The sequence below is a fragment of the Centruroides vittatus genome, unplaced genomic scaffold, assembly GCF_030686945.1.
Source record: "Centruroides vittatus isolate TY-2023 unplaced genomic scaffold, ASM3068694v2 contig_549, whole genome shotgun sequence".
In the NCBI taxonomy this organism is placed as follows: Eukaryota; Metazoa; Arthropoda; class Arachnida; order Scorpiones; family Buthidae; genus Centruroides; species Centruroides vittatus.
In genome coordinates, this window is record NW_027122325.1 from 7,184,289 (window position 1) to 7,256,377 (window position 72,089).

At 32.0% G+C, this 72,089-nt stretch overlaps 1 protein-coding gene, 3 long non-coding RNA genes and 4 other non-coding genes across 8 annotated transcripts; 4 read left to right on the forward strand and 4 right to left on the reverse strand.

Moving 5' to 3' along the window:
* Positions 1–12,168: 12,168 nt before the first annotated feature.
* LOC136978667 (uncharacterized) lies at positions 12,169–15,798 on the forward strand. Its single transcript, XR_010881266.1, has 3 exons — positions 12,169–12,200; positions 12,378–12,409; positions 15,235–15,798. It is a non-coding gene; the product is annotated as an uncharacterized lncRNA (long non-coding RNA).
* On the forward strand, positions 12,231–12,304 carry LOC136978779 (small nucleolar RNA SNORD18). The gene has a single exon (XR_010881285.1). It is a non-coding gene; the product is annotated as a small nucleolar RNA SNORD18 (small nucleolar RNA).
* LOC136978780 (small nucleolar RNA SNORD18) lies at positions 15,089–15,162 on the forward strand. Its single transcript, XR_010881286.1, has one exon. It is a non-coding gene; the product is annotated as a small nucleolar RNA SNORD18 (small nucleolar RNA).
* Positions 15,799–23,032: 7,234 nt separating the features above from the next.
* Positions 23,033–23,151, reverse strand: LOC136978777 (5S ribosomal RNA). Its single transcript, XR_010881284.1, has one exon. It is a non-coding gene; the product is annotated as a 5S ribosomal RNA (ribosomal RNA).
* Positions 23,152–27,616: 4,465 nt separating this feature from the next.
* On the forward strand, positions 27,617–28,638 carry LOC136978774 (uncharacterized). Its single transcript, XR_010881281.1, has 3 exons — positions 27,617–27,814; positions 28,228–28,357; positions 28,428–28,638. It is a non-coding gene; the product is annotated as an uncharacterized lncRNA (long non-coding RNA).
* A 3,348-nt stretch (positions 28,639–31,986) lies between these two features.
* Positions 31,987–32,917, reverse strand: LOC136978773 (uncharacterized). Its single transcript, XR_010881280.1, has 2 exons — positions 32,729–32,917; positions 31,987–32,551 (listed from the first exon to the last, which is right to left on the reverse strand). It is a non-coding gene; the product is annotated as an uncharacterized lncRNA (long non-coding RNA).
* Positions 32,625–32,698, reverse strand: LOC136978781 (small nucleolar RNA SNORD18). The gene has a single exon (XR_010881287.1). It is a non-coding gene; the product is annotated as a small nucleolar RNA SNORD18 (small nucleolar RNA).
* A 4,960-nt stretch (positions 32,918–37,877) lies between the features above and the next one.
* PDCD-5 (programmed cell death 5) lies at positions 37,878–51,377 on the reverse strand. Its single transcript, XM_067274607.1, has 6 exons — positions 51,285–51,377; positions 51,094–51,202; positions 48,633–48,724; positions 44,506–44,577; positions 38,387–38,452; positions 37,878–38,126 (listed from the first exon to the last, which is right to left on the reverse strand). Exons 1-5 carry the CDS (start codon positions 51,348–51,350, stop codon positions 38,411–38,413), a joined length of 381 nt encoding a protein of 126 aa, XP_067130708.1. The 5' UTR covers positions 51,351–51,377; the 3' UTR covers positions 37,878–38,126; positions 38,387–38,410.
* Positions 51,378–72,089: the final 20,712 nt, after the last annotated feature.

Below are 72,089 nucleotides of genomic sequence, written 5' to 3' on the forward strand. Positions count from 1 at the left end.
TAAAAACTTTATATGATTTTCTCTTGAAAATATATATATCTTGTACGAAATCATTATTAAGTTTCATACTTACTAATGATTTGATATTATAAACTTCCATTTACTGGTCATGCTATACCAAGTTATGTTTATAATTATAGAAAATTAGTTTGTTTTACTAATTCGTGATGTAAATTGTTTGAAAAAAATACTATTTTATTTTAATTTTTATCCTATGGTAATTATATGATTATATTTAAAGAATGGTCCTTTAAAGTAGATGATGATATTGACACAAAGCAAATATCAAATGATGTTTAAAAATTATATTCCATGATTTGAAAATTGACTAACGGACATCATTTGGTATAAAAAGACAGTCTTAAATATCATTGTTTTTAATGTATTGTTTTTAACAAAATGAAAAATGAAACTAATGTTAAAAAAGTACAACGATAAAAACTATTGTTTCTATGAAACTACAAGAAAAGGCAGTTTGTTGTAACTGTAATTACTGTTGTTTAAATTTGTATTGAAATATTACAGCTTATTTTTCACTTACCCCTATATTACAATTTTTATACTTGCCTTAATTTTCCAGAAGGAAAAATAAAAAATTTTCATTGTGCAATAAATATCATAATGCATAAAATGTTTTAGAAATTTTTGCTGTTTACAATCATTTCTTTATTCTTTATCTTCAAGAAATTGCTATTGATAACTATACATTTACATATATATTTAAATTTGTATTATTTCTGCTTATATTTTGCCTATTAATAATAATAATTGTTTATATTGTAAGCTCAGTTGATGTAAAATGTAAATTATTAAATGAAGTGGAGTAAATTTATGAATTCTGTTTTTTGGTAGTGATTATAAATTATCTTAAATTCTACTGTTACAAATTTAAAACAATTTTTTTTGAAAAAACTAAAAAACCTATAATTCAGTAATTTTTATAATACGTGCAAACAATCGTTTTTTTAAGTTAACTCTTTATCCTTTAAGTTTTCTCTGCCTATAAGACAGAGTAAAAAAACACTTACAGAAATATGTTAGTAGTATCAACCAATCAATCAAATTAAACCATTTTGATTGGAGTTTAGCCAGTTAATTATAATAGGATTAGGCTGATATTCTGAGGTAGCATTTTTGATGATCTCAACTATATAAAACAATGATTTCGATTATTTCTATTTAAGTAACATAAAACTGTTTCTTGCATTTTCATTTTCTAATCGAAGAGCCTTTATGAATTCCTTTTTCAATTAGAAAATCAAACTGTGAGAAACAGTCTTGCAATGCTTTGCTAATCGTTAAAGTGGATTAGATGGAGAGTAAATTTTCTAAAAGATTGTAGGTAAATATTATGCAATTTCTCTACTTTTTTAAAATTATAGTCACAAATGGAAAGGCATAGTACTGGTTATAGACTTTTGTCTAGATTTTGTTCACTAAAATGTGATAAAATGTTCATCTATGACTATGGAATATGTGAATTTCAAATTCCATTTAGATTCCCAATAATTCTTCCTTTTATATGAATAGAGCTGCCAACTCTCTGGGTTTTGAAGGTTTGGCTCAAGGCTCAAAGTTTAATTACATCAATCATACATAAATTTAATCATACATTAAAAATAACTTTTAAATTAAGTTTTATACTATTTGGTTAAAAATTGTATTTGACAGATCTGTCAGTTAAGCTCAATCTCTGAAGCTATTTACCATACTCAATTTTAACATGAATTGCCAAAAATTTTTAAGACTCAACAGATAGAAACAGTGGAACTCCTTAAAAGTGCATTATCTAATACAGTTCAGAATCCTACCAGACCAAATCCTACTGGATTAAATCCTACCATCCTATTTTCCTATAAAGGAAAAAAATATATACTTTAACATTTATCCAGATACAGATATCTTTCCAGCATTGCATGAGTATATGAGTATATTGCATAGTCTAAAATGCATTTATTCCACTATTATGTTTACAATAAAATAAATTAAATCATTCAAAGAAAAGGATACATTTACATTGCATTGTAGTTCTGTGGCAATAAAATGTATATTTTTCCCAATTTTTTCAAGTGCAAAGATAGCAGAAGGAAATCATTTTAAGATTTAGTATAACATGCAAAGACTTTTGACTGTAAGGGATAAAAACAAGCCATTGTATAAATTAATATGAAACCAATTAATTTTATTTTTCTATAGTATATGTTCAAAACAACAACATCTTCATGCAGCTGGAATGTGCTGTTTCTCATTACATATACTCATGAACACTACTGTGAAATGATTATAAGATATTACCATAGTACTCTACCAATTAGTAAACTGCATAATATTGGCTCTTTTATAAATTTCATGCATTGCATGGCAAAATTGGTGTCATGTTTGTAAAGATCACATTTTTCATTTGCATTCTGTTCTAATGTTTGAAAAATTTACATATTGCCACAGAATTTCCATGCAAACGTGTCCCTTTTTAGACAAATTATTTTATTGTAAACATCACAGTGGAACTATCCATGAGTAAGACTATGCATATACTTGTGCAATGTAGAAAGATCTCTTTTGTACCTAGATAAATGTTAAAGTGAACACCCTGTATACTTTTCCTATGTAGAAAATTAGGATGATAGGGATCCTGTCTGTGATGACCCCTCTAATAATAAATATTCAGTGGTGAATTTAGAAATATGGCATCTCTAGGCCCACAATATGCAGGCATCCATCCAAACTCAAATGATTCTTGCCTCTTGCAGACAAAATATGTTCATATGTTAATACTACTCAACTGATATGTCATATTTTGTTTCTGCCTAAGTTTTTCATTTGCACTAATTCCTTTATGAATTGTTTTTAAAATCAAATTATCTTTTCATTATTTTATTGTTATTAGACTGCAATTTTCAAAAATTGTAGACCTATAAATTCCCACTGGCATCTGTCCTTCTTTAATCTTGAACAGTGTTAGATAGATGAAAGTCAAGACCATATGTGGAAAGCTTAGGTAGAGGAGGCCCCAGTTAACTATATAGAAACTTCTTTTGGCCAGAAATTGTTATTTCAATTAAAAAATTTTCTTCTGAGCTGAGTTAATGACTGGCATAACTTCATTGTTAACAGGAAAAGTATGATGTACAGGGACAAGACTTAACTGCACTGTGGTGGAAAATTGCAGCCTGGCATTGCGACAGTGTCACAATAAATAATTGCTTCTTATTATTATTATTTTGAATTTTTATATTCCCAAACTCTTGCACCCCTAGGCACTGGAAATTCACCACTAATTGCTGGTTAATATGAACACATTGTAAAATAAACAAGAGTTCAATTTTTCTGAAAAAATAAAGCTTTAATGAGATAATATAAACAAATCATAAAAATTGTTTAAGCAAACATTTTCAATTGATTAGTCAAACTACTCCAGGCAATGGAACATATTTTAAATAAATAAGATTTTACCAGAAAAACATTTTTGGTAAAAATTATACGAGAAATTTGTTTTCAATAAAATTAAGAAAATTTTATGTGGAGGGGGAAAGAAAATGTCACTTAGTTTGCTGATATTGATTATTACAAGACTGTTGTAAAATAATTTTTATGGATTCTCTAATAAAAATTAGTCTGTTTTTTGATATGAAGCAATGAGTTGTATATGATCACAGTCTGGGAAATAGCCTTACATTACTACTAGCTTTGCAAATACCATTTTAATCCTGTTGTTTGATATATTGCCTTTTATTTATCTAATTATTTCTTACAATGTGCGAGTTGTAGCACCAGTGCAAAATGTAGTATTTGTGTCAGATCTTAAAAAGATTTTATATACCCTGAGCTTTTATGGGATGCTAATTATGGCAATTAGAACAAAAATAAGCCATTAGGATTCACATGAATTTCAGTCTGTTTTCTGAAGAGTTTGAAACTTAATCTTCTGACAAAATCACAAACTCAATGAAGAAAATGATTATCTACATGTAATCTACAAAAACTCAAAGTGATTCCGTGCTTATTCAAAAATCTATTTGAGGTTTGAAGTTACACTGAAACTTCAGGTCATGACCAAGAGGTAATAGTCAACATAAACTGACTTCCAGGTAAAATTGTCAAGTTCAGATAATGGCATCTGGCCCAGTAAAGAAGTTCAATTTTGGTGAAATGACACAAATTGATAAATTAATCCCCTTTCATCAAATTCTAAGAATTGGGTTGTCAACAATTCTGAATTCCAATCCCTCCAATTGTTTCTTGGATTCCTCCAGTTTTTTCTTTTGGCCTTTGAAAACAAGGTTTACAAAGTAAAATCCAAGGTTAAACATTGTGTAAAGCAAAACTTGAATTAAAACAATGGGCAGTTTATGAGAACTTCACTTAGATGATTCCTGCAAAGATGTTACTTGTTTTGTCCAGACCTAGATCCACTTTTGATTTCTTGAAACTGCTAACGGAAGAAATGCTCTTACTGCTGTTTTTCTTTAGCGATTTCTTTAATTATGGAAGCGCTCTTCTGATGAAATGGTCTGGATGGAAATTACTTCAGTTGAACTGATGTTCTCTGTCTCAATCACTTCATAGCTCGTGTAAGCCAATCTCAGTCTGAATATTTTGGACTGATCCCAAAGCAGTGTTGGCTTCACCCATTTTATACGTTAGCGATGCTCTGAGAATTTTGAAGGAGGTCCATTAACTTCTGGATATTGTCTGAAGTTTTGGGCAGAAATCTATTAGCTCCTGGATATTCTAAAATAAAGATGCTCCATGTGACACAACCTTTGAATTCTTGATCCGTTGGACTACAAAAAAATTCCGTGTGTGTGTTGGTGTCTATTTCACTTAATATCTCACGATAGGGTAAAGATTTAAAAACGAAATTTCGCTTCTAAATCTTTACTTATCCTTAATCTTCCCCTATCTTTACCCTATTATATATGAGCCATCATACCAAATTTCATATATGAGGGGTATTAATGCTATTAAATTTTGTGATTAAAGGTCGAGAGTGTAACGAGATAAAGTAGTGTCATGTGTCGTATGAGGGATAGACTTAATGAAGATTTTACTCGTTAGTAACATTTACATTTTTTATAAAACGCCTCCCTGTCTCAAAATTGAGCTTTTTACCATTTTATAGTAATTAAACATATGAGATTTTATAAAAAAACTTTTTATAACAGATAGCACCACACACAATTTTATTTAATTGCTTAACAATATAAAAGTTATTTTTTAAAATAAAAACTCACAAGAGCCGAGAAAGTTGCGCAATTCTCGTTGTTGGATTTTTTCTGTTTGAAAATTTCAAAACAGCTTAGAACACAAATGAAAGCACTTTGATAACAATCTAAAATACAAAGTGTTGTCCACAACAGCACCATCTACAAACTCGACATACAGTACTGTACTGTACATATGTGATAAGCCAATTACCGGATTATATCAGGGTAATAAGAGATGGTGCCTAACGCCTCTCTTTAGTAACAAATTATTTAGTAATTAATTTAAAATAATCGCGATATAATCCGGTAATTGTTGGCTTAACAGCAGCAACTAAGCCATAGGAACAGGTTTAGCCACATGTCAATATTATGAATACAATTTTCAATCGCTTACTATTGTACAACTCTGTCAGACCAAACCAATAAACTTCCATAGAGGGAACATTACCATCCATAACGTATTGATTTTTCCCTCTCTAGCAACACACACATATCTACATAGGAATCAGAAAGTTTTTGAAATAACTAGGTAAGTATTGAAAGTGTGAAGATCCTAAAATTGCGCCGGGAATTCGATTGTTTACAAGATTGCTACATCGGGAAATTTCGGAAGGTCAATCGGAGCGAGAACGCGTGTCGGGCTACAAACCCGACCGATGTAAAACATTTCTTCTAAAACAAACACAACGCGGTAATAAACGACGAAGGGGATGTCGCGGTGCTCGTATACAAGAGTCAGGATTGTGAGGTCCCAAAAAACGGGTTAACATTAATTATTTATATTAGAAGATTGTTAAAACGAATGTAGAAAATCATCCATTGTTACAGGGAACAAAAGCCGATCAAAGATCGGATTAGACGCGTTAGTCATTTGAAACCGCGACGCATGAAAAAAAAAGGAGAAGGATGTCGAAAGGCAAAAAGGGCCTAATGTAAAATAAAACGCAATAATTGTAATGATTAATAATTGTAGATGAATGTCCTCCAGTATAGATGGACTTTTGACAAGTCGCTCGTATACGAAATTTAGATCATTAAAATTAGGAAAAAGGGAAAAGTTAATTATGAAAAGGAACATCACATCAAAGCATTGAATTTCAAAAATATCCCAGACTAGACAACAATGGGGAAAATATGAGCGCAAGTTTCAAAGTTCCATCAATTCTTTCCATCCTGAGTAAACGAAGGGTGTTAAGTAGATTTGTCGAGGCGGTTCTTTCTCGTGACTCGAACAGGGGTCGTTTTTCGCTTGGAAACAAGCGAGGGACCAATCGAGAAGCGAGAAAGGAGGGACGTAGAGCCAATCAACATGAACAATACAAAAAAGGGAGATCGAGATAATCGCAGAGCGAGGAAGAAGAGAGGTCTTTTTCCTTCTACGCGCGGAAAGGCCAGACAAAAAACTGTGAATCCGCTAACGGCTAATACGCGCACAAAGACCATTTATTTTTCCTGCATCATGCCGATCTGCTAATTAGTGCCACTAAGGACAGACCACCAGTGACCAGAGGCGAACATCTCCACATGTTGCTGCCCCGGGGCCTACAGTAGAAGACGTCAGGAAAACGCCGGCGTGACTGAGACTTTTCGAAAAATTTCATCGTTCGAGAAGATGTCTGTGTTAGGTGTAAGTTCCTTTACGTCTAAATAAACGACTTTTTGTGAGACACTTGTTGTCTGTGTCACCTCCCTCACTCCCACACGCGAACGACCCTGGACCATCCTGTCGCGGGATTAACGATTCCCCCCTAAAGGTCGGCGGACTTACAGGATGTGAACAATCAACAGAAAAGGGGAGAAAGGAGAGAGACTTATGGTCAAGGACACCTGTTAGATCACGTGAGCCCGGGACCGTCTCGAAAGGGGGGCGGCCACAGAACGTTTGGCTGATCGATTCAGCCAGATGTCCACGAGAGGGGGGCAAAGAGTGTAAATTATGAGGGTAGCTGTCAACGTTCGGGCGCCGTCCCCGGCCAAACTTGGTTTTCGTCTTGCTTAGAAACAGTAGACTGACCAATCGAGAAAAGGAAAAAGGGACCCAAGACCAATCAAGAGGGGAAGATTCGAGGGAAAATCGTATAAAAACTCCGAATCAAGGTCGGAAGGGGAGACGACGGAGCTTTCTACCAGGAGGTGAACGACGGGACTCCAAACCGCCACCTACTCCTTCACCGACGTCCGTCACCGACCCCTCGGACGCTTCTGCCTGACTGCCCCGGGGCTTCCACGACGACTCCGACAGCACTCCCCGATCGCCGTCATCCGGAGCTCCTTCTGCCGCAGACGATCTAGATCGCAACTCGTATTGTACTTTGTAAGTTTGCTTTGATGTTAAAATAAACGGTTATTGTAAGACACTTGTCATCTTTGCCTCTGCCGCCTCCACCCACGTACGATCGGTCCCTGGATTTTTCCTGACGCGCAATTAACTAATTGCCCCCATACGTCGGCAACTTACAAAAGTGAAATCTTTAAGAAGAAACTACAAGACCATAACTATAATCGTGGTTAGACGGCCGGATGGCCGAGCGATAAAGGTGGCAGCCTACCGCTCTGGGGGACCCGGGATCGAATCCGAACGGGTCGAATAATCCCCAGGAATTTTTCGGGGGGGTCCGTTCGGATATGTCGGGCCCCGTCCCTCACCACCCGGTCGCCCCATTGTGGGCCTGGCCGAACCCATAATGGGCCTACTAAAAGAGGCCCTCTTAGTGCCCACAGGGCGAAAAGAGTTAAAAAAAAAAAACTATAATCGTGGTAATGATTTTACATTTTGGATTGGACCACTTTTCTTTTTGATGGTTGAAAGAAAATAAATTTTTCTCCCGCTAGAATTTCATTCCTGCCCTTTTTTGGATTTATACAAGAGATTTAGAAGAATATTTTCAAACTCATCACCTGGAAAATTAAAAAAAAAAAACTAAATTTAGGAAGACAAAAATTTTCAGGTTACTCCTTTCTATAAATTAATTCAAATAATAAAATTTTAACATAAAATATACAACTCAAGAACTACTAGTTTAAAAATGTATAAAGGTGACAAATTGGTTGTCTACAATAAAGTAATCAACTGTGGAATTAAACTTAATACATAAAATTAATCATTTGAAAGAAAGATCAATGTTTTGGATTTATTCGTGAGGAAATTAAGAAACCCGGATTAACGAATCAATGTACAGTATATTTTGAGGCCTTTACTGTTATGAGTAATGTATCATTTAAAAATTTTGCAAACTTCAGTATCAATGCTATAAAATAGTTTGCAGAGAGAGAGAGAGACTATACACAAATGACTTAGTAGTTTTCAACGACATCGTACAGCGAAATCTGTGTTAAAAACACTTAAATGTTTTTAGCTCATGTTGGAGCTTACACCAGTCACATTCTACCACGTAACCATTATTTTGTTTTTTGTTAAAACTTAAAGTTTGCCGAATCCTCAGATTACGTAAAGGCTAGACCCGGGGTGAGAAAACTGTTTTCTCTATGGCTCACAAGAAATGCTGTTAACTACAAGGACTATGATCACATAAATTAGGAATTTTATTGAATCATACCGGTAATTAAATTTAGAATTTATTTGATTATATATATATTTGTCCTGTGGGCACTCGGCCTTTTTAATCATCATTATCGTGGGTTCGATCAGGCGCACGATTGGAACAGCCCGTTAGTGAGCGAGGGACTCGACATATCTGAGACTAGATCACTCACGAAAAAATTCCCGGAATTTTTCGATCGCCCGGGTTTGATTCTGAGTCCCCAGAACGATAATTTGCGTCCTTGAACGTCACGGGCATTTGGCGTCGGTGAAAAATTATTTGTGTTTAACAGAATCTGTGAGATGATAATAAGTATATTGTGAAAAAGTACAGTGTATGATCGGATAACGAACACATTCGCGAAATATTTTTATGTTCGGACAACGAACACCTCACAAGAAGAAGCGACGTAAAGTAATGAATACCGATTGGTCTTTCCTTGTCTTCAGGCAACAATTCGAAACTTTTCAGAGCGCGGGAGACGTCGACATCGACGTCAACCCTGTATATACTGATCGGATAGTATTCCTCCGAACTTTGAAACTCTCCCTTGTAATTCCAGTCTTTTATTTTCTGACAGAAACAATTCTTTTATGGTATTCGCGAGATTGTCGGGCGGGTACTCGTTAAGTTTTGCGTCGGTTTTTATTTTCGAAAGGTGAAAGTATAATAATAATAAGTATAATAAAAGTAGAGAATGGGCAGAAAATATCTGATGTTGCTGGGCAGTATGGCTTATACAGGTCTACAGTAGACCGCAGTTCAATCTTATCTAAGAAAGATACAGTATAATCAAGGGGTCTCAAGCAGCTAAAGGAGTAACAAAAATCACATCTGAGAAATAAAGAACATTGAAGAGCTCATAATGGAACCTGAAATGGATCTGACGACAGAAGAACGTCAGGAAACTCGGCGAGATATGCTTTCTTCTGAAAAAGAGGATTAATGCCGATATCTGCTATTAAACATCTTTTGAAGAAATGAGAGGATGTCAGAATAACGGTCAACGGTCTTAGAATGGCTACCAAACCAAGGTGAGGTTAGTAGGCTTGGCGATCTCTACAATTACAATGCTATTAATTACTTCTGAAAAATTCTGAAGAAGAAAAAGAGAAGCAATCGACATTAGACAGATTCTTTAACCCCCACAAACGGAAAAAACATGACTAATAAAAATGCAAGACTGTGTATATATGTATTTTTATTATTACATATAAATAAACATAGCAAGAAAGTATATTTATTTTTATTTTTTATTTTTTGGGGTCTCAAGAATGAATTAATCAAATTCCCATAAAAACCTATGGTAAATTGATAATCGGTTAACAACAATTCGGATAGCGAACAAAAGTCTTGGAACAGATTATGTTCGTTAACCGACCACCCACTGTATTTAATTCTTAAGAAGCGATGAACTTACAAATTGGCAATCGCTTTACAAAAGAATTTTTCGAACCTGATAAATACTGTACTAGTATGAATTTCTCAAGGAAAACATCATAATTATTCCAAGTACTCGATGATGATAAATTTTTATATCACATAAATAAACTTAAGGGGTTTCGAGTACTGAATTTTTGTTCAATATATTGCACGAAACAAAACAAGACTCTTGAGCCGGTGTGCTTTTCTCTAACTTGTATTTAATGAAGAAAAAAGTTAATCAAATGCTTTTCAATTTACACAAAACATCGAATTTTAAAAATAATTTAATGTTTCTATTTAATAAATGGACTAAATATAAATAATATCATCAAATTCTGTTTATCATAATTTCCTGCATTATCCGATGATAATTTATTTCGTTTAGTAATCTTCCAGTCGTACATATAATCGCACTTGAAATTCAAGGGATAAAACGAATCTATGAATTTGCTGCGGAGACGTTCATAATCGGGAGTTTCTTCGAATTTTAGACTTCTGCAAATTCAACGGGAAATTCGCTGCATAATGTTTCGATAGAAGTAGATGCTTTCTTTTCCAAGATTCTTTCGTATTTTTGTTTTCTGGTTGCAGCAACCAATCCCTCCCAAGGAAGAAATCCTCGAAGGAATTTTATTCATTGTACGATACCTTATATCAATAACTTCGGATGACCGATATCGACTCCATTATGCTCTTGTATAAAACAATTTGTAAAACTTGAAATTTTGAAGCTATTATTTTCGAAAGAACATAGTAATTGTTTTTGGATTATTGCTAGGGAAATTACAATGGAATCTACGAGGAAACTCAAAATTGAAATTTAATTGTTATTAAATTCACTCATTTTTAAAGATTATTAAACTCCTTTCGCCCCGTGTGCATTAAGAGGGCCTTTTTCGAATCCATCGTGGGTTCTCCTAGGCCCACAACGGGCGACTCGATTGCGAGGCACGGGGTTTGGCATATCCGGGATAGACCGCCTCCGAATAATTATTGGTATTTATTCGGTCGTCCGGATTCAAACACCAGTTCTCCAGATGGATCTTAACATTTAATCGTAATATATAAGGCTATCTGGTAAGATGTCAGTCTCGATCCCGATCCGATTTTCTCGTGTATGTTGCGGAGAGTTTTACTCCTTTCCGATCCTGTTATAGATCTGTTATAGGTCTGTCCGTACTAGATGTAATTCTTGCCGACTCCACGTTCAACGCACTTTCGGATAATTTATGCAATCAAACTTTAAACCACAGGAGAGATTTTATATAAAACTAAGAGAATACTACGTACTGTACTTAATATTTTTATGTTCAGTTTGTATTTTTAATAATTCTTTCGTGCCTCATGGCTGTGATTTTTTTATTTTATTATAAATCAATTTTAATTATATTAATTTGTTGCTAATAAAAAATATGATTTATTTCGTAAAATAAATTCGAGAAACACATAAATCTCACTAGAGGGCGAACAGACTCTATATATTAGCGGCGTGTCTTTCTTCCATTTTATTTTACGTTGATGGTTTGTCCGGTGAGTAAAAGCCGTTTTGAAATTTTTGATACTTCGTTTTACTTAAAATAGGGTTCAAATCTATTTCTGTTTTTAGCGGAAGGTTTAGTTTTATGTGAATTATATTTCTAAAAGTTCGATTACGTCAGGATGTATTTGGATTGAGATTTTCCACGTGCTTCGCTTCGTTTCTTTTCAGAGATCCGATGTGGTCGAGTGATTTTGTAATTTAAACATTTTCCCTAAAATTAGAATTTTGTGGAAAGTCATTCAAGTAAACTGAACTGGTGTGTTTTTAAGTGATGGGAAATAAAAGTATACGTAATTAATTTAAGACCTTTTCCCCTTTCTGCCGTATCGTAATGATGACCTATTCCGTGTTTCAACTGAAATGTTTTTAGATGAAACATTCTTTACTGAATCTTAATTGTCTTAATTCACTATTGATGACAAATCAGCAATTAGTAAATAGATTTTTGTTAATTTCAGGTTACGTTTGAGGAAGGTGCTTTGAAAGGTTAGTATGTCTAATAACTGTCTTTTAAATAAGAAGTGATGAATTGTCATTGGTCCGTGTTTCTGAATAAATATGACGATAAACAATGACGTAAATCTGATTTATGAAATTTTAAAATTCTACTTTAATAATGAATCCATTTGCCATACTTATTTTTTCCCTCTTCTTCTCTTTCAGGACTTCATCTGATATCCTTATGCTGAGTAGTGGTAAGAATGGGTATTAACAAACAATATTTCTTGGACGTCCTTTCATTCAAGTATACATAATGTCATTTGTATCAACATCAACAAATTTTCCTTCGTCTCGTTGACAGTCCTTCCTTAAAGAGAGAATGCATTGTGGGACATCAAATCTTCCATGTCAAAAGCAATTTGACTTCACTTCAATAATGTGTTGCCCCATAAAGGGATCTCTTCGATGCTGTCACTCGAATAATACTTTTTTTGGATCTGAATCCTCATGACATCAAATCCCACACAGAATGTAACAATTCAACACCATTTCGGCCTCTAACGCTTGCCAACGTAGACTATAAGATCTATGCGCGTATTATTTATAACAAAATTGGTTCCTCCCTTGCCCCATGCATTGTGAGTACCCAAACAGGAGCTATTCCTAATAGGTGTATTTTAGATAAGCTTAGTTTTATTAGGCTAATTAGCAAGTATTGCTCAAATAGGAAATGGCCGTTAGCTTTGCTTTCGATTGATCAATCGAAAGCTTTTGACCGTGTTGATCATGGTTTTCTTTGGCATGTTCTAAAAAAAAAAGTATGGTCTACCTGACAAGGTACTTTCGGCTATCAAAATTATGTATTCCAAGGCTCATTGCCGCATTAGTATTAACAGCCATCTCTCCGACCCCTTTCTGCTTGGAAAGGGAGTCAGACAGGTGTGTCCTCTCTGTTTCTTTTCTCCCTAAGTATCAACACCCTCTTGGGTGAGGTACAAAGGGACAGTATTTCAGGCTACCCTATGCCTGGGTACTTTAAAGCAGACTATTATAAGTTCGTGGCCCATGCAGATGATGTTTTTTTGTGAAAGACAATTGGGCAATCTCCAGAATCTTTGGCCATTTTGACAGATACTGTCAGGCCTCTGGAGCTGTTATCAACAAGTCTTCTTTTCTTCCACTTGTTGGTTCTGTCTCCCTTTTTGCCTGTTTTTCTTACATCCCTGTGAGCCGTAGTGTTAAGATCCTAGGTTTATATTTTGGTGCCGACTCGACCAAACAAAATATAAAGGAGATCGAAGTTAAAGTAAGGGACAAAATTTCTATTTGGTCGGGAAGCTATCTCTACTTTCCTAGTAGGATAGTTGTCTACAAAAACATTGTTTGGCATTTGTGTTTATTATGCCTCTGTTTTTGGCCTGGACGCAGGCTTCAGGCATATTAATCGACTCATTTTTCGTTTTGTCTGGGGCAACAAGCCCGAATGGGTTAGTAGAGAAATAATGTATAATACCAGAGCAAATGGTGGATGGGCCATGTTTGAGCCCACCCTCTTCTCTGCTGCTGCCCAAATTAGGCAGTTGGTCCTTGCCCTTAGTGCCCGCGATCACCTGGTGAGCAAGCTTTATTGCTTTTTTCTCGGGTATCGCCTTAAGTTGCTCTTACCTGATTACAAGGTAAATCTTATGCCCAAAGTGCTGGTTCCACCACCCTTTGTGAAAGTATGGTGCATGCACCTTCTCAGTCTTTCTCAGTCTAATAATCTTCCTGCTGTTAAGACAAAGGCTTGCAAAATTTATTGCCACCTTAGGCCCGACATCCCTCTCTCTTTCTCCGTTAAACACTCAGGCCCAGGTCGATTGGGCAACTGTTTGGCGCAGATGTTTTGATGGGTTTATACCCGAACACTGTCGAACTCCAGTGGAGAGCTCTGCATAATGCACTCTCCACCAGGGTTAAACTCTGGTCTATCGGAGTTTACGTACACAGTGAAAACTGTCCAATGTGCAACTCTTTGCCGGAAACGGCAGCACATTTTTTCTATTTCTGTAGGGTAGCGAGGAAAATTTGGGGTTGGATAACCCCCTTCCTCGGACTGCCCTTTCTGTCACGTGAGAACGTAGTTCTTCACATTCTGTTCAGCAAAGGCACCACCTCTCCCTACGTGATTAGTCTCCTTATTCATATGGCTAAACACGAGTTGTGGCTGGCCAGGTGTAGGAAGGTGTTCAACCACAAGTCCACCCACCGCCTCTTTCGTACCAAAATCTGTGAGGCTTTAGCGCTCAAGCTCCTCTCGGACTTGCAGTCTCTGCCAAGGGCAAACTTTTTAACTCTCTGGGATACCCTGAACCAGATCTTATGGGTCTGGAACGACGGTAAACCATCTCTTAATGATATCACTTCTATCTCTTAAGTGCACAGTAGACATAAGCTAGTGTAGGCTACCGTTAGTTATTTTTTTTTTTGTCTTGGTTGTAGGGAAGCGGCTTCCTCTTTTTAGCCAGTTGGGCTGCCACTTCCCTTTCGTTCTCTTCCGTCTTACTACATCCCTATGCCTTTTCTCATAGGGATGTAGTGTTAGCTTTTTAGGGTGGCTCTCCCACCCTGTCCATTTTATCCAATGATTCCCCTGGCACCTGTCCAGTGGGATAGGATACTGTTTATTTATGTCTTGTGGCCGTTGACTCCCTTACCTTTTTGGTCTGTGTGACAAGGCAAAAACCACTGTATTTTTCTGTTAGTTCCTTTATCCTCGCAGTACAGGGAACGGCCTTTTTTTACAAAGGTGGGGGTCCTGTGCGGTGAGGAGGTACTGTTTCGAGGATTAGACAGTTATTGCGGATGCGGATGGCGGTCTCTCGTCATTTCGCAGGGGATTATATCCCCCATATAACATGAGACTCAGTATGTCTAATAATTGTCTTTTAAATGAGAAGTGATGAATTGTCATTGGTCCGTGTTTCTGAATAAATGTGACGATAAACAATGACGTAAATCTGATTTATGAAACTTTTAAAATTCTACTTTAATAATGAATCCATCTGCCATACTTATTTTTTCCCCCCTTCTCTTTCAGGACTTCATCTGATATCCTTATGCTGAGTAGTGGTAAGAATGGGTATTAACTTCCAATATTTCTTGGACGTCAGTTTATTCAAGTATACATCATTTCAATTTGTATCAACATCAACAAATTTTCCTTCGTCTCGTTGACAGTCCTTCCTTAAAGAGAGAACGCATTGTGGGACATCAAATCCTCCATGTCAAAAGCAATTTGACTTCACTTCAATAATGTGTTGTCCCATAAAGGGATCTCTTCGATGCTGTCACTCGAATAATACTTTTTTTGGATCCGAATCCTCGTGGCATTAAATCCCGTTCAGAATAACTATTTATTTTTTCATTTTTTGATACTGCGCCCTATTAATAACTGAAAGATGGTGACTGATGTATGCACTTCTACTTGGTAGTTTGCAGTCATATTGGTCCTGCCACATAATGAGTTGTTTCTGTGTGAAGCTTTGCTTGCAATGGACACAGGTAAAAGGATTTCTGCTTACACTTGTTACAACTGAAAGGCTTTTCTCCCATGTAAATGTTTCTTGTATTTAAACAAAATAAAAGCATATTTTATATTGTTTGTTATGAATATATATTATTGTTAAAGTACAACATTGATCATACATGATTTCAATAACTTACTAGACAAATTATTTACAAATTTGTCTTGTAGTTATAATTTGTTTCACACTACATAGCTTATGGGTGCTGGGAAAATTAATTCTAGCGCATAATTTTATTAGTAACTAGCAGCTGTATGGCATTGCTTGGCAGAAAAGTAAGGCGGAAAAACGTTAAAGTGGAAAATAATAAATCTAACAGTTACAAAACTTAAATAATTTGTTGAACGCTTTTGAAACGAAAAAAAACATTACAAATTTGCTTATTAGCTTAACGTTACGTGTCGATATCGAATGGGGGAAGTGGGGTTCAAATTTTATGGAAGTTACTTTTGTCGGAGTGCCGCAAAGAAAAATTTGGTGCAGATCGGACAAACTGGACATTAATAAGGGGTAGGGTTTTCCGTTAAGGGTATCAGTTAACTTTGGAGATCAAGAAAGTAAGAACATACATTCTATTATATAAAAGTGACGAGGGACAGTCTCAGTGGGCCAAGTGTGAACAATACTGTCGGCACACTGGTTCGTGGAAAAGCTTTTCAAAAAAATGCAAGCCTTTCTCACAAGGGTAAACAGGTTGGGTTTAGGCAGTGGTGATATTCGAAATATTTAATAGTGTTCGCTAGCAGAAAATTTTTCCCTAACAATCACCGACAAACAAAATGGAAGTTTTGGCTAGAAATAAATACAATACCTTTTCTTGCGATATATCTAATAATCAGTGGTGTATTTCAGTAAGTAGGGGGAGACATAGGATTGTTAAGCAAGAGAAGAGCATTGCGATGCATGAATTCCTCGAGGAGTCTACCCCGACCATCCAGATTAACTCCTCCCCAAGTGGGGGAGTGAGCATTAGTGTCTCCCAAGACAAGAATATGCGTGCCCTGAAAGGCATCTATAATTTTTTGAAGTTCCTCAATAAAATTATCATTGTCTGCACCTTTGGGGAAGTATATGTTAAGAATAATTATTCTAGTTTCTTTTAACTGAACTTCAATGGTCACAATATATTCGCTGCTGTAAGTTGGATGATGCTGGATCGACATATTGGTATTGGGCACAAGGGTTATGGCCCACGGGTTCTTATCCGTGCCACTAAGGACAGGACAGAACGTGGGAAGGCAAGAGGGTGTGCCAGCACGACAGTATGGCTCTTGGATAAATACGAGATCATAGCTATTAAGCTGCTCAGAAATAAGAGATGTAGCAGAGATGCTTCTCTGTGTATTGTTCTGTAAAATACGAAGATTAGTATGGTTACTGGCCATAGTCGGTTCTATCGGTAATTATCGATTTGGCGCGCTGGTACACTGGACATTTAGAATCTCTTGCATTATGCTTGCAATTTTTTGTTTTATCTAGTCTACAGTTACAGCAGGTGGGCTCCACTCCTCGATTCGGGCATGCCCGGTAAGGATGATCCCCCGAGCATTGACTGCATGTATACTTGTCTTGAGTGCAATCCTTGGCTGCATGGTTGAACTGGCAGCACTTAAAGCACTGCAGGACCGGGAAGAAATCCACGACCCTGCAGCGCGACCAGTTTAGGTTGACTTTGCCCTGTTCCACTAGGATTCTTCTGACCCGGGGGGACACCTCCACCACCCAGTTCCTGTAGGTTGCATCCCTCCTTCCCATCTGAAATTTCGGGCGGAATTGTCCCTGGAACTCCTCTTCAGTAAGGTTATCGTGTACCACTTGGTTTTGGGAATGTGTAAGAATCGACAACTCCTCCTTGGTAATTTCCGTATGTACCGAAAAGACGACGACGTGGGGCCATCTTTTTTTGGGCCTAAAAGCCGCAACCTCAGGGACCTTTTCCCCAATACTCCTTTCCAGGGTTGCGGCATCACCATTGCCCCCAAGCTCCACCGCAATGCCCCCTCTTCCGATCGTCCGAACCTTCTCTACTGTAATCTTCAGTTCTGACGGATTGATCTTTGACTGCATAAGCCTGCGTACAGTATCGCTGTTTTGATTGTCTTTATCCTTACTATAGATTAGCAGGACCTCATTCGGTGTGGCGGGTTCTTTAACCTTTCTATTGACGTTAACATGTCTTCCTGTACTAACCACTGCGCTGTACAAAGGTGCTTGGGGTGTCCATTGCGATACTTTGTTCTCTAAGTTGCTCAATTTCTCCGCAATCTGTTGTTGCGTACTGGTAAGTTTATCTGCCATCGGGAGAAAGTACGTTCTCATCGAATTCTCTGCCGTTCTGACGACTGTGAGGAATTGTTCTGTAATAAAGTCAATGTGCCGAGTAGTGCTTAGATAAGCCTTCGGGTTTTTAGTAGCATATGCTTTAATTTCTTTCAGGGCCTGTTTTGATTTTTTCAGAAAATCCTCAATAATTTGTGCAGACATGGTGTGGATAAACAGAATTACGCACCAGAGAAACTGTCCCCAAGGATGTGAGTACCTAACCCAAAGCTGAAGTAGTGGGTGTGTAAAGAGGAAACCTCTGTTCCAGAGGCTCTGCGCTGCCGAGCTATCACTCGACAGGGCAGAGGGGAAAAGGATAGGCTTAAAACAAACTTATTCTAGCCCAGACCTGGTCTAAAGTTACTACACAGTAAGTCGCGTGTAGATAACAACAGTATACATACATTTAGCAGGTATTGGGGTTTATCAATGAGAATTAAATCTAAAGTTTGAAGCAGCAACGCCCAATGTCCGTTGTGACCGTTATACCGATGACCGTTATACATAGGTCTTTGACCGTTTCTATGGAAACTGTTGCACTGGTCAGTGGAGAAATTAGTTGAGTTTTAATCTCGTCGTTATTCAAAATCTATTTAAGGTATGTTTACAAAATTTGCACTCAGAGTTTCTATAATATTCGTCTTCGTGATCATACAAAAACTTTCCCCGGAACGCTATTCAAAAGCCCGTTGCGGGCCGTTCGAGAAGATTTGGAAAAGGGCTGTAGTTGCCAAAATACTGGTCCGAGGACCACCAAATTTAAACACAGTACTTACGGTTATAAGCCGAACAATAAACCGAAACTGATTCCGGTTAAGCGGTCAAAGTTTTCAGGCAAATCAGATTTGAAAAACTCTGTTTTCAGTCGCCGATTTCTCCAAAAATATGGGTCCTATGGTCCAAAGATTTGTATCAACGTGTTCCTCTCGTTCAGCTGATTCCGAAAATGTGGCACTTCACTATTTTAGATTAATGACATCGTCTATAACACGCGACAATCAGGAGCACAAAAAAAATCAACCACTACCATTAACTGTCTCCGACGCTCGAAACACCGACTAGTGGTAAAAGCATTCACACTGAATACGATTATATGTCGGTGGCCGACTCGTAAGGACCAATCGGAACGCTTGGTACAGATTAAAACACTAGCCAATTATGGTAAGTTTTTCAATTTAAACAGAAAACATGGCCATCATGGAAAGCGATCGTGCATTTCGAATTATTTTAAAACACATTTCACTCGTATCCAGAAACTGTAGTTCTGAATATGCTACAATTTATCGTCAGACCATATCTTTGGCAACAATATCTTGGAATCTTTTATAAACAGCACAGATGTTATAGACCAGTGGTTCCCAACCTTTTCTAGGATGCGGAACACTTCTGTGAGCAATTTTCTTTAGCGGAACACTTACTTAAATTAATATGAAATACATAAGCTTGTCATCAGTTATTTTATTAGAATTGAGCAGTTAAAATTCAAAATCTCTACTCATATTATTAACGCCAATTTTGAGACGGAAAAATATACCTAAATAACTTTGATGGAAAGTTTGTGCCTGATGTTTTTTACATATTTTTTCTATGTTGGGACGTATACAAGACAATGCCACCCTCATTTCTTCTAAATTTGTCAGTCTTTCCCTTTATTTAGATTTTATATTGGTTAATGTGGAAAACCCAAGTTCACATAAATATGAAGTTGAAAAAAATAGTAAAATTGTAATGGCTTTTTTGTTATCAGTGGATATTCTTGTTGGACCGATATCCAGAAGTCATCAAGATTCGTTTCAGCGTGTTTGATTTTCAAGGGGCGGTCAGATGACAAGGATATAAGCTCCTCTTTCTCTGAGACATTAAATTCAAAATAATTATATAATTCTTTTGAAATAAATGGATTCCTATCCCAGTCATATTTGTCCGTGTCGAGAGAAGGAAAATATTTTCTTATGCTGTTTTCTAATATTGCTAAATGTTCTGATATCAAGGAAACAATATCGTTATTATTATGTACGGATGGAAACATACTGAGATTACTTTCTTCCACTCTCTTTTTCCAAAGAATGATCTTCTTGTGGAAGCTGATAATTTGTCCGTTGATGTTAATAAGACTTATTATATAATGCGTCTGTCTAGATATATGTAATATTATAAATAATAAACAATCGAAAGATCACACCAGCAATTTTTTTATTGTCACATGGTCACAATGCCGGCTTGCAAGTTTTCATTTATTTCATTTAAAATATATGCTCTCCTTCCCAAATCAGCACCTGTACGTCATACTTTACCTTTAACAATAGAGTCGTGCCGGTTATCTATCTAACTCTCTTTAGGAAGGGGGGGAATTTTTCAATTGAAATAACGTGACTTTTGGTTTGCATCAAACACAGTTAGTACATAGGCGGGTCTCCTGTTGCCCATATTTTTCATCTATCTAACTCCGTTTTCGAGATAAGGAAAAAACCGACAGTCTACAGTTTTTTTTTCCAATTGCAGGCCAATAAAATTCTTGTTTGCTTGTCCTATTATGATTACGTAGCTTAACAGTAAAGTAGGAAGGTTGAAGGGGTCGACTGTCGAAAAAGTTCGCAGACGACTGAAACCCCAAAATTTTCAAAGACGTTTTTCAGCACAATCGTGATTTTTACCAGGTAAAACCCATACGTCAGTCTTGCGAGTTTGCCTACACCGTTTAATGAACAGAACAATGGCAGCTCTTATTGTTAACGTCAGGCTTTTCATTTGACATTTCATTTCTATTTTCTATGCCTATTTTATTGTAGCTTAGTACAGTAAAACTAAAAATGGATAACTCAAACAAAGAGCCAAACAACAATAATGAGTAGCTGAGGTATACAAGTGTTCCCGGCAAAGCGGAAATTGCTTAAAGCGCATTAATTAAGCAGATTCATTAACTAAATGGCAAAAGTATATGAATTTGGGGTTACTATACTTGAAGTTTATTTTTTTTTCGGTCGTAAGTGTCATGATAAAATCGCAATTTTTATTCATCTTTATACGAGAATATTAGGTTTTTGCCTGCATATTGACGCTAACATTAACGCACGACTATATGCAAGGAGAGGTCCGCGGAAATCACGCGATTCGGCCAAACTTTTAATATTAAATTTCGTGGCAACGCAACAATAAAACTCTGTAATGACAAATTGTCAGAGTTCTATTGTTGCGAGCGGACGATTATCGCTATCGCCAACGGTTTGATTTTCGGTTGGTGCGATAAAAAATTTGCTTGTTTCGAGCGTTATTTATTTCTTATTTAGATTTGCTTCGTATTCTGCACTTCTGTTGGTAAGTTTAAATTACGATGTTTCTAAATTTAGGTATTTTGGAAAGTCGAATTTGACAATTAGTGTCAATGGCTATCGGACAAATCTCTATTTGCATAAGAATTAATCGATCGTCGCGCGGTTTCTTCACAGAGACGACGAATGTGGTGTTTCCTCTTATTTCGGGACATACTTTTCACTCTTAATTAATTTTCTTTAGGCCCAAATCCAATGGAATTGTTAAAACAAGACGGAAATTAATAAATACATTACATTGGTATTCCCCGGCTACAGTTTACATGCGCATCACATCCCATATGAAACTCGCACCGTTATATAGTCTGAACTTTAATTAAACGAAATAATTCGAGGTTATTCGTCAGCGCGTTTTCTCTATTTTCACAAAGGTTTTGTGTTATGGCAATGGACAGAATTGTATAATTTGTAGAAGCTGATTTCTCTAAATATATGAGCATCTCACTTGCCAAATCGTTAACTGCATAAAACAAAACGTTTAAAATGAAATTTAATTTTTAAAAATTCGATAAATATTAAAATTGCACACTTTTAGATCCATTAAAAACGTTTCTACTTCTATTGATATTTATTTCCATCCACATGGAAACATTTTTAATATAGAAACAGACGATAAAACGTGATAAAGTAATTAAAATGAGTACGACAGTTTGGCAATGAACTAAAAAATATAATGTGTGTTCGGAAATTCACCAACAAAACCGCTCTCCTGCTTTCACAGCGCCGAATTCACCAAAAATGCCGTTCTGCAGTATCGAGAGTCACAGCAGTCACGCAGCGCCAAGTGGAAAATTCACTGACTGACTACATATACAGGAATCAGAGCTGTCGATTGTCGGGGGTCGATTTCTCCGTCTTCCAAACGTCTGTAGTAAATGTGAATATCTCGTTCGGAAGATACTTACTTTCTTAGGTAGCGTGCAAAATTTCAGGTTTTTCTATAAAGGGGTCGCCGAAATATAAGCAATTTAAGAGTGCAAAGATGGCCATAAAAGCTGTATTTCTTTCTTTCTTTCTTCTTCTTCTTTTACTTATTCATTTGGCGGTGCAGATGCTCCTAGAGAAAAAACACTACTGGGTCTAGAGAGCTCAAATTTTAAAGCCTTTCTCGTTATCAGTAAGGAGCTAACGAAACTTGCGGGTCGATAGGTCAAAGTTGGCGGAAGGTCCGATCTTTTACCTTTATCGCTTCCTAGGAAAAAATTGCATCCAAACGAAACGAATGATTTTCATTCGAAATGTTGCCCAGAATAACAGAAGCTCAAATTTATGCAAATTAAACAGCGAATTGTCGCCACCGTCGCTCTCTTTTTATCTGTTTTGTATAGACAAATTCTATTTAATTCTAAACCTACATTATAAATATATTTCACATTTAATGACTTGTGCCATTGGAATTTTTAGTAAATTTAAATATATATAATAGGCTGTTGCTTGATTTTGATGATAGCTGTCTGTAGTATGTTGTTTCACACGTGATAAAGGCATTTAAACGCCCAGTGTACCCTTTGTAATTGACAGTGAGAATTTTAAAAGCAATGTACAGGGTATAGAAAAGAAATGTTTGCTTGATTAAATAGAAATTACTGCGCCAGGTACTGATAAATTTTATTAGACCAAAGAAAAAGAGATAGGTGGAAGAACGAAAGCAAAAAAATAGTGACAGCAGCACCCGGTATTCCCAGGTCGTCTCCGTCCCAAGTACTGACCGGGCCCGACGCTGCTTGACTTCGGTGATCGGACGAGAACCGGTATTTTCAGCGTGGTATGGCCGCTGTCGAAAACAAACTGCCTTTACAGCATCACTTATGCATATTCGTAGCCAATTCGCGCCTCCAGTATCGCTTTTCGTCCCACTTCCCTTCGCATTCCACGCTAAATACACTTTAAACCAGGTCTTTTGAAAGCGCTCGACAGGAATCGATGGGAGAAAAGTTTATTAAAAATTGACAATTTTACTTAAATTCCAGCAAAAGTTTAACTATATAAAAACGTTTTCAACTGATTTCATCAGTCTTCTTCAGTTACTCGAACAAAAAAACAAAAAGAACGAACCAAATTCAAATTTACAAAATCACGAGAATGGAAAGAATTCTCGTGATTGCGCAGACTATGCAAAAACGATGTACCGAAAAACGGTAAAAAATGCAAATTCTTGACAAAAAAAATGCAGATTCTTGACAAACTATATATAATATCACAATCCTACGTTATCCAATGAACGATTTCCAAGCAGACGATAGCCCATCTGCGTCCCTGTGGTTGATGCAATGGGATGTTAATTGTGCCCTATATATTTCTAATTTCTCCAAGTGTCTAACGGCCTGTTTAGATCTAGTGGCTTTTATGATGGAAGCACTATCCCAGTGTACCGTGATCTCCTGTTGCTTAGCAAATGCTGCTAGGACTGTGCTGTCAACTGTCCTCTTAACCGATTGCTTATGCTCTTTTATTCTTTGCTGTAAACCACGCGCACACAAACTATAAAAAAACGGTTGAAAACGTTTTTATATAGTTAAACTTTTGCTGGAATTTAAGAAAGGTGTTGTTTTCTCTTTATTATACCAGTTTCCAGTAGGTTCGTTATTCATTTTTATTTGGCAATTTTACTAATTTAAGATGTTTTCGCGTACACCTTGCATGGTAGTATTCACAGTGTTCAAATAATTAAATATGTCCGTTAAATATCCAAGTTTGGCATACTACATATCATTTTAAAGATTTTCTGCAAAGCACATATTTTCTTGTTCGAAGAAAACTATCAATTCTTTTTTCAGTTCCAGTTCACGAAAAAGCACCTTTCCTCAAGAAAGCCACCTGATATCTGTATGAAAAATTAATCCTTCATATTTTGCTTCCATCATTGCACTCAGTTGTTTAAAAATTCGGGATTTCAACGGTCTCGCCTTTATGTAATTTACCATATTAATTAACAACGCTAGTAAGAACAACTTTTAATTCTGCATGTAATGTTTTTGCAATAAGCACTTCCCTATGTAAGAAGCAGTGGTTTATATAAATCTCACTGTTTCGTTGCTTTGAAAATGTCACAAATCCCTTGACTGAGCCTGTCATTGATGGAGCTCCAACAGTGCAAATTTCCACGCATTGTTCTTCCCAATTCAAATTCAAATGTTCAAAGTAAGAATTGATAGCATTATAAATGGCTTCTCCAGTCGTTCTTTCTAGTAACTCTCTGCAACACAAGAATTTATTGACTATTCTATTTTCTTTAACAAATCGAATGTATCAAAGTACAATGGTTTTTCCACTAATATCTGTTGATTCGTCAATTTGAAGAGCGAAAGATATATTGTGAAGTTTACTTGCAAGTCTGCTTTCAAATGTCACATGCCATATTAATTATTCTTCTGTGAATCTATTATTTGAGACTGATATTTTCATTACTTCTTTTTTCTTATCTTCCCCAAACATAATACTGGCGATTTCGCAACATGCTGGTAAAATGAGTGACTCGGCTATGGTATGTGGTTTTTGTTTCATAGCTACTAATTCTGCTAGAGTAACATTAACCTAGGCAAGGCCAGTTGATCGCTTCGCTAGTAAGGCCGTCCGCCGTAAGGAAAATTGCCGTATTCACACTGTTTCCATTTTTCGCCGCTGCGAAAGATTTTGGCGCTAGTTAACGGTGAGACTCACGCGTTCAGTGAATTGGTCGTTTTGTACTTTCAAATCACAATAATCGCATGTGCAATATTATAGCAACAAAGTTTGTTAGCTCTCTACTAACCAATTGGACTGGACAATTAAGTCAAACTGTGGAAAAAGTTCTCAGACTGTATCATAAGCCCACTTCTAGAAAAATATTAAAAGTCTAATGTAATTAAATGTAAAAATTAATTCTAATTCATATTGTAAATTTCTGATGAGGAGGAAGCTAAGTACATTTCTGTTTTCTGCAATTTGTAAAATTCATTCAAAAACAGTGTACACTTTATTCAATAAATTAATTTTTTTTATGTAATAAACTTCTGCTTTTTCTATAAAGAATTTTATTTATATTAGAGATGTAAACTGAAGCAATGTTACTTTTACCATAGCTATACTTTTAATTTGAACTTTAAAACAATATATGTTGCTTTTGTTCACAATTCTACGTAGTTCTCCAATATTAATTATAATAAATACTTACCTTCAATATCACCATATTTCCGCGAAAATTTTTCGAAATTTTTTTACTAATCTAAAAAAATGTGCTTATTTTTGCAAAAAAATAAGCAAATTTTTTCGAAAGGTTATATCGATATTTATTCTTAGAGTCTTAATTAACAAAAGTAATAATTTTATAACAGATTTAATACACAGCATTTTAATAAATTATCATATATGGTCCGAAAATGTGAAATTTTTTGTAGTAGACACTATAGGTAATCTAGTTTTGCTAAGTTTGCGTACTTTTCGAGTAAAAAACAATATTTAAATTAACGATTAACTACTGGTATCTTTAAGAATCGAAAAGAGATCATTAAATAGTATTAGTGTGAAAAAGTTTGTATTTTCCATGCCAATAATACTCTGTTATTATTTCTTCCGAAAAACGTCTTATAAAAATAAAGGTGTGGAAAATACTGTATTATTATTTCGCTTTTTTCGAAGCATTCCCATGCTTTTTTCACGAACTAGGGAACATCGTTTGAAGCAGCTCATTTCTTGATTGTCAAAAGTTTTCATCCTGCATTAATGAGAAAAATACTTAACGCAACGCGTCTCCAAACTCCTCTAAACTGAAACGCTGACGATGGACGGTCACCGATCGTCAGCGCCACAAGCGGAGAAAATATCAACTAGCGTCTATACTCTCGATACAATAGACAGAGAGAATTGGTGGACGGCCTTACTAGCGAAGCGATCAACTGGCCTTGCCCTAGGTATCGAAGATGGCGGATCGTCTCCGATTCCAGCAATCAGAAGACAGGAAACAGTGGGGACGCACGTTTTCTAAATCTAACCTATTCTAATAGTTTGGTTGCTAATAATTAGGTAATCTATTAGAATAGGTTAGAAAACGTGCGTCTTCTGATTGCTGGAATCGGAGACGAACCGCAAAAATTATAACGACTAGCGAACTCTTGTTTCAAAAACGTTCTGTTTCTGAAACAAGATATCTCTGGTCCACCGGTCAAGGTCAGCATGCCGCTACTCTAGATCAGAACTGCCCTAGATATATCGGGAATAACACGGGGCAGGAATTAATTAAAAAGTACAATAAATGTGTGAAAGTAATGTGTTGTTTTGTTTATATCTGCTAATGAGCGGAAAAGGCCTATTTGTTTGAAAAACTCTTTTTAGATAACTTTTAGTGGGCTTTAATTGAAAAGAATTAAAAATAAAAAAAATATATTGTAAAAAGTTTTTTAAGAGAAAGTCCCGCCAGGGGCGAGAGAAGAAAAAACAGAAGAGAGGTTACTATAATTGTTTTTTTTTTACAAGAGGAGAAAAGATGGTGGCCTAATCGTTGTAATTGTTATAATTAAATTTTATTCAGTTTTTATCATTGCCTTTATCCTATTCGAAACATTAGTACATTTCATAAGTACGAGTCGTACATATATATTTAAGTTTATGAAAATTTTATGATTTTAATTTTTTGATATTCGGCGGCTCGAATACGATTGTACACTTTCCGATTTGCGACTAAATCTGCAGAACACTTGGGAGATGCTTACGGAACACCGGTTGGGAACCACTGTTATAAACAGTTAACGTTTCGATAGCAAATTTTTAAAATTTGCGAGAAAAAAGTACATAACGCTTTTAATAAGCTTAAACAAGTATATCATTAATAAGGATATCGAAGGTGTCAAACACTTCATGACAGAAATAAAGAGAAGTGCAACAATTTTTAATCTAATAAATCGTTAGTGTATAATCTGAGATAAGAGTTTATATACAAATTACTCAAATGTAAAGATTGAATAATTCTGCTAACTCAGAATATTTTGCTAAATGATTTAGTTAGTTCTATAATATAGCATTTTTATAAATGTTAGTTTATTTGCATAAACTATTGAAGAATGTTTTTCTAATGTTAAAATTTGTTATTTTTTTTTTTTTTTTACATTGCACTCCTAAAATAATTTATATTCCATAACAATCCACTTCAAAATTGAGAAAGAGTATTGTAATGTATTTAATTAAAACACATTTCATACAAGCCAGATAAAGTTTCCATTAGAAAAAATTATAGAAATTCTTATTCTCTTTCAGATGATGTCTAAAAATTTTCACAAAAAATTAAATTTCTGTAATGTCAAAATTACATAACAGATGAAAATTGAACTTATGAATGACTTACAATAATAATTATTTGTATTTTTAGATTTGATGAATTGCTGAGCAAAATTGGCCCACTAATTACATGTAAAAATACAACTTATAGGAAAAGCATATCACCTGTTGAACAACTTGCACTGACATTAAGGTTTGTATCATTTAGGAGGCTTTACAATCAAGTTTCAATATCTATATAATTCCAAAACAAAGTATTTGTATATGTTATATTTATTTTAGCAAAATAAATTGTAACATATTTCTATAACTATAATTCTTATTTAACATGCTTAAAAAATAAAAGTCAGGTGGATTAGATCTTACAAATAATACTGGTTAGTGCAATTTTTCTATATTACATTGCAAATAATTACAATTTCACTAACCAGTTAATCTTTAGGAATCTAGATAATGTTGCCTGTAAAGAAAATAGTATTTCAGATGTTCCTTATAGACATTATCATCTTAAATTCTTCAGTTCACTGAACTGCATATTAATTTTAAATAGTAGTTTACTTTTTGTAACTTTTTATTAATTCAATTTTTTCTCTGTTAACAAAACAGATTTCTTGCACATGGAGGAGAGCAACAAATATGTGCATTAAATTATCGCATTGGTGTTTCAACAACACGTAACATAGTGAAACAAGTATGTGATGCAATATGGACTGTGCTTTCTGGTGAATATTGGAAGGTAAACATTATACTTTTCATGAATTTTTAAAAAATATATCATCTCAAATTTAACAATGTTGTTATTTCAGATTCCTGATAAAGAAAATTTTATTGAAATCAGCAAAAAGTTTAATATGTATTCAACTTCCCCCAATGCTTAGGAGCAATAGATGGTAAACATGTCGTTATTCAGCAACCAAAACATTCTGGTACAGTCTATCATAATTACAAGGGTACAAATAGTATTATTTTCATGGCTGCTTGTGATGCTAAATACAGATTTACAATTGTTGACATAGGTGCACCCAGAATCAGGCTGCACCTATGTCAACAATCCTATGGAGGAGTGTTTAGTAATTCTGTATTTGGAAAATTAATCAAACAAGAAAAAATGGATTTTCCTGCAGATGAGAAATTGGCAGGTACAAATATTAAGGTTCCATATTGTTTTGTGGGGGATGAGGCTTTTCCTCTCCTTCCAAATTTATTACGTCCTTACCCTGGTAAGAATCTACCGCTTGAATGGGCAGTCTTCAATTATTGTTTGTCTCGTGCAAGACGCACTATTGAAAATACATTTGGGATTTTAGCAGCCAGGTGGTGCATATATAAAAATATTGTAAATGCTAATCCTGAAAATGTTATAAAATTTGTAAAGACAATAGTATGCCTACATAATTATCTCAGGACATTTGATATAAGATGTCTGTCCCAGGAAGGAGCTTATTACACGAGTAATTATGTAGATTCCAGAGGATTTAATGGTGTAATAAATCCAGGTCAGTGGCATAATGAAACAAACAAACAAGCAATGACAGACAGGACTACATGCCATGTTTTTAAAATAAAAAATAGTGGTAGTAATGCAAAGAAAGTTTGTGAATTATATCGACTTTTTGAGCAAACAAGGTCAACTTCCTTGGCAGACTGAAGTTATGAAAAGAGGATCAACTCCAGAATTGTGTAAATAAATTATTCAAGTAAAAAACATTTTTTTACATATAAAAATATATTTTTATATGTAAATAAAATTTTAAACTTTTATTCTGATTCCTCTGCTTCTGCAAAGGCTGCTTCAATCTTTTTCCGTAAATTATTCTCTTTTTTTTACATTTTATTTCGTGGAAACATTCTGACAGTGACACGAAGTAATAATAATCATTAAACAAAACATGCTCAGCAAATAATTTATTACACTATACCTTTTGTGTTGTCAAAATAGTTTTATTGAAAAACTAACATTTTCATCCTACTCTATAGGCCATCATCAGACTTAACGAGAGAAATGGAACATTGGCATTCCATTAAATAGAATACATATGTTCAAAAATTCAAAACATCGAAAACGGTAAAAAAAACAAGAAAATAAATATATACAAATATAAATATATAATAAAGTCAGACATAGTAATAGAAATAAAAATAAATCTACTAGTAATAATTTATATAAACATAGTAGTAAATTGTTAAGGAATAACCAATGAAACATGTAATTATAAACTAAAGCAAGATTACGAGTTCCTGTTAAATGTTTTGACAATAAATTTCCACGCTGTCTGCATCCCTTGCATTTATGCATGCCTCTTCCAGTTTGCTTTTGTAAATTTCAAATTTTTTTGGCAGTATTTGCTAATGTTGGGGAGTGCAAGGGTTTGACAATAACTGCTTCATCCCATTTTATTATTGAGCCTTGGGTCTGCGTGAACTACGAAAGTACCTTTTGAGTTGGAGCTTTTTTGACATCATATTTGTGTTCTTTAAGTCTTATCCCCAAGTTTCTTGTGACTCCAATGTAGTCCTTTTTGATTCCTAGTTGTGTTCTCATAAGGAATTTTGTACACCTGCTTTTTCTTCCTTTTTAATGTGATCTTTATCATTTCTTAAGATTGTGTATAGGTTCAGAGCTCTTTTTAGATCCATTCTTGCTAGTGTTACCACCCGGACAGTCCGGGAATTGACTCACTGTCTGGGTGAACTATTAATTTTGTCTGGGAGTGTAGTAGAAATTGTGAAATTACGATGAAACAAAGTTCTTTCAAATATTTTTATAAATTTACACCATTTGAACAGTGAAAGACCTCACATTCACTGAAACTCATCTGCCATTCCGCCATGTTACGCTCTTTACGCCGATGTGTGACACACAACCTGCCTCTCGACCTTTTTTTTTTTTTTTGCTTGTACAGTACGTCCGTACACATCTTCTATGGAGCTAAATTATCTCTTTTTTCTTTCTTAATTTAGGTTACATACGTTACTTCTACGCAAGTCCCTAGTCCCTAACTGTAACTGATTTAGAACCAGCATGCACATTATTCTTTGCATTGTAAAATGACATTGCGCATGCATCAGGAACTTGTTCGAACAAACCTGATTTTCCATCCGGGTCAGCGATTTTGTAAAGGTGGCAACACTAATTCTTGCCTCTCTGCAGTTTGCAATTTCTTTCATAATGCCTTTCGTATTCTTGTTGTATGTAAACTTTGTGACTTTACTGGGATCTTGTTTTGAACTTCTTGCTGTGCCCATCTCGTATTTTTTTAACTATTCCTGCTATTGTGCTTTTTTTTTATATCCTAGGGTTTCAGTTACTTGTACGATCCTGTTGATTTCCTTTGTTCTGTCAACAACACTGTCACAATGTAGAAAGGCTCTTCTGATTAGAGCTAGGAATGCTGCCAGCTTAACAGTATGGGTCATTCGATTACAATGGGATGTAAAGCAGACTGTGCATGTAAACACCAGTAGAAATATTCTTCCATATAATAAGGACATCGTCCACGTAATTGTAGGATAAATGAATTCGTAGAAGGAATAAACAATAACGACGACGGCCTAAAATTGAGAATGGAACATAAAAGTTCCTTAGTTATCCATTTTCTAGATGTTAACATTGTTCGAAAAAGGGCATTTTTTCTCCTCATCAAACTTTGGTTTGCCAACTGTTAAGTAATCAAGTGTTAATAAGGCAGCATTGCTCTATCACTTGATGCCTGCAAAGGGTAGGGGGAAAAACAGTATCTTCTGAATTAGTTGTCAGAGGTAGTCTCGTGGGCAAGATTCTAGGTCCGAATGAGGGGGGCGGGAGAGGGCAAATTGTCGACCCCCCTGTGCGAGCGAAAAAGTTAAAAGAACTAAACCTCTATATGTGACCCTTCGTGAGATATAACCCTCGAAAGTCGCGCCTACGTTATGCGGGTTCGCGAGCAAAAAAGCCGGGTCACGTGACCCAATATTTTTTTACGATTTTACGGGAGTTCTTTGCGGCACTCTGACGAAAATAACTTTCATAAAATTTGAACACCACTTTCCCCATTCTATATCGACATGAAACGTTAAGCTAATCAGCAAATTTGTAATGTTTGTTGAACGCTTTTGAAACAAAACAAATTATTTAAGTTTTGTAACTGTTAGATTTATTATTTTTCACTTTAACGTTTTTCCGCCTTACTTTTCTGCCAAGCAATGCCATACAGCTGCTAGTTAATAAAATAATTACACTAGAATTAATTTTCCCAGCGACCCATAAGCTATGTAGTGTGAAACAAATTATAACTACAAGACAAATTTGTAAATAATTTGTCTAGTAAGTTATTGAAATCATGTATGATCAATGTTGTACTTTAACAATAATATATATTCATAACAAACAATATAAAATATGCTTTTATTTTGTTTAAATACAAGAAACATTTACATGGGAGAAAAGCCTTTCAGTTGTAACAAGTGTAAGCAGAAATCCTTTTACCTGTGTCCATTGCAAGCAAAGCTTCACACAGAAACAACTCATTATGTGGCAGGACCAATATGACTGCAAACTAACAGGTAGAAGTGCATACATCGGTCACCATCTTTCAGTCATTAATAGGGCGCAGTATCAAAAAATGAAAAAAAAAATAGTTATTCTGTACGGGATTTAATGCCACGAGGATTCGGATCCAAAAAAAGTATTATTCGAGTGACAGCATCGAAGAAATCCCTTTATGGGACAACACATTATTGAAGTGAAGTCAAATTGCTTTTGACATGGAAGATTTGATGTCCCACGATGCGTTCTCTCTTTAAGGAAGGACTTTGTCAACGAGACGAAGGAAAATTTGTTGATGTTGATACAAATGACATTATGTATACTTGAATGAAAGGACGTCCAAGAAATATTGTTTGTTAATACCCATTCTTACCAATACTCAGCATAAGGATATCAGATGAAGTCCTGAAAGAGAAGAAGAGGGAAAAAATAAGTATGGCAGATGGATTCATTATTAAAGTAGAATTTTAAAATTTCATAAATCAGATTTACGTCATTGTTTATCGTCACATTTATTCAGAAACACGGACCAATGACAATTCATCACTTCTCATTTAAAAGACAATTATTAGACATACTAACCTTTCAAAGCACCTTCCTCAAACGTAACCTGAAATTAACAAAAATCTATTTACTAATTGCTGATTTGTCATCAATAGTGAATTAAGAAAATTAAGATTCAGTAAAGAATGTTTCATCTAAAAACATTTCAGTTGAAACACGGAATAGGTCATCATTACGATACGGCAGAAAGGGGAAAAGGTCTTAAATTAATTACGTATACTTTTTACTTTTATTTACGTATTTATTTATTTATTTATTTAATTATTTATGTATACTTTTTACTTTTATTTCCCATCACTTAAAAACACACCAGTTCAGTTTACTTGAATGACTTTCCACAAAATTCTAATTTTAGGGAAAATGTTTAAATTACAAAATCACTCGACCACATCGGATCTCTGAAAAGAAACGAAGCGAAGCACGTGGAAAATCTCAATCCAAATACATCCTGACATAATCGAACTTTTAGAAATATAATTCACATAAAACTAAACCTTCCGCTAAAAACAGAAATAGATTTGAACCCTATTTTAAGTAAAACGAAGTATCAAAAATTTCAAAACGGTTTTTACTCACCGGACAAACCATCAACGTAAAATAAAATGGAAGAAAGACACGCCGCTAATATATAGAGTCTGTTCGCCCTCTAGTGAGATTTATGTGTTTCTCGAATTTATTTTACGAAATAAATCATATTTTTTATTAGCAACAAATTAATATAATTAAAATTGATTTATAATAAAATAAAAAAAATCACAGCCATGAAGCACGAAAGAATTATTAAAAATACAAACTGAACATAAAAATATTAAGTACGTAGTATTCTCTTAGTTTTATATAAAATCTCTCCTGTGGTTTAAAGTTTGATTGCATAAATTATCCGAAAGTGCGTTGAACGTGGAGTCGGCAAGAATTACATCTAGTACGGACAGACCTATAACAGATCTATAACAGGATTGGAAAGGAGTAAAACTCTCCGCAACATACACGAGAAACGCAACATACACGAGAAAATCGGATACATTTGATTAAGATTTTGTGTAAATTGAAAAGCATTTGGATCGAGACTGACATTTTACCAGATAGCCTTATATATTACGATTAAATGTTAAGATCCATCTGGAGAACTGGTGTTTGAATCCGGACGACCGAATAAATACCAATAATTATTCGGAGGCGGTCTATCCCGGATATGCTAAACCCCGTCCCTCGCAATCGAGTCGCCCGTTGTGGGCCTAGGCGAACCCACGATGGATTCGAAAAAGGCCCTCTTAATGCACACGGGGCGAAAGGAGTTTAATAATCTTTAAAAATGAGTGAATTTAATAACAATTAAATTTCAATTTTGAGTTTCCTCGTAGATTCCATTGTAATTTTCCTAGCAATAATCCAAAAACAATTACTATGTTCTTTCGAAAATAATAGCTTCAAAATTTCAAGTTTTACAAATTGTTTTATACAAGAGCATAATGGAGTCGATATCGGTCATCCGAAGTTATTGATATAAGGTATCGTACAATGAATAAAATTCCTTCGAGGATTTCTTCCTTGGGAGGGATTGGTTGCTGCAACCAGAAAACAAAAATACGAAAGAATCTTGGAAAAGAAAGCATCTACTTCTATCGAAACATTATGCAGCGAATTTCCCGTTGAATTTGCAGAAGTCTAAAATTCGAAGAAACTCCCGATTATGAACGTCTCCGCAGCAAATTCATAGATTCGTTTTATTTCTTGAATTTCAAGTGCGATTATATGTACGACTGGAAGATTACTAAACGAAATAAATTATCACCGGATAATGCAGGAAATTATGATAAACAGAATTTGATGATATTATTTATATTTAGTCCATTTATTAAATAGAAACATTAAATTATTTTTAAAATTCGATGTTTTGTGTAAATTGAAAAGCATTTGATTAACTTTTTTCTTCATTAAATACAAGTTAGAGAAAAGCACACCGGCTCAAGAGTCTTGTTTTGTTTCGTGCAATATATTGAACAAAAATCCAGTACTCGAAACCCCTTCAGTTTATTTATGTGATATAAAAATTTATCATCATCGAGTACTTGGAATAATTATGATGTTTTCCTTGAGAAATTTATACTAGTACAGTATTTATCAGGTTCGAAAAATTCTTTTGTAAAGCGATTGCCAATTTGAAAGTTCGTCGCTTCTTAAGAATTAAATACTTTTCTTTTTCACAATATATAGTGGAACTTCGTTTAACGAAAAAAAATTGTAAAAATTGACTCGCTTAATGACCGATGTTTCGCATAACGAGTGACGAGTAGAGTAGTAGTCCCGGATTGTGCGCATACTCCATTAGTCGGGGTTTAGCACTCGTTCTGCTACATCTTAGTTGTTTTTTTAATTCTCCGCCCTGTGGGCACTAAGAGGACCTCTTACAGCAAGCCCACTATGGGTTCGGCTCGGTCCACAATCGGGTGGTGAGGGATGGGGTCCGACATATCCGGCACGGACCATCCCCGAAAAATTCCTGGGGATTTTTCGACCCGTCCGGATTCGAATCCGAGTCTCCCAGGGCGGCAATTTGCCAACCTTGACCGCTCGGCTATCCGGCCATCAGCATCTTAGTGTCGCTTGTGATCACACATTTTTCCAAACTTGTGTTCAGACATTTTACGTATAAACATCAACAACCATAGTCCGTTAAATAATAAACACGCCAAATGATATGCCAAAATTCTTGGGAGATATTAAGGATATAATTACATATTCAAAATTAATAAAGAGACAAATTAATAATTGATTTTATATTAATAATTGATTAATAAAGAGGTTGAAGAGGTTGTATTTGATCTTAATAAACTTGACTAGCGGTAGGCAGTTATGCTGCCATCTCGTATTAAATTTAATGATCATTTTCAAATTAAATTTTAAAAATGTCTAAATTAAAAGTTATTTACTTATAATTATTAAATTTAATGCACGATAAAAGCATAACTGCCTATCTCTAGTCAAATTAATTAATTTCTAATATTTAATTATAGCTTTTACATAGTCCAAGAATTTGGCATATCGTTTGGCGTGTTTATCAAACATAATAGAGAGGTTGCGGCCAAAGTTTTCATCTCTAAAACGTGAACGTCAAACGCTGAGCGCCAGCATCTTGTAAGCCGAGAAGTTTGGCAATGGAGTTTGAAACGTCATTGGAATCATGCTCGACGTTCCAAACACCATTGTCAAACTTTTAGGCTTACAAGATGGTGGCGCTCAACGTTTGACGTTCACGTTTCAGAGATGAAAACTTCGGTCGCAACCTCTCTATTATGTCATTTTTTTGTTTTCTGTAAATTGAATTCGCATTTCAGGTTGGTTCATTCCGCTCTAGAAGAAATGATGATGATGATTCACGCTCCTTAATGTATATTGCATAATTTTTTTGAATAAACGTTATACATAAAATATTTGAGTCTTTTTTTTGGCAGTGAACGCATTATCGTAATTTAATTTATATGGAAAAAATTGTTTCGCATTACGAGTAAGATTCTGGAACGAATTATGCTCGTTAAGCGAGGTTCCACTGTACTTGGTTTTATTTAAAAATTCTGTTATGCACAAACAATTATTCATCTACAGCCAAATGCCCGAGACAATGTAAATCTGTAATTCAGTGAATATACCATATATTTTTTTTAAATTATATCCTTTTTTGTAAGAACTATATTTAGTTTTATTTTTCTTAAATTTTTTGCCAACAGATGACGCTACATGTAAAGGCAGCAAATGTAGATAGAAATTCAATCAATATTTTGGGGAGAGATATACTGTACAACACAATCTAAGTTAGAAGTATATAACTTCGGAGTTTTGTAACAATTGGTGGAACAGCCTAGGCATGCATAGCGAACAAACAAACATTCTCATTTATATATAATCTTTAGTCTAGGAATTACAAGTTAGTACAATGTCTTCTGTGGTAAATCAGTGGATTTCGTTGTTCTTCCTCCATGGCTTATTTTTTAAAATTAGTCTTGTCATGGCAGAGAATATGAATAAATTAATCTACTGTACTATAGATCTGTTTTACAGAAATGCTTGAATATCCAGATGGCAGATCAAGTGTGACATCACATTTTCAAAAGATGTCTAAATATTGGTGACTCTTATTTGAATGACTCCTTTGGTGTTAAGTGAATTTTGTGTGTTGTTATTCTCTGTCAGTCATTTTCAACTTTTTTTCCAGCTGTGAGTTTATCTCAACTTTCATGACTCTTCACATTTTTTTCTGTTACTGTATTATGATTTCCATAAACATATTTAATCAATGTATATTTCCTAATATATATAAATTAGCTCTAATTAATACCTGTAAAATGTAGATGTATTTTATTTCTTAGTAGTTTGCAGATGAAATTGAAAATGTTGAACAAATAGAGATTAAAAATAAATATTAGATAAATAAAAATGAATAAAAAACTAAAAATACTTTTTGTTGTTTTTTGTCCACATATTTAGTTGAATGCTGATTTAGCAAAGTTGTTTCCACAGTGAAACCTAGAAACAGATTGGATGTCGTAGCAATGGTTGGCTGTCTGTCCAGTTTCTCCAAATATCTTTAAATCTGCATTCAAATAAGTATGTAAATGAAAAACATTTGAACTGTTTCTAAAAATTTTAAAAATCTCTTTGGTACATCAATAATTTCTAAATACAAATTTCTATGGTGAGTAGTCATCAACTTAAATATTTTTTCAGATTGATTGTCAAAAATGAATAATACATATTCTGTTAATCTGTACATGTTGCTGTCAAGACAAAGCTAATGCTTCCATATAATTAATACTGTCAGGTACTACTCATATATTAAAAATACATTATAGAATGTCAATATTATATTTTAACAAAAGAATTCTTTTAAAAACTTTCAATTAAGGGCTTGCTTAAATGCTTAAAAAAATTTTTTATACTCTGCATGCACAGCAAAGACAATGAAAATAACAAAATGTTAAAATAAAAACTGATATATAAAGAACATTGAAATGTGGAATCTGATGATGGTATATTCATGTGCAAAATGTATTCAAATTTTTTAATTTTTGTTCAATTATCCAAAACTAAAGAAATTATTTCAACAAAATTATATCTCAAAAGGAACAGTAAATGCATCATTTTTTGACATTTAGATACTCTTCAATTAAAATTAGATTATTAGTTTAATTTGTATTTATTACTTTCAGTTTATATAGTTACAAAATTCATTAATATGAAAAAACAATTCATCATTTGATTTATGCAAAGCAGTGCAAATTTATAAATTTATTTTATATTGTTGAACACAAATATTCAGGCGTAATTTACAAGTGTCAATAATTTTAACTCAAACAGCACTTTAAAAAAATTTGATGTGTAAAACTTTTTTATTCTCTTCAACTTTTCCCATACCAGGAATCTAATTAGTTAAATAAAACAAATTTAAATGTTACTTAAATTACATAACAATTTAATTTCACAAATTCAAATTATCAAATACAAACATATTTAAATAGTCAGTTTTATGAACTCTTATTATAATAAAATAATTAAAATACAAATAAACTAGTATTTGAAGATTTATTTTAAATAATAAACAGGATTAATTAACATAATAGTTTTTTATGTATATATAAAACAAAAAATAGAGCACAATATGGCTCATATTACGTATATAACCTGCCATAATTCTTTGCAAAGCTTTCAATCTTCGTCGGAATCTAGAGCTGCTCTTCTTCTATCAAACTATTCAACATAAAAAGATTTTAATAATTTGTTAACAAATGAATATATTAAAATATATTTTAAAATTATTTACATAAAATATTTTGGATAAATTTTTCTACTAGGAATGGAAGTTATCCACGTGATATCACTGTCACATGGTGGCAGGTAAATACAAACAACAAAAGGCTGTATAGCTATTTAAGTGACCATTAATTTTAATAGATTATATACTTAAATATTTTAGAGTATGTTTGCAACCTGATTGAAAATAATAAAATCAGACAAGTTTGTTATTCTTCACAAGTTCTAAAGGAAAATTTATTAATGATGTCATATCTGAAAAACGTAGTGTAAAGTACAAAGAAACAAACTAGTCTTCAGAATACCTAGTGACGTACCAGCAGAAATGTAAAAGAAAATATATAATGTAACAGCTATTATTTCTATGAATGGTGAAATAATATCAAAATTTGTTCAGTAACCAAATTCTTATACCATATATCCTGCATTCAAACAGTTTAAAAATTTTTTAGCTATCATAAATGAGAACAATCTAAGAAGTTTCTATTATTTTTAAAATGTATATATTTTTAATATATAGTTGTCAGTGACTTATCACTTGTCATTAGAGTAACAAATATATATAATGTTAAATATATACAGGATATCCATTCAAACATGCATCTAGGGAAAAAGAGATCTTTCCAGCAATAAAATAACTGAAGGGAAGCAATTGATGATGATTTAGCATACCAAATAATGTCTGACTGTAAAGGATAAAGATAATATTGCAGATTCATAAAAAAAATTAAGCTGTATTTGTTAGAGAACATGCTCAAAACAACTGCTTTCATTTACAGTGCTTACAAAACAAAAAAGTTGTTGTGAAGCCTATTGTTTTTCTCTGAATTTAATTCTTGTCATCAGGTCAATCTTTGATTTTCAGTTCTAACCTGATAGGGAATACAAATTTATAATGGTGTACTAAGATCATCTAAGTTCATGGTTCTCAAGGCTCTAACTTCAAAGAAAGCAGTAATAGTCTATAACCTAGTGGACATCTCATTGCTTGGGACACCATCCATTCTACAGTCTGTCAATGGTAGGGAATTTGCAAGTATGTGCTGACCAGCTTGAAGGAGTATTGATTGACACTGAAGATCATCCATGGCAAGCCTTGCCACTCACAAAGCCAGGGTAGTGTCAAAAGAGCTAATCAAGATATTAAAAATATGCTATGTACAGTACTTGGATGCAGAATGAAAAAACTGACTCCTAGAGTGAGGGACTATGTTTTGTTCAACTTATGAAGAATAGGGCTTATCATTCTGAGATCACAAGAACATCATAGGAAGCTCTCTTTGGTTGCAAAGCTAAAGTGAGTCTCATGTCATCTTCTCTACCACAAGATGTTTTACAAGACATACAGACTGAGGAGTAGCTGGAAAAAATAATAGAAAGCATTCAAACAATACAAGAAGTTAAAACCAATCATCCTATGCATGAAAAAGAGTCTATTGCACAAAACATGGATGATATTGTAGTTGATGATAGAAGAAACCAATATGGTGATGAAGACATGTTTATCAAAGACACTTCCATTTCTGCTATCTTTGTGTGTTTAAAGGAAAAACCAATAATGCATATGCATGCAGAGAGTGTCGTCAAAAAATTCATAGATTCTGTGGCTATGGCAGTAATGATGATGGAAATGAGGAAATGGATATTTTGTGCACTCTTTGCTTCAAAACTGAGAATGCTGTCAAAGGTAAAATTAATTCTAAATTCAATCTGGAAATTTCCTCCTGCTTCTTTGGAGTTACTTTGCAAATTCCTATTCCTGATGTCAACAAGGGATGAGATGATTCAAACAATCTGTTGACAGTTGTTATGAGCATGACAGAAGACAGTTTTTACTGACTTGGAACTTCTGAAGAAATTTTAAAACAACTGTATATGAGATCACAAATCACTTTATGCCCAAAGAATTTACTCAGAATTGAAAACATTCCTGACTGAAAAATACCTCTCTGGTCAGCTGCTACTGCTCCCTCCACAGGAAGCAGCCAAAGATTCATCAAGTGTATGTGTAAAACCAAGTGCCAAAACATGAAGTGCTTTTGTGTGAAAACAAGTAATATAAAGAAAAATTTTTTAAGTCAATTCCTACTTAGGTCAACAAAGAAAAATTTTATTTTAGTTACTTTTTATTAAATATTTACAATTAATATAAATATGTATATACATATGACAGAATCACAATATTAAGTGGCAAAATAGAGACATTGGAATTGAACCCAAACCATAAAATTTCTTCAATTTTATTTTTTGGGAAAAATCCTTCATTCTAACCACTAAGCCACAACTGCTAACTCACTCTCAAAAATCATTTGGATAAAACGTCTACTTAAAGCAAAAATTTTCAAAATTTTATCAAAAAATTATTGATTTTCGCAAGAATTGAACTCGCATTCTTTGCCTTTATGTGAAAAATACTGAAATCCGTGCATTTTACCGATTGAGCTACTGCCTGTTGATTTCAATTTTCATTACAAACTGCGAAAACTCTATTTAAAGTATTAATAATTAGGTTAATGTTACCCGTGGCATCAAAGACAGTGACGGGGAAATTTTTTCCTAGACACTAGACGACGACAAGGAAATTTATTAATTTGCATAACGTGACAGATAGTACAGGTACTGCCCCCTAACGTTTAGATCATTTGGTATTCTACTTCGAGATTATCCATTGTTAATCTGCTTCCAGATTATCACTCGAGAATCTGATTCGAGATTACCGGAAACACGGCCATCTCAAATGTAGGGGAAAGAAATTTTCCTGTCACCGTCTAGTATCTAAAGAAAAAATTCCCCATCGCCATCTTCGATACCACAGGTAATATTAACCAATAATTAAATTTAATTAATGAATTAATATTTGAAAAAACTGTATTAACATCAAGTGTCATCCACTACAAGTTTAAAAAAATGTATTTGAACTTGAGTGGATGAATAAAAAGTATTTTATTAACAATTGAAAATTTGAACAAGATATATATATATATATATAGGGAGAGTGTGAACTAATAGTAGGAATTTAAAAAACAATGAAATGCAATTCAAAATGCCATTCAAGCCCTTTCTTAATGCAAAAAGTTAATTTTTTTTCTTTTTTTTTTCAGTAAGGAAGTTCTATATTTTATTGATATTTTCTTTTTTCCTTTCTTTATTTTTAATGAAGACCTTTTCATGACTCTCTTTTCAAGTTTTACTTTTTTGTGAGAAAGACAATTAAGTGCAATTTAAGATAAAATTCTTTCCTTCCTTGTCGCAACAAGTAGATTCATATTTTATTCTTTCTTGTTTTCCTCAATAAGTCCTATACTTTATTTTGTATTTCTTTCTTTTTCATATATGTCTTTTCAATAAAAGCCTTTTTATGACTTAGTATTAAAATGTCATAAAAAGGCCTTTATGTCTAAATAGCATTTGTCATTCTATATAATGCCTAGGGAAAGTATATATAATATTAAAATAATTCAGATATTTCATACTTTCCCAAAAATGCTAGGCATTCTATACAATGCCTGCTTTTAATACAATAACAGTAACATATATATATTTTAATTAATAAGCCATAAATTTTTAGTTATGCATAAAGACTTAACTTTGAATTTAAAAAATGAATTGATTTTCATCTTAATTTTTTTTAATCTAATATAATAAATTTATGATGAAAAATTCTAGAAAGTTCAAAAATGTTACTAAAGTTAAGATAGTGACATTTAAACTATAACTAGAACAATTTTTATACTGATTAATCAGTTAGCAATCTTTTCATTTAAAATCTTGTCTTTGAAGTGAGATTACATTATGAAAAATGGAGATTATTAGATTCTGCATAGGCATATATATAAACAGATTCAAGACAGAACACAGACTGTATTATGTCATTCTAAAATATTCTCTTGAAATTTGTACGATAAGTTTATCTGATCACTATTTGTTAATTATTTTTACTTTTTGTAAAAATCCAAACCATCTAAAATGCTTAAAACATGAAATGGAACCTCTAACTTATAAATGGACTGCTGAATATTCAAGAATAATTTTAAAAATAAGTAGATTATTATGTCCATTGAATACATTTCAATTTCAAACCATTAAAATATAATATTCCTTTCTCTGATGTTAAAAGGAATGATAGCAGATTCCTAATTCTCTTCATATCAAGATATGCTAAGAAGGTAAAGTTAGTAATCATCAAAAAAATCTTTGCTCATTAACCTTGAAAATATTAAAAAGAAAATGCTTAAAATTTAAAGTACAAAGAACTTTCAGAAAAGACAGTTTAATATTTTTATATTTTGAATTTATCTTCACACTCAATAATTAATTTTGCATTTTTTTTAAATGCATATAATTTATGCATTTATATCTTATACATGGTACTTCTTGTTTTATAGATTCAGTAAAAACAGTCTTTTGTTTCTTAATTTTTGGCAGTGTGTGTCTGTTTGAAGACATTAAATGTTAGTTTCATTTATTTACATTATTTGCAAACATTCCATTTCCAAACAGAACTCAAATTACTTTGGAAACAATTAACATACGAGGGCAAGGTGAAAAGTTCTCAGCCTAGTAGTGAAAAAATTAGTTTTTTATTTTAAAAATGCATTTATTTCTCAATGTAGTCTCCCTTTAGTTCAATACACTTTGTCCAACGTTTCTCCAATAAGTGGATTCCGTCCCTGAAGTGCAATTCTGGAAGTCTTCAAAATATCCATTTACTGCTGTTATCACCTCTTCACTTGACCCAAAACATTTTCCAGACAAAAATTTCTTAAGATTTGGGAATAGTTGAAAGTCAGAGGGGAGCCAAATCTAGCAAACAGGGAGGATGTTCCAACAATTCATACTTCAAATCCCTCAATTTTCACATTGCCAAAGCACCTTTGTGAGCAGGTGCATTGTCCTGGTAAAAGATGATTTTTTTTTCTTTTGCAAACTAGGCCTTTTCTCTCTAATTTTTCCATCTAGCTGGTCAAGATGTATGTAGTATTCTCCATTAATTGTTTGACCCTTTGACAGGTAGTCAATTAAAAGAATCCCTTTGGAATCCCAAAAAACACTAACCATAACCTTTCCAGCCAATGCAATTGTCTTTGCTTTCTTTGGTGCAGAGCCACCAAGTTCTACCCACTGTTTGGACTGTTGTTTTGACTCAGGTGTAAAGTGGTAAACCCATGTTTCATCCATCATAACAAATCTATGAAGAAAATCAATTCAATCCTTCTTAAAACGGCATAAACATTGCTGAGAAAGTCGATTCCTCATTTGTTTGTGATCAGCATTTAACAAATGCAGCACCCATCTTGCACAAAGCTTTCTCATACTGAGTTCTTCGTGTAAAATGTGCCGTACCCTCTCTTCTGAGATGCCTACAGCCTTAGCTATCTTATACACCTTTAATCGTTGATCATCTAGAACCATATTGTGTATCTTCTCGATATTTTCTTCGGTAGTTGCAGTTTTTGGCCATTCTTCACATGGATCATCTTCAATCAATGTACAACCACATTTAAACTCAGCTGCATATTTCTTACTGTTGATAATGAAGGTGCAGACACCTTATACACTTTTACCAACTTTGGATGAGTTTCTGTTGGCAATAAACCATCCAAAACAAAGAATTTTATGACAGAATGGTATTCAAGTTTATTCATTTTGTCAAAAACATGCAAAATGCTTACTTTAAAAAGCAGTATAAAACAAACTATTTGTCTGATCAAATTCACATTTGCAACAAGTACGCCACCATAACAAAACAGCAATTTCATTTGTAGCAGTGCCATCTATGGGCTAGGCAAAGAACTTTTCACCTTCCCCTCATATTGATAATTAAATAAAATACTTTTAATATATAATAAATATTTAAAATCTAATAAATTATTATTCATAAAATGATTGCTATTATATTCAACTTGAGAATAATTACTTATATTCATTAAAGTCTAATATATATATATATACTGTATATGAATTATAAATATATTCAAATAAATAATTACCTTTACAATTGTTTTTTTCTTTGTCTGTTCACTGACTCGTTCCAATAATGGTATTAGATCAGATTCTTGAAGCTTTAAAAAAATTATTATTGTAAATCATTTCAAATGAGCATATTTAATATTATATCAATTACCATATACCTTTTATTGTTTGAACATTGATATTTGAAGTAAAATAATTAAACAGTATGCTACAAAATAAACAATTTTACTGTATATAAAAGCAAATAACAAATTACATTCAATTTTAATAAGGTTAAAATTTGATTTGATATATTTTTTGAAAAATGAACATCAATAAAAATGATTAGATTATTGTTCTTATGTACTGTACATATTACTGATTAATAATTCTTCTTGATAGTACATGTGTAGGGAACCTGATCTGATTTAATGGATTCCGCCCCACCAGTTTGTCACACAGAACTTGAACAGTCAAATATTTCTACACAAAAAAACTTTCATTTCTAATTCCACTCTTGGAGACCACCACTTCACCCTTCCTTTCTCTACCATGTACCGACCTACTCTCTCCATCCCTCTTCCCGCCTTTTTCCCTTTGGTTTTACGACCCTTTGTCTACATTTCCTATTATTCTGTGCAAATGGATTGCATATGGACCAACAAAACCACAGTTGAGGGAGGACAAGGAGGTCCGATATCACTATAACATGGATACATCAATGTTAACAATAATTGTTATTTGGATAAATAGAAAAACTACATAATCAGGGGTGCACAACCTGCGGCCCGCGGGCCACATACGGCCCCTTATCAATGTTTATGCGGCCCTTGGACGGTACAGGCCAAATCCCTTCTTTCCAAGTTTCTAAGTGTAGAACTTTTCCCTTTCACAAAGTCATTAGCACCCAACTGTTTTATAACTTTCCCTGAAGTGAGAAATGGGGAGTTGTTCTATAAATAAGTCTATTTCTAGCTAACACTCTCTGGTTTAGATATCGAATATTTTAAGACTAATACATAGTATTCTAAAGATTTTTTGAAGAATCAAATAGAATAAAATGATGTTAGAACGTCATTTCCGATGTTATCAGGAAGTTTCTATTTTGGCGGGAAATCTTCAATTTTATGCTTCGGAAAACTTGCTTATTCGTCTAAATAGCGTCAAATAACAAAAATAAGTGAAAATAGCGCTGAAAAACTATGAAAATAACAATTTTTTAGCATTTGTTTACATTCTAGATTCTGATTGGTATAGTCGAATTTGAATCAATCTTTTCTAAAAAGACGCTTATTCGTCAATCTAATGTCATTCAAACTAGAAAAAACTAACCAGAGTTCAAAAAGAAATGTACAAAAAACTATAACAACCAATAATTTACAACAATATCTCTCCATAGACTAAGAATAGAAAAAATTTTTTCGCATCAAATTTATTATTATTAAGTTGGACCAAGAAAATTAATACTGTAATTGGAATAGAGTCATTATGACTGAAAGGAAGCCGTTTGCACTAAAATATTTTGGATTTAATAATTATTACAAACCGCGTCACGCCATAAACTTGTCAACAAAGAGGGTTGTAAAATGATTCCGTGTAGCTAGAAAGCTGCGGTTTCTTTTGTTTGAAAGAAAACAGATATATTTAGGTTATTTAAGTAGTAAATTAATTGGAACTTTTTATTTACTTTTATTTTTACATTCTTTTTTTCGTAAATTTAAAATTAAATTATTATTTTTAATTTTTATTTTATTTGAAATTTAACAGTCGTAAACTGTGATATATTTGTGACAGAAAACAAAAAACACATTGATTCTAGCGCCAATTTGAAACGAGATATCGCAATTTTATTATATTTAAAATATTCAGATTTTCCGCTGCACCGCGTTAATCACTTTTGATTCATTTCTGAACACCGGGGTAAAACTGACGGGCCATAAATATAATTTAGATAAGAATGATAACCACATTTATGATGGATTAGTGTCCTGCACCTGGCATGTTGACGATCTGACTCACAAATTCTGAGAAATAGTGGAGACGCCCGGACAGGGGTCGAACGAATTAAGACCTGCCTGGCCATTTGTCACGTGTGCGTAATAGTCTTCTGTCCCCGCCTCTTTAGTCTTTGGTCAGAGTGGATACAGAACAAAGCACGTGGTAGTCTAGCTTGCCTTATCTCAAACACGATTCATTGCGGGGCTCAGAATTTTCGGCACAACGAGACATTGTTTTGCAGAGTGAACAGTATGGCGCCGGGCATTAAACGCAAGGTCGATCGCGAGAATCGTCAATTTCAAGAAGCGTGGACTAACAAGTACTGTTTTGTGCAACAGAACAACAGCATTATTTGCCTCTTGTGCAATGGAACAGTAGCAGTGCCAAAAGAATTCAACCTGAAGCGACATCATGAAAGCCAACACAAGGATTTCCTTCTGCAAGGTATGGAACGCGAACGGAAAATCCAATCGTTACGACGATCACTAATCAGCCAACAAAATGTGTTCAAGAAACAATCTGGAGAATTGGATGCAGCTGTTGAAGCCAGCCTAGAAATATCTGCTTTAATAGCCAAGAATGGGAAACCTTTCACAGATGGCGATATGATAAAAAAATGTCTTATCATTGCAAGTGAGAAGATGTGTCCTGAGAAGACAAAGTGTTTTCAAGCAATCGGTCTTAACCGCATGACAATACAACGGAGAATCTCGGAAATTGCATCAGACATTTCTGGCCAACTTAATATTTTAGTTGCAAACTGTGCTTATTTTTCTTTGGCTGTGGATGAATCCACTGACATATCATCAACAGCACAAGTGATTGTGTTTATTAGAAGTGTTTCACTAGATTTTATTGTGAATGAAGAATTTCTTGGCATGGCATCACTTTCCATACATACAACTGGTGCTGACTTACTGGTTTATTGAGCGTTTGCAACAAATCAGCACTGGACTTTGACAAGCTATCCAGCATTGCCACTGATGGAGCACCATCTATGGTTGGATGTGAGAATGGCATGGTCACCTTGCTGAAAAACCACCTTGGGGACAGGCAAAAGGAGTTAGTCCAGTATCATTGCATAATTCACCAACAGCAACTTTGTGCAAAGAAGCTGGGATTTGAACGTCTGCTGAAAGATGTCTATGATACTGTGAACTTAATCCGCCGTCATGGACTCAACCATCAACTCTTCAAATCATTTCTTGAAGAAATAGATGCTGATTATGCTGACCTGCCCACGTATACTGAAGTTCGTTGGCTGAGCAAGGCAACAGTCCTCAAGAGATTTGTGGAGCTATTGGGGCCTATTATCACTTTCCTCAAAGAACGGGGGAACACTACAAGGAATTTGGAGGGACAAAGATGGCAGTGTGATTTAGCTTTTTTTGCTGACATTACTGCTTATCTAAATGACCTTAATTTGGGATTGCAGGGAAAGATGCAACTTGTTTCTCAGTTGACAAGTAACATCAATGCATTTATGACCAAACTATCACTTTTCAAGTCCCACATGCAATCAGAGAACTTTACACACTTTCCACATTGCAAGGCCATGAAAGAGAAATACCCACATATGAAGATGGATTACTCTGACCAAGTTAACACCCTCCTTACATCATTCAATGAGAGGTTTGGTGAATTCCAGAAATACAAGATCTATCTGCAACTTTTTTCAACTCCATTTGATGTGAAAGTGGAAGACGCCCCTCCAGATGTCCAACTTGAGTTGATAGACATCCAGTGCAGTGATGAATTGAAATCACAGTTCAAAAATTCTAATCTCACATTCTACGAAGAACTGCCAGATACATCATTTCCAAAACTGAAAGACAATGCTCGATTTTGTGCAAGCATGTTTGGCAGTACCTATGTATGCAAACAAGCGTTTTCGCTTATGAATTTAAACAAGTGCAAAACACGGAACAGGTTAACCAACGAGAATTTGGAAAATCTGCTGGTTGTTTCAACATCTGCCATTACACTAGACATCAAGAAGATTGCTGCCAGCATTCAATCTCAGCCATCGCATTAATCGCTTGGAGGTCCGGCCCCCAGTCAGTAAACTTAATCCTAATTTGGCCCTTCTTCACAAAAGGTTGTGCATCCCTGACATAATAAATTATAAAACTATATAAATTACTAAATCTTACTTAAATGAATTTACCTTTCCTTGAATCTGACCAAGTCTTGCCATCTGAATAAGCATATTTTCTATCATTTTAGCTTTTTCAGGTTTTGCAATACCTATAGTACTTACTGTGAGCAAACAAAAAATTTTTGAAGATTTATTAAAAAGTCTTTCTTATAAAAAAAATATTCACAACTTTAATCTATATCTACTTACAAATAGTTGTTACTTAACGTTAATAAGATCATTAACTTTTTATGATATTATTTAATAATTCAAATAAATTAATTCAATATATACTTTACTACATTAATACTTAAATAAATGTATTTTTATATTCATTTCTTTTCAAACAACTGTTAAGCCAGGTTTATGTTTTGTGAGAATGGAAAAGAAAAAAGAATCTCTCTCTTCTCTTGTCTAATACTCTCTTTCCATAAACATTAATACTTCAAAACAAGAAAAGAGAAACATATATGCATTTTCAGTACTTGCAGTTACAAGTTAGTTACAATGAACACCAATCATAAATCCAAAAAAGAATTGTTTTTCAAAAAAGTAACTCACTTCTCTTTTTAAACAATTTGTTTTGATTTATCACATTTCAATAAATTTTCCTTTTTAAAATTCTCCATTTGATTTTAATTCTAACAAAAAATATTTGTAAATCAGAATTTGGAAAATGTGGGAGAAAATAAGACATTTACTGATCCCAAATAATATGATATATCACATTGTCATTGTATTGAAAAATTTTATGCTCAATAGTTTTAGTTCTTTAGTATATGGGTTACATTAAAAATTATAAATACAGTGCACTGTATATATTAGATATTCTTTTGTATTGGTTAACTACTGGTGTTATAATTATTATGTTGGTGCCATATGTTGTAAGCTGATGAAGGGTCCTTGTACCTGAAATTCATCCTTACCTAAATTTGAAATGTGATTATTAAAGACTAACTTTTTTGTAAAAGATCTGGTCCTTATTTCTGTCAGCCTTGGTGTGATAAGCCCTCCAAATTGTTAAATCCTATTTATTAGGTTATCTAATTCTATCTAATTTATTAAATATTACTGATAAGTAAGTTATAATAGTCTTTCTTCTGATTTATTAACTAAAATTGATTATTTTGTGTAAATACATTCTATTATATTAATTGGTTTATCATAATATTTATCTAGTTTTTAAGGTCTGAAACAAATCTTCTATTTTTCCAAACAGTATTTTTTTACACAGATTTTTTTGAAAACATAGTTACAATGAAAAACCGAAATTAGATGTATTATTTAACTAAATTATTTCATCAAATCTATCATTGTAAATGTAAAATAAATGTAGATTTTATTGCATTTCTAAATATTCTATTTAAGGTGGAACCTGTGAGACATAAATGGAAAACTGTGTGTTATACTTCTGTTATTAATTTATATTGGTTAAAACTGTCAAAGACAGAAACTCAAACAAATATTGAATTGCAAAGCCTTCACAAAAACTGCCACAAAAACACAGTAATGCCAAAATACCTTCAATTTTCTAGTTTTTACAAGTTTTTGTCTTAGAGAAAAAGAGTCCTCCTCTCACACATTATACTATATTTCTTAAGACTTTGTCAATGTTTATTAATGAATTTAATTTTGTATTTTAAATAGTTTTTGTTATAAAAACATGTTCAAATATCTTACAACAACCGTAAATGAACGGGCTAAATTTGGTACTAGAGCTAGGCGTTAAGAACCATCTCTTGTCAAAACTCTAATATCTGAAACCAAACATTTGAAATTATTTTAAAATGTCCTTCATTTCACTTTTATAAACTGAAGAAATATCATTATTATTCAGCATATTAACAACTCTCTTATAATCCAGATATTTTCTGGGAAAAATCATTACTAATCTTCAAAAATATATTCATAAAATTATAATGGCTATAGAATTTTATATTAATAATAATGCAAAATTTCAATATATAATAAATTTGAGATAATAAAATTCATAAATTATGTAAACCAAAGCAGATGTATTGATACTTAGATGGAATAGTTGTTACAACTTTTGATAGGTTGCCAACAGAACCATTTTAGAGCTGAAAGCAGTTGTTAATTTAGTATCAATGTTTTTCCAAAACAATCATTAGTAATTGTTACAAACTTTTAAAAACCCTATCAAAAAAAATAAATAATGACAAATTTTTCATTTTATTTACATTGTATTTTGATTTGTACTTTATCTATTGACATATGATTTGTAATAATTTAAAATAGAGAAAAACTGAAACTGTTCAAAAATACATGTACACGAGTTTACATATTTTAGGTTGAAAACTCAAATTACTTTTCCAACAGTGAAAGAATGTTGATTATGATTGTAATTGAAAATATAATTAATTAATTCTGATATGTGACATAAATCTTCATACTGAATAATAGAATTTCTCAACTATTCTGTATTAGTCACTAAAATGCTTAATTAATTTCATATAAAAGAAATGCTTACGTCTTGCTCTGGCTTCTTGAGTTAAGACTTGAGTTAAAACGTGATTTCTGAATTCCTCTTCTTTAATTTTTCTCTCTTCTTCTTCGTTCTGTCGAGGTCCTTGATTTCCCTAATAAAACAAATAGATGCCATTTAAGAAGAGTGAAGTTTATTTTCTAAATATATCATATTAAAATTTATCTCAAATTAACTGCATATTGCTGCTGGAGTTCTGCTAGACGCTTAGCACGCAACGCTTCCAACTCGGTATCCGCCATTTTTTATAACAACGCCACCTTTCGTTTCGTAATGTTATGAAAATTTCGATTTTATATTATTAACAAATAAATTTAGAAGTAATATTATTCGTTTAAAGTAGGAAAGAAAAAGATTATATTAAAATATCAAATAAAAACATAAAAATTTATTATATGAAATAATTTTAAAATATCACGTAATTTTGTATTGTCCATCAACTTTTTGCGGACATCCATACGCAATGGTGGATTTACCAGAAAGAAAAAACGACTAATTACTCAAGGTCCCGCGCTGAGAGAAACCCCGTCTGGAATCCTCTTCTTTATTATTATTATTTTATTTATTTTTCTATTTTTCAGAGATTGTCTTTGAAGCTGTGATTGGGCAGTTTGCGGCTGAGACGAGTAGGAAAAAGTTGTGATGTATATGATATACTAAAATATATATATATTAATGATAAATGAGTTTAATTCTTTCTTCAATTTTTGCCTTTCTTCTGGCTTCTTTTTTTTTTTTTTTTTTTTTTTTTTAGTTGCAAGGGGCCCTGGCCTGAGGCCGGATGGCCGAGCGGTCAAGGTTAGCAGCCTACCACCCTGGGGGACCCGGGATCTAATCCGGATGGGTCGAAAAATCCCCAGGAATTTTTCGGGGGGTGGTCCTTCCGGATATGTCGGTCCCCGTCCCTCACCACCCGGCCGCCCCATTGTGGGCCTGGCCGAACCCATAATGAGCTTGCTACAGCGCCGGATTAAGCCTCTAGCACAGTGGTTCCCAACCTGTGTTCCGCGGAACACTGGTGTTCCGTAAGCATCTCCCAAGTGTACCGCAGATTAAGTCGCAAATCGGAAAGTGTACAATCGTATTCGAGCCGCCGAATATAAAAAAATTAAAATCATAAAATGTTCATAAACTTAAATATATATGTACGACTCGTACTTATGGAGTGTACTACTGTTTCGAATAAGATAAAGGCAATGATAAAAACTGAATGAAATATGTAAAAAACATCAGGCACAAGTTTCCCATTAAAGTTATTTAGGTATATTTTTTCCTGTCTTAGAATTGGCGTTAATAATATGAGTAGAGATTTTGAGTTATAACTGCTCAATTCTAATAAAATAACTGATGACAAGCTTATGTATTTCATATTAACTTAAGTAAGTGTTCCGCTAAAGAAAATTGCTCACAAAAGTGTTCCGCATCCTAGAAAAGGTTGGGAATCACTGCTCTAGCGGGCCCTAGAGAAAATTTAAATTGGGGCCCCATTTAAATAAGTTGCTTCTAAACAAATCTTATATAATGTGACATTAGAGTAGCTAGAATCGGTGACACCCGGTGCGGATATCGTGGTGTCACCCTTTTTAACTCTTTTATAAAACACTATTGAATTGTAATATCTTCGCACTCGACTTGAACGCTATATCGAATATGCGATGTCGCGACGTATAGGTGTAGATTTAGAAAATAAATCATAACCATCCATACATCGGTACTACCACGAGACGCGGACCTAGGAATATATCTAGATGGCGCGAGATCTCGTGGCGTTAGTTCTGACGCACGGGAGGCTGTTGACCTTTTTTTTTTAGGCAATGGCTAGTCGAGAGGAGCTTAGTAAGAAAAAAATTGTTAAGTACAGCATTTTCTGTCCTATCGAATTTCTTAAATTTAACTCATTTTCAAACAGAGAAATCTTCTGCACTGAAGCCGGGCCCCTCCGACTTACGGGCCCTAGACATTTGCCTACTTTGCCTATTCGATAATCCGGCCCTGGCTTGCTATATGAGGCCCTCTTAGTGCCCACAGGGCGGAAAGAGTTACAAAAAAAAAAGTTGCAAGGGGCCCCGAAAAAATTAAATTTCTTGGGGACCCTTCGATGGTAAATCCGACTCTGTCTATTTGGGGAAATACAATAGATATTGTCGGAAATAGAATTTGTATTGAGTGGGACTCGAACTCTAAGTTTCTTAATGAAAATTTAATTCTCATGCAGCAATATGTTTTTAGTAATTTTTTATATTAATTTCTTATCTATTTAGAAAAATCAGACAGCGGGATAACGGACGGCGTCTGTCTTGAGAATTGATTGATTGATTAATTAATTCCGGGCATCAGCATATCGTAGGCTGTATAATCGACCACAATTACATCCATTACGAGAGGAATTGACTCTCAATGAGATTGAATAGTATGAACAGGATTATTGGAGTTAAGGTTATTCGACTCCGAGAAAATAAGTCAATTTTATTGTGTACAGTGAAAGTAAAAAAGCATATAAAAAGCAATTTATACAATTTCGCCATTTTCTTACTTTAAAATTATATGATTGTTTCTGTTTATATTTTTATTTTAAAAATCTATGCTTTAAAATTAGAAATTATAAAAGATGCACGGTTATTTCTTTTGAAATTTATAGTTTAAAGTCAAAAACACATTTTAATTAAAATATTTTATAGCAGAAATAAACAAACATATAACACTAATACAAATATCTATAGGGCCTAAATGCACTACAAGATTACTTGTACTTAAAAGGTAATATAATTATAAAAATAAAAAACTGTGATTTTTAAGGATAATTTTGGTAATATGATGTAAAACATTTTCATCATTTCATTTTTACACATATTATATTTACTACTGTCTGTTGTTTCAAATCATGTTATGTTTCTACTAATTATTATATATTATTTATTTAATTATTTTTTGTAATGTTTTACATCTAATTAATAAATTAACAATATATTAATTATTATTAATTTATTCAAATACATCTTTTAAATACACAGTACACTCTAAATAACCTGAACTCAAGCAACTGGCAAAAATCGAAAAAATAATACTTTAAATAAAGATTAAACTAAACTCAGATTCTAGCGGATATGTAAGTTTAAACTTGGCGTCGTAAGTAGACTTAACTTGGGTTTACTTACAGCGCCAAGTGGGAGGCAAACATGGAGCGCGAAAGGCACCACATATTTATCTCCCATTCCATTTAACTAAAATTGTCTGCATTTATAAAGCTGTTTTTATAATAAAACTATGTTACATTAAGTTAAGTTTGTCTTTATTTGCCCTAATTTGCTTTTAATTATTATATTTGAGTGCAATTTGAAAAAATTGTAGACCTATAAATTCCCACTGTCAGTCCGTCAGTTCATGTCTTTTCTTAATCTGGAGAACGGAGTTAGATGTATGAAATTCGAAAGAAGGCATACCAAGCTTAAGACAGGAGACCCCGATTAACTATATACAAACGTCTGATAAAATTGGAAGTTATGTTATTTCAATTCACAACTTTCCCTGAAAGCAGGTAATCCGCACAACTCTATTGTTAAAGAAAAAGTATAATGTACAGGGACAAACCATTACAGTACTACAGTTATACCTCACCTTACGTCGGTAATTGGTTCCAGAAGAGGCGACTTAAGTCGAATTTACTTGTCACTAGGCTAAACTACAAATAACCATTTCCAGTCCTGTATTTTATTTATAAATGCATTTTTAATAATATATGGTTAATAAGAATCTATTTTAAGCATATAAGCAAATAAATTTTAGTTTTTAATATAGTACAGAAAAAAGTAATCTAAATTTACAAATACATGTATACGTATACATACTTGTAAATGTACTGTACATGTTTACAATTTGGCGATGTTTACAGTACATTGCGGACTCTTTATTTGGGAATGTGGTTTGCTCTAAGACATTATAAAATAAAATGATTTTGTAAGGTTAAATAACAAATACAGTTATTAAAATTATTTTGCGATAGTAAAAAAACTAATTTATGTTAAATTTACCAATATTTACATTCAATTTGTTTATTTACATCGCGGACGTAGATGGCTGTGGATCGTCAGCATCAGCAGATGATTCTGATATTTCGATTCTGATTCTGAGTATTTTAATGTGATTTTATATACTTTTATTCTTATTTATTGTATAGTAACATGATTTTATGTGCTTTTAACGCTTTTCTAGTAATATTACGACTTCAATATTTGTGACGGACAGACGTAAAGTCGAATAAAATGACTTAAATTTAATTTTTATTTTTCCATATATTTTTTGACAAACGACGTATAATCGAGAACGACTTAACTCGAAACGACGTAACCCGAGGTATACCTATAATTTCAGATAGAGAGCATATATTTTAAATTAAATAAATTAAAAATATGATTAAAATTGCAGCCCAGCATTGTGACTATGTCACAATAAATAATTGCTCGTTCAATTTTAATATCAAGTCAACACAGAATTTGTGGTATAGTATGGGGTATATATTAGGCCTATTTTAAATAGTAACTCTCAGGCAAACAGCATTTATCTAGCATCTACAAATCCTCATTAGTGCCAGTTAACTGAGTTTACTGTAGATATATTTATATTATTATGTGTACCACTCAAAAAAATGTAACAAAGTTTTCATAAATTAGCCTAGAAAATGAAATAAAACCAGAATGGAGAAACATGTTTTATAAATTATTTTTATGAAAACAAGTTTTAGTGCGTCGGATGTAGTGTGGTTCTTTACAACTTTGAAAGTTCTCTTAATTTCTTGTTTGATCCATTACATTCAGGAGCAGCACATGTATTCCCCATTTATCTATTGAATGTGAAATAATATCAAACACTTCAACATTTTGTTATTCATATCACAATAAGATTGAAATATTTCTTAATGATACAGAAAATAATATTAATGTTAAGCTGCGAACATGAAGATAGAGCGAATAAAACACGTTGTTTTCGAGTGACTTTTAAAGCAATGGCTTCTTTTAAAAGTTATTATTACTAACGAGCAATTATTTATTGTGACATCTTCACAATGCTTGGCTGCAATTTTTAATCATATTTTTAATTTATCTAATTTCAAATATCTACTCGCCATCTCAAATTAGTAGTGGTTTGTCCCTGTACATCATACTTTTACTTTAACAATAGAGACGTGTCGGTCATCTATCTAACTTCATTTATTTATTTATTTATAAGGAAAACAGTTCTTTAAATGTCAGAAATGTGTTTTACTGCTGTAGAGGTCCGATGGCGCACCCAGAGGGGGCCAAGGGCCCTGGCACCTGGCAAACTCCAAAGAAACAGGGAAGAAAAAACTAGAAAATTTTCCAAAAAATCTTTTCCTAATTAAAATTCGTTTATTTATTTATTTATTTATTTATAATGTGTCATGTCTTCTATTTCTATAGCCTACTACTTGTGAATTAGCGATCACATAAGGTGGAGATTTTATTGAATTCGTATTAAACATTTTTTTATCCGTTCAACTCGGCTCTCCCAAGATTAAATCCTGAATGCGTTACTGTAGAAATCAATGCTAATTAATAAGATCCAATAACTGTTAACCATAAAATTAGCCAACTCCGGACATCTGATGACATAGGCCTATTTAGAAACTACACGACGGCAGCATTGGGGCTACTGCAGTCGAGCAACGTTTCCTTTAATAGTTGTACTTCAGTAGAAACACTATACTAAATATACTCTACTAAAGTTGCAAGTGCTTTTGTAGAACTTTTAATATGAAAGAATAATGGCAACAAATTACCTTTACAGATACAGATTAAAGTTAAAGATACCTCTGAAAGCTATACTGGCATATAACCTATTATCTTTAAGGGTCACAAGTAGGGATTGCAATTGCTGGATCCCTCATCCAGCAATCCAGCTGGATCCAGCGCATTCTTCGGCCTGCTGGATCCAGCATCAGATGTTGGATCCAGCGCTGCGGATCCGCAAATACTCGATTAACTTTCTAAATAATGCCGCAAAAGTCTACGTTGTCGCGTTGCCGCTTTGCTACGTGCGCTATCGCTCGGCGGCGAAAGTGACATTGCCGTTCAGTGCGACAAGTGCTACACCCCCTCTCTACACCGCACCTCCCACCCTTTTGCCTCTGCTGATCTAATTGCCAGTTGACTTTGCGCTCTCGCTAAATAAAGTGTCTTCGCGCTAAATAAAATAAGTAACTCCTCTCCTAGTCCTGGTGCATAATTCTAATTTACGGTCGGTTGTGACGTCAATGAATCATGTGACGGAACGATTTATGATTGTTTGATGACCCTGAAACCAGTGCCGTAACTAGGGCGGTGCCAGCGGTGCCCGGGCACAGGGCGTAGACCCTGGGGTCGCAGAAATTACCTGGACCAAGTTTTGAGTCATAGTTTTGGTGCGTAGTTACAGATGCTCGCACCAGGCACATAAAAGGCTAGTTACGGCGCTGCCTGAAACCAACTAACGTAGAGGCAGAAAGGGCTTTCTCCGCAGCGGGATATACAATATATGCAGTTCATTAAGAAGTAGGTTGGGAGACAACACCGTCAATACCATTTGTTTCTTGAGATCCTACTTCCAGAAAAGTAAAAAAAATAACAGAAGTGACTGATTTAATTGTATTTAATCCTTTAAAATACTTTATTCAAGACAAGACTAATATTTTAAAACTTCTACTCTAATTCTATTAAGTAAGAGTTTAACTTTTATTCTATAAGTGGTTAGTGGGCTAGGCTAGGCAATTTTATTGTGAAAATTAGTGAGAAACTGTGACTACCTAGTTAGTTAAATAGTTAATTAAATGAAAGATTATCAGTATCTTAGATATATGATGATATGAATGTATGTGATTCTTGATTGTGATAATAATAACTAACTACGAGTTACTTACTCACTACTTTACTAACATGAATAATTAAATTAGTTATAAATAACTACAGACTTACATGTAGAGTCTATATAAGAAAACTTATAAGACTGATAGCCACTGATTATCCGTCCTTACATTATTATAATATATTAATATAAATTAATTAGTAGAATTATTTTTGCTATTATTTAACTTAAAGATTACATTATAATTATAATCTAACTAAACATTTAAAGTTAATTATCTCTATCTCAAGTGTTAAACCGAACCAAAGTTAAGTTTACTACCTAAATGTGTAAGAAGTTTTACTGATTTATAGTGACCAGTCTAAATAATAAAAGTTTCTTAAGAATTTAAATAAAAATGTTTTATTTCTTTAAAAAAAACCATAAATTGCTGGATAAATAGATAGATAGCACTTTATTGCACCAAAAATACATCTGCGCTGGATCCGCGCTGGATCCAGCTGGAATGATGTTGGTCCAGCAAAAATCCAGCTGGATTGAAAACACTGCTGGATTGCAATCCCTAGTCACAAGTTAGTACAATGTCATCAGACTTCTGTGGAAAATCAGTGATTTTCATATTTTATTGGCCTATCCCTATGACCAAAAAGTATCGGAAATGGCTCAATAAAACACAAGATTTGAATTTATTCATTAAAATAATCTAATTCACAAAATAACACCTTTTACTTATAGCTGAGATAATTTTTATTGAGAAAAACTAACGTTTTCGGCTTACTCAATAAGCCATCCTCAGGTTATAACTTTCGAAAAAAAGGAACATTATCGTTCCATTAAAAGAATACAATTGTTTGAAAAAATTCAAAACATTAGTAACGGACAAAAAGGAAGAACATGGTAATATAAATAAATAAATATACAAAAATAAATAAAAACAAAAAAGAAAAAACATGGTAATATAAATAAATAAATATACAAAATACATAAAAACAAAAGGAAAAACATGGTAATATAAATAAATAAATATACAAAAATAAATAAAAACAAAAAAGGAAAAACATGGTAATATAAATAAATAAATATACAAAATACATAAAAACAAAAGGAAAAACATGGTAATATAAATAAATAAATATACAAAATACATAAAAACAAAAGGAAGAACATGGTAATATAAATAAATAAATATATAAAAATAAATAAAAACAAAAAAGGAAAAACATAGTAATATAAATAAATAAATATACAAAATACATAAAAACAAAAGGAAGAACATGGTAATATAAATAAATAAATATACAAAAATAAATAAAAACAAAAAAGGAAAAACATGGTAATATAAATAAATAAATATACAAAATACATAAAAACAAAAGGAAGAACATGGTAATATAAATAAATAAATATACAAAAATAAATAAAAACAAAAAAGGAAAAACATGGTAATATAAATAAATAAATATACAAAATACATAAAAACAAAAGGAAGAACATGGTAATATAAATAAATAAATATACAAAAATAAATAAAAACAAAAAAGGAAGAACATGGTAATATAAATAAATAAATATACAAAAATAAATAAAAACAAAAAAGAAAAAACATGGTAATATAAATAAATAAATATACAAAAATAAATAAAAACAAAAAAGGAAGAACATGGTAATATAAATAAATAAATATACAAAAATAAATAAAAACAAAAAAGAAAAAACATGGTAATATAAATAAATAAATATACAAAATACATAAAAACAAAAGGAAAAACATGGTAATATAAATAAATAAATATACAAAAATAAATAAAAACAAAAAGGAAAAACATGGTAATATAAATAAATAAATATACAAAAATAAATAAAAACAAAAGGAAAAACATGGTAATATAAATAAATAAATATACAAAAATAAATAAAAACAAAAAAGAAAAAACATGGTAATATAAATAAATAAATATACAAAAATAAATAAAAACAAAAAAGGAAAAACATGGTAATATAAATAAATAAATATACAAAATACATAAAAACAAAAGGAAGAACATGGTAATATAAATAAATAAATATACAAAATACATAAAAACAAAAAGGAAAAACATGGTAATATAAATAAATAAATATACAAAAATAAATAAAAACAAAAAAGGAAGAACATGGTAATATAAATAAATAAATATACAAAAATAAATAAAAACAAAAAAGGAAAAACATGGTAATATAAATAAATAAATATACAAAATACATAAAAACAAAAGGAAGAACATGGTAATATAAATAAATAAATATACAAAAATAAATAAAAACAAAAAGGAAAAACATGGTAATATAAATAAATAAATATACAAAATACATAAAAACAAAAGGAAAAACATGGTAATATAAATAAATAAATATACAAAAATAAATAAAAACAAAAAAGGAAAAACATGGTAATATAAATAAATAAATATACAAAATACATAAAAACAAAAGGAAGAACATGGTAATATAAATAAATAAATATACAAAAATAAATAAAAACAAAAAAGGAAAAACATGGTAATATAAATAAATAAATATACAAAATACATAAAAACAAAAGGAAGAACATGGTAATATAAATAAATAAATATACAAAAATAAATAAAAACAAAAAAGGAAAAACATGGTAATATAAATAAATAAATATACAAAATACATAAAAACAAAAGGAAGAACATGGTAATATAAATAAATAAATATACAAAAATAAATAAAAACAAAAAAGGAAAAACATGGTAATATAAATAAATAAATATACAAAATACATAAAAACAAAAGGAAGAACATGGTAATATAAATAAATAAATATACAAAAATAAATAAAAACAAAAAAGGAAGAACATGGTAATATAAATAAATAAATATACAAAAATAAATAAAAACAAAAAGAAAAACATGGTAATATAAATAAATAAATATACAAAAATAAATAAAAACAAAAAAGGAAGAACATGGTAATATAAATAAATAAATATACAAAAATAAATAAAAACAAAAAAGGAAAAACATGGTAATATAAATAAATAAATATACAAAATACATAAAAACAAAAGGAAAGAACATGGTAATATAAATAAATAAATATACAAAAATAAATAAAAACAAAAAAGGAAGAACATGGTAATATAAATAAATAAATATACAAAAATAAATAAAAACAAAAAGAAAAAACATGGTAATATAAATAAATAAATATACAAAAATAAATAAAAACAAAAAAGGAAGAACATGGTAATATAAATAAATAAATATACAAAAATAAATAAAAACAAAAAAGGAAAAACATGGTAATATAAATAAATAAATATACAAAAATAAATAAAAACAAAAAAGAAAAACATGGTAATATAAATAAATAAATATACAAAAATAAATAAAAACAAAAAAGGAAAAACATGGTAATATAAATAAATAAATATACAAAAATAAATAAAAACAAAAAAGGAAGAACATGGTAATATAAATAAATAAATATACAAAAATAAATAAAAACAAAAAAGGAAAAACATGGTAATATAAATAAATAAATATACAAAAATAAATAAAAACAAAAAGGAAAAACATGGTAATATAAATAAATAAATATACAAAAATAAATAAAAACAAAAAAGGAAAAACATGGTAATATAAATAAATAAATATACAAAAATAAATAAAAACAAAAAAGGAAAAACATGGTAATATAAATAAATAAATATACAAAAATAAATAAAAACAAAAAAGGAAGAACATGGTAATATAAATAAATAAATATACAAAAATAAATAAAAACAAAAAAGGAAAAACATGGTAATATAAATAAATAAATATACAAAAATACATAAAAACAAAAGGAAGAACATGGTAATATAAATAAATAAATATACAAAAATAAATAAAAACAAAAAAGGAAAAACATGGTAATATAAATAAATAAATATACAAAAATACATAAAAACAAAAGGAAGAACATGGTAATATAAATAAATAAATATACAAAAATAAATAAAAACAAAAAAGGAAAAACATGGTAATATAAATAAATAAATATACAAAATACATAAAAACAAAAGGAAGAACATGGTAATATAAATAAATAAATATACAAAAATAAATAAAAACAAAAAAGGAAAAACATGGTAATATAAATAAATAAATATACAAAATACATAAAAACAAAAGGAAGAACATGGTAATATAAATAAATAAATATACAAAAATAAATAAAAACAAAAAAGGAAAAACATGGTAATATAAATAAATAAATATACAAAAATAAATAAAAACAAAAAAGAAAAACATGGTAATATAAATAAATAAATATACAAAAATAAATAAAAACAAAAAAGAAAAACATGGTAATATAAATAAATAAATATACAAAAATAAATAAAAACAAAAAAGGAAGAACATGGTAATATAAATAAATAAATATACAAAAATAAATAAAAACAAAAAAGAAAAAACATGGTAATATAAATAAATAAATATACAAAAATAAATAAAAACAAAAAAGGAAAAACATGGTAATATAAATAAATAAATATACAAAAATAAATAAAAACAAAAAAGGAAAAACATGGTAATATAAATAAATAAATATACAAAAATAAATAAAAACAAAAAAGAAAAACATGGTAATATAAATAAATAAATATACAAAAATAAATAAAAACAAAAAAGAAAAACATGGTAATATAAATAAATAAATATACAAAAATAAATAAAAACAAAAAAGAAAAAACATGGTAATATAAATAAATAAATATACAAAAATAAATAAAAACAAAAAAGGAAAGAACATGGTAATATAAATAAATAAATATACAAAAATAAATAAAAACAAAAAAGGAAAAACATGGTAATATAAATAAATAAATATACAAAAATAAATAAAAACAAAAAAGGAAGAACATGGTAATATAAATAAATAAATATACAAAAATAAATAAAAACAAAAAAGAAAAAACATGGTAATATAAATAAATAAATATACAAAAATAAATAAAAACAAAAAAGGAAGAACATGGTAATATAAATAAATAAATATACAAAAATACAATAAAAACAAAAAGGAAAGAACATGGTAATATAAATAAATAAATATACAAAAATAAATAAAAACAAAAAAGGAAAAACATGGTAATATAAATAAATAAATATACAAAAATACATAAAAACAAAAAAGAAGAACATGGTAATATAAATAAATAAATATACAAAAATAAATAAAAACAAAAAAGGAAGAACATGGTAATATAAATAAATAAATATACAAAATACATAAAAACAAAAGGAAGAACATGGTAATATAAATAAATAAATATACAAAAATAAATAAAAACAAAAAAGGAAGAACATGGTAATATAAATAAATAAATATACAAAATACATAAAAACAAAAGGAAGAACATGGTAATATAAATAAATAAATATACAAAAATAAATAAAAACAAAAAAGGAAGAACATGGTAATATAAATAAATAAATATACAATAAAATCGTTATAGTGGGAATAAGAAGTAAAAGATGAAAAATAAAAAATGAAAATAAAAATGATTCCACTGGTGATACTTTTAAAAAGAATGGCAGATTATCGAGGAATGATGCCAAAACAAGCTAAGACAAGCCTACGAGTTCGTGATACATTTCTTAAATACGAATTTCCAAGCTGTTGGTAGGCTGTCAGCGTCCTTCGCATTTATGCATGCCTCTTCCAACTTGCTTTTATAGATTTCAATTTTTTCTGCGGTACTTGCTAACGTTGGAGAGCTCAAGGGTTTTACAATATCCGCTTCCTCCCATTTAATTACCGAGCCTTGGGTCTGCGCGTATTGCGAAAGTACTGTTGCGTTGGATCCTTTCCTGACGTCATACTTGTGCTCTTTAAGTCTTTTCCCTAAACTTCTTGTTGTGACTCCTATGTAATCTTTTTCGATACCTAGTTCAGCGTTCTCGTACGGGATTTTGTATACTCCTGCTCTATCTTCCTTCCTAAAGCGATCTTTATCATTCTTTAAGATTGTGTATAGGTTCGGAGCTCTTTTTAGAACCATTCTGGTCTCCTTGCGGTTTGCAATTTCTTTCATAATGCCTTTTGAATTCTTGTTGTAAGTAAACTTTGTGATTTTACTGGGAACGTATTTTGAACCTCTTGTTGTGCCCATCTCATACTTTTTAACTAATCCTGCTATTGTGCCTTTCTTTTTATTTTCTGCTTTATTCATTAAAATTTATTTCGTCCCCTTCAAAGTAATCTCTTCCACTGCACTCATACCAAAGTTTTTTTCCAATCCTCGGAACATGCTTTGAAGTTGTTTTCGTAAAACCCTTCAGGAATAGCAGCGAATTTTGTTTTATGACATCAATCCATTCAAAACGGTGACCAGGAAACGGATTTTAGGAAACAGAAACTTCTGTCAAGGAAACAGAAAAAATCACACGGTGCTATATCAGGTGAATATGGAACTTGGAACCATATCTGTTGAATGTTTTGCCAAAAACTCATGAACAATAGCACTGTATTATCGTGGTGTAAAATTCATGGGTATGTTCGCCACAAATCAGGTTGTTCTCTACGAATTGCTTCACGCAAACGACACAAAACGCTCAAATAATATTCTTTGTTGACCGTTTGGCCAGTCAGAAGGAATTCGTGATGCACAATACTACGACGATAGAAGAAAACAGCCAAAACGATTTTGATTTTTGACTGAGTTTGACATGGTTTTTTCGCTCTTGCTTCACCTTTCGCCATTCACTCTATTGTTGAACCGTTTCAGTGTTAGAAATGTAGACCATGTTTTTTCACCCGTAATAATGCGATTTTAAGAACGATTCGTCTCGAGAAAGCATTTCCTCGGCCATTTGAACACGCTGTTTTTGGAAAAAATTTAATGTTTTCGGGACGACTCGAGAAGCGACGCGCCGCAAGCCCAAATGATATTGAAACATGTTCAATAATGTCCCTAATTGTTAAACGACGAGCATTGAGCGACGTGTTATCAGTTGAAAATAGTTGGTCTACCAGAGCGTGGCTCATCTTTAACGCGTTCTCTGTCTTTCTCGAACACCTTGTACCATTCGACTACTCTTGTTTCTGACAGACTATCGTTACCAAAGACTATTTGCAACAATTCCAACGTTTTTGTAGCAGTAATTCAGTAATTCCGTTGAGAAAACAAAATGTAATGCACGTTCTTTGCTCAATTGTACTCGACATTTTGAAAAATCACTGGCTTAAAAGTTCTTTACTCACAAAACGCGTTTATTTGCAAACAAAAACAGGCAATGACATGCGGATTGCTTCTAGATGTCGATGAAAGTCGTACCAAACTACAGAGCCTATAATGAGAAAGGAGTCATATAAGTAACGCTTTTCTATTGGCAGTTTGTGATCACATGATTTTAAGATGCCATTATTTTTCCAAACAAAGTGTTAGCGAGAAACTTTGGGAAGCAAGAGCGAAAAGAGAAAACTGGAAAGCAATCGACAGTAGCTATTTACAGCATGTAAGGTAAGCGAAGTATGTATGTAAAATTTTTATTTTATATTCGGATGATATATTCATTCATAAAACAGTCCAAATTGCTTAAAATTTATGTTAAAAAATCAGTATATATAAATTAATATGAGTATTGACATAGTTTCATATTTATAATAACACAATATTTGATAATACAATATATAATTTATAATAGTACAATATTTGATAATACAATATATAATTTATAATAATACAATATACAATATTTGATATGAAAGACTTTAATTATACAAATCTACTTTATTTTAATAAAAAGTATTGTAAATTACAGTAAATTTGTAATTTAGAATATAAAATATATAAAGTAGAATTTGATATTGAAATGATTGCTGAATAATAAATATATTTTAATTTTACAGTATTTATCATAAGCCACTTATAATACATTATTATTTTAGCTTAATAAATAATAATAATATAATAATAATAATAATATATAAGTATGATGTGTATTGTGAAGGATTTAAGTTGTTTTATAAATACACCTGACAGTAGAATACATTTAATATTCCATAAACATATATATATGCGGTATCTATAGACGGCTGGGCTGGGCGTTAAAAAGCATATGCAGAACGCAGTTTAAGAAAGAATACGAAGAGCTTCTTATGACATATAATGAAGTATATTTTTATACGATACAGAAAACATTACAAAACGAAGAACACTAAACAAATCATCTTGATACTAATTATTAAATGAATATTTATCGTCTTGAAGCGGGCCCGTCGTTCGTGCTACGTCGTTGCCTAATGGTACGTCTTTTTTCCCGCCTGCGCAGGAGGCCTGCGCACGACATCAGACTCGACCAAGTCATGTCGGCATGGGGGATGGTCACCACATGTATATATTACGTACTTTAGTATGCATCGATATTTTGTGCTTCAATTTGTATATGACTGTGAGTCATTGTATTGTTTAGATAAGTTTTCTCTGTTTATTTTATTCTGGTTCAAGAAATGCTTTGTATAGAATTTTGTAGGCCTATAGCATATTTGATTAGCAAATGCAAATCATTGTTCTGTAGGAAATGAAATAAAATTTAGCATGAGTAGCGATATTAATAAATATTCATAAAATTTATACAATTTTTAATTTTAATTAATTATTTTTTCCCTTTATTTGTTATACTTATGTTTGTCAATTTGTTAATTTGGGAGAGGCAGATATCAATTGTCTTTCGAGACTTTTCTGATTATGTGTAAAAATAAATAAATAAATAAATTTAATATTTGTTTTATAAATTAAAATCGATTTTTATTACAATTATTAAAAATTTTCGTTGAAAAATACGGATCCAAACAATACTTAGCACACAAATCTTATTTTAGGTACTGGATATTTATAAACTTTCAATTTAATAAATACAGCATAAATTAATTAAGCAATTATAGGCTTAATTAATTTATGCTGTATTTATAATTGCTGATGATGTAGTGATAAGTGAAATCATTATAAAAGTTACAAGCAGATTCTTGACTGATTGGATTTATACATTTATAATTACTTTGCATCACGAAAAGGCAGATTAAATAACTATATTAACTGCAATTATAATAATGTTTATTAAAACCTTTAATAAAGCAGTATTTTTACCACTATATTATACATATATGTAAAGTATATATAGTACATTTTGCATTTATGTATAAAAAATATAATTAATGTTTAGCTTATTTTTTATATATTTTTTTCTTAAATTGCATTTAGCTAATAAAAAAATGTTGCACCCTTTCATGTCCAAAAACATTTAATTTTAAATGAAGATAAAAAACTAGTTTCTCGAAAATGAAGAATTATAAGGTAAACCTACAGGCAAGCATCTTAATATAGCTTTGATATTATCAAAGTAGTATATTAAAAAATGAACAGGTATGATTTTATAAAGTATTATAAATTATTGAATAAAAGTTTAATTTAAAAAATTCATCAGTATATTGGGCTGCAATTTGAAGAAATTGTAGACCTGTAAATTTCCACTGTCGTTCGTCCGGCTGTCATCTCGTAATCTTGAGAACTGGGTTAGATAAATGAAAGAGGAAACCATATCTGGAAACCTCATGGGCAGGAAGCCTCGATTAACTATGACCGAACGTCTTATTTGGACTGGAAGTAATATTATTTCAATTCAAAACTTCCCCCGAAAGATGTTAGATAGATGACCGGCACGACTTTATTCTTAAAGGAAAAGTATGACATACGTGGGCAAGCCACTACTAATTTGAGGCGGAGAGCATATACTTTAGATTAAATAAATTTAAAATATGATTAAAAATTTCAGCCCGGCATTGTGACGATGTTATTTGCTTATAAGTTTAAATACCAGATGAAAGTGGAGATAGACATTTATTTCATAAGAAATTATACAATTACGAAAAAAAAATATTGGAGGATACAACCTGATTTAAAAAAGAAACGGTAAATTAAAATCCATTATTCCGGAAATTAATTCGTAAATTTTTGTATTTCTGTAAAAATGCTAAAATATTTTTAATATTAGGCCTACATGGCTGATCCAGCTTTTGTTTTGTCAGTTTTATGTACAATATATATAATTATAAAAGTAAAATTGAATGTATGGAAGTTTGTGTACAAATATTACAAAATTAAAAAAAGATTTATTTCTAATTTTAAACGTAAAATTTTGGAAATTGTTTGTCAATTAAACCATTAAAAAAGATAATTATTTACAAATTTCTTATAAATTATAGAAACGGGACCTCGTCATATTTAAATTTCTTTAAAAATTTCAATGAACAATAAAAAATGTTCACTCAATGATGAAAATTTTCACAATTGTCGAAATCACTTCTCATAACGTACCCTTTCTCTGTAGGCTACTGTTGGAGGCCACTTCGCCAAAATATTTATATAACAATTTTGTATTAAACATCACAGAACGTTCTCCTGGGAGGACATTTCTATAGGAAAGTGGTCTCTATTTAGGTTTTAGACGCTTGAAGAAAACCCGGATGATTCAGGGTTGTCAGGCGGTTGGCGAGACGGGAACCCACGGACTGGTTCATTGGTTTTATTCATTCGGCCACTGGTGGGCATGTTTAACAATTAAAAAGTTTTAGCACTCTCTAATGGCAGTTCGGTCGTAACAAATTTTGACTAATCATAGCGGTGATTTTGCTTATCCTGGTTGCATTTTTAAAATGCATTTTTAAAATGCAACCAGGATAAGCAAAGTCATGTCAGCAGCTTATGAAAATTCATGGTAGCCTAATTACTCTCTTGGATTCGAACCGGGGTTACTCAAACTAGTAGACTGACGCCTTAACCGTCTCGACCATCCGGCTATCCTGCTCCTTAATGTTAGTCTGGCGCCCACAAATTCAAATCTTAAGAGTTATATATATTTTATATCGTAAAAACTATTTTTATGATAGTAATATAAGAAAATAATATCTTATGTTTTGAGCATTAAAATAACGTAATGATTATTTTTTCACTCAATAATTTAAGAAATGTATCGCTAACTTTGCTATATTTATCTGTAAATAAAATTTTAATTTGATTAATTAACAAGATCATCACGTTAAAGTAAAATAAAATTGCTATAAAGCGTTCTTTATTGATTCTAATTTAAATATATCAAATACGTTTAATTGAATCTGAATATTTTAAATATTTATAATGTAACGATATAAAAAAAAAATATAGGCTTATTTAAAATATTTTCGTTTCTGTAACCATGTTTCGTGCCGTTCTGTGTCATTAAGAAATTGACGGAGTTTACAAAAATCATTTCTGTTGTAATTTAATTAATTTTGCTATCGAACATTCGCTTATAAACGCTTACAAAAATCCAAAATTTAAATTAAAAAACTGTTAACGAGTTAGGTATATTCTGATCGTAGAATTGCTACTTAAATATATTAATGGATATTAGAACAATTTTATGAGAGCATTGAAATCAGCGTTAAGTTAATGCTGGAAATTTAGAACTTTTAAGAAAAGAAAAATGTCGTATAAATTGTGTCAAATCGTTCACAGATGTCGCTAGAATCTCTAAATTCAATATAAAATGAAGGAAGCATTGACTTGAACGCCTTAAAAATATCAAACTTTAAATTTTTAAATATAAATGTACGTCTGTAAATAAACTTAAAAAGTATTTGATGATCTTTTATTATTCTGGCAAAATAGCTTTCAAATATATATTGATTGTTTATCATTTAGAATTGTTAATAGAAATGTAGTTTAAGAAAAACTTACTGGTTCCAGACTTATTATCGAGCTTGATTGAGTGAAATGTTTTTATAAACCGATTGCCCAGCATTTTTATGCTAGAAGAAATATCAATGTTGGATGGCGCTGAGATAGACATTAGGCTAAAGGCGTGTTCCTCTCTAATCTAATTGATTCGGGAATTTTTCATGGAAGTTCTAGTGGGATATGCTGGGTCCAATCTTCAATCTTCATCAATCGGCTACCCCATTTCAGACCTGATCAAATCAATGTCGACTTGTAAAAAGACTTTTTAGTACTCACAAAATGAAAGGAGTTTATTAAAATCTAATCCCTCGCGCAATGTGTTAACTTATATCAGTGGCCCCAAAATTTTCCATTGGCGAATCAAATTGAGCATATGTTGTAGGGAAACGTTTGACAAATATTTTTATATTCCATACAGTATATACAATATAAAAGCTAAGCCTACTTATTATAAGCGATGTGTGAAATACAGTATGTGCTGCAGGCCTGATTTGACCCGAGGACTGTAATTTGGGAACCACTGCTTTATAGCCCTCCTGCAATTAAATTTATCAAGGAAAGCAAAACATTTATGTTTCGTCTGATGTATTACTCATAACCGAAAACAAGTTTACAGTTCTGATGATAATTAGACCTACAACAAGAATATGATGATTTTATTAGTTCTGTTTTTATGTAAAGTGTTGTTTTTTAAATTTACATTTGAGTCTGCTAAATGTTCTCGTGATAAAAGAAGCAAATTATTCATTCATCTACATTTTATAGAAAATAAATTTTTTTATTTATTGTAGAAACTATTACAGGAGTGAATGTAGAAATAATTACAAATAATTATGTTTGCAAATATATGTATATATACACTTATCGACTAAATTATATATTCAAATGATATCTTAATAGCGGACATACCGTTAGAAAAAAATAAAAACGGATTCCATTGCAGTTCTTACATGTTTCTTTAGAATTATATAATAGACATGAACAGGTTTATACAATTTCTAAATGAAAAAGGAAAAAAGACATTAACAACACCAAAATCTTCTATCGAGATATTCTCTGCTCAATCTTCAGGATAACGATAATAGGGCCGCCGACAGCTTGTATGGAACCGGGGATAGAGCAGGCTTCTTTTCTCTCTTAGTGGGCCTTTATCTTTTGAACAAATAAAATAGATAGAATGTTTTTTTATTAATAAAAAAAAACACTCTTAAGAGCTTCATTTTCTGTTAGTAAGAATAACGTCGGAGGTAGGAATCACTAGGGGCTTCTAAGTTTTCTTTAGGCCAGGGAAAAACCCCAGTTTTCACTTTTTCGACGGCCCTGGCGATAAACTCATTTTAGACTGGTGCATTCAGGATTTAATCTTGAGGATCCAAGTCGAACGGATATAAATTTTTAATGAAAATTCAATAAAATTCCCACCTTATATGATCGATAATTTATAAGTAGTAGGCCTATAAAAATAGACGACACGACACGACACAATATAAATTTTAAAAAAAAATTTAATTAGGAATAGATTTTTGGAAAATTTTCTAATGGTTTTTTTCCTTTTTCTTTAAAGGGTACCAAGGTCCTTTGGTTCTTTTCTCTGGGTATGCCACTGTTTTAGACTGCAGATAATAGGCCTATACAGAAATTGTAATCATGGATACAAAAAAAATTGCATGAAAATCTCTGCCAAGAATTTCAGCAATGTGTATTTGATAACAGCATTATGTTTTTGTGTCCACCAGTGGCTGAGTTGATGAAACCGCCAAACGCTGCTTGTGGGTTCGTGTCTCTTAATAGGCTGGCATGTGAAGTTTTCCGGATTTCTTCACCTGTCTAACATCTACAAATATACAAAAAATCTTTTGCATTTTGTATATTTTGTTACAAACTAATTTTATTCTAGTATCTAACCTCCTTTACTCCATTTGTCACGCGTTAATTAAACAACTGTATCTGTAATTTGTTTCATTGTTTTGAGTTTGTACTGGGTTATACTTGTTGTGGCACCCAGATACATTGTACACAATGTGTTCAATAAAATATATGTCTATGTCTATGTCTATGTCTAACATCTACACAGAGACCAGTTTTCCGTAGAATATCTCAGGAGGAACTTTTTTGAACAAAAATGCATACAAAATAGCTTTCAAACAACGGCACCTCCAAACAACGACCATTTTTTATGTTTAGTCAGTGGCCGTTATGCAGAAGTTTGGCTGTAGGCCTATCTATTTTTGCTATTTGAAGTTAAGTACTACAAGTATAGCCATCCTATATTAATTCATTATCTTCTCAGCCATTAGTATTATTCTAAGCATTCTATAATATGCAGCAATTTTAAGCATTTGAATACGATAAATT

What these genes read in the sequence shown, in the direction of transcription:
- PDCD-5 (XM_067274607.1), bottom strand. Translation starts at nt 51,350, where the DNA reads ATGGCGGATACCGAGTTGGAAGCGTTGCGTGCTAAGCGTCTAGCAGAA. An exon ending in TCAAGAAGCCAGAGCAAGAC is followed by an intron (nt 48,725 to 51,093) that starts GTAAGCATTTCT and finishes GTTTGCTCACAG; the next exon opens with TAAGTACTATAGGTATTGCA. An exon ending in AGAAAAAAACAATTGTAAAG is followed by an intron (nt 38,453 to 44,505) that starts GTAATTATTTAT and finishes TATGTTGAATAG; the next exon opens with TTTGATAGAAGAAGAGCAGC.